This window comes from Coenobita brevimanus, unplaced genomic scaffold, assembly GCF_032717465.1.
Source record: "Coenobita brevimanus isolate Jiangsu-jjx unplaced genomic scaffold, ASM3271746v2 jjx.HiC_scaffold_2573, whole genome shotgun sequence".
NCBI lineage: Eukaryota > Metazoa > Arthropoda > Malacostraca > Decapoda > Coenobitidae > Coenobita > Coenobita brevimanus.
In genome coordinates this window covers 1,131-73,219 of record NW_027643515.1, presented here as the reverse complement: position 1 = coordinate 73,219, position 72,089 = coordinate 1,131, and the positions used below count along the sequence as shown (strand labels likewise).

Sequence of the window (72,089 nt, the reverse complement as noted above, 5' to 3'; positions counted from 1 at the left end):
CCCCGACCCCAGCCAGAGACAATCGAGCGTATATGTAGATGAACCTGGCGGGGCGGGGGGAGAGGGGAAGGTTTGGGGTTGGGGAGACGGTTTGTGGAGTGGGGTTGGGGAAGGAAGGTGGGGTGAAAGGTAGGAAGAAGAGAACAGAAGAAGGAAGGAAAGGAGAAGGGTAGACTGGAAAGTGGGGGCAAAAAGAGAGGAAACATAGAGGGGGCGAAGGGGTTGGGGAGAGTTTGTAGAACATGGAGGAATAAAAGTGGGGAAGGGAAGGAGGGGGAAGGGAAGGAAAGGAGGAGGAGGGTCAGTATGTTCTGTACATTACCGAAGCACACGATTGAGGGGGGGGGGATTGGTAGGAGAGGGGGAGGGGATGGGGCCAGGGGCTGTCACCGGCATCTCTCCCTCTCTCCGTCATCCCTCCTTCCTTCATATTCCCTCCATCTCCTCACACACACACACACACACACACACACACACACACACATTAATCGATGTATCACTTGAACACATTAATGTCTTGTTAAATTGGTGTAAACCATAACCGCATTATTTTCAAACCTAGTTTCACCGAGTGCGAACCGTAATGGAAAATAACACACGGGATAGAAATTAGACGTTCTTTATCTTAAACAGTGTTCGGATCTGCACACTGATCGTTCATCTCTGCAGCTCGCCTTCCTCTTTGTCATTCATTTCCATCATATTGTCCTGAGGCTGTTTCTATCATTCACATCCCCGATAACTAAGGGTGTATCTTTTGTACTATGAATAGTGAAACAAGACGAAGACATCCCCAACCTCTCTCCCCTGCCACAGCCCCCCACCTCCCCCACATTTCCCCCCAGCCCCTGCCCCTCCTCCTGTCTATTCTTCCAAAGGCTGAATGAACAAGTGCTGTTGCTTAGTGTGATTAAATATTGTATTCCAGTAATTCTTATCATCTTTTCTTAACAAACTCATCGTGTTATAATTAAATATAGCTAAAAACTACACATAACTGAGCCGTAAAAAGTGGCTTATTGACTGTTATTAGTCTTGCTGTAAATCTGATCGGTAGCAACTTCAGTTGAGCTTGTGCATCGCGCATGTCTGTAGCATCAAGTGTACCAATGCTTCCGATGCACTCAGTGATTGAGAGGTGATATTTAATTTTATTTTCTAATATTAGTTGTCTAGGCTTGTGAAACTCTCAGAACCACTTTGTATTAATCCCGAAATGCAGATAGATTAGTCAGTAGCCTGTGTGGTTGTGTTTGATGCTTGTGGATTACGTAGCACGTTGGATTGTTGCAGGTGAGGTAACTGACTTGTGACACGAGACGGTTGGCACACCTGCGTTGCCCACCACGTGCCAGCTGCCCTGCTCCAAAACACTAGTTCCCGTCTCTTCCCGCAGGTGGCGTCGCAGAAGAAACTATTCTTTAATTTGTGTGGGATATGCGTCTTGTCGTGATCTCCGAGAACAAGAGTGACTGTGGACCTGATAGCCTTGCTCTGGTGTGAAGAGACGGGGCCTGACTGAGGTCCTGAAGACTCTAAGGTGAACTGCCCGGCCGCCACCCCGACACCACCGGCAAGGTCAGCCATTTTGATCGTCCTACATTTTGTAAGCGCAGGCTTCTTGATAATTACCTCATACTGTAACTTCCTTACCGGTTTAAACTGATTGCATTCATCATGTCGTTATTATCTGGATGTTCTATGGAATAGGGGAGGTATTATTATTATTATTGCTGTACAGTTAAATCATCAATTACGATAGTTAACGCTTACCTACCTGCCGGCTTGTGTCGTGCGTGTTATTTTCTAAACGTGATAATGACAGTTTAGAAATGGTTAGCTGGATTTTATATATTTTCTTCCCCCTCCCTTATATTCACTTTCTTCCTCTTCTTCCTCTTCCTCATCTTCCTCTTCCATCACTTCCTGTTTCTTCCTCTTCTCCTCTTTCTCTTCCCCCTCTTCCTCTTCCTCTTCTTCTTCCTCTTCTTCTTCCTCTTCCTCTTCTCCCTCTTCCTCTTCTTCTTCCTTTTCCTCTTCTTCCTCTTCATCCTTTTCCTCTTCCTCAACCTGTTCTTCCTCCTCTTCATCTTTCTTCTCCCTCTTCTCCTTCTCCCTCTGTCTCATCCTCTTCTGCTTCCATTTTTTTCCTCGGTCTTTCTGTTCCTCTTCTTCCTCTTTCTCCTTCCTCTTCTTCCTCTTTCTCCTTCCTCTTTCTCCTTCCTCTTCTTCCTCTTCCTCCTCTTCCCTTTCCTCTTCCTCTTTCATTTCCTCTACCCCATCTTTCTCTTCCCTTTCCATTTGTTCGTCTTCCTGTTCCCGTTCCTCTTCCTCTTGTTCTTCCTCTTCCTTTTCCTCTCCCTTTTCTCTTCCTTCATTTCGTCCTTCCTCCTCCTCTTTCTCTTCCCCTTCTTCCATTTTTTTTCTCCTCCTCCTCGTTTCTCGTCATCCTCTTCCTCCTCTTCCTTTCCTTCCTCCTCTGCTTTTACCTCTTCCTCTTCTTCTCCTTCATCCTGTTCCTTTTCCTCCTCTTCCTCCACGTCTTCTTGCTATTCTTCCTCATCTTACACCTCTTCCTTCTTTCTTCCTCCTTCTGCCTCTCCTTCCTCCTCTTCCTTCTTTTCTTCCTCCTTCTGCCTCTCCTTCCTCCTCTTCTTCCTCATCCTCTTCCTAATCTTCCTCCTCTTCCTGACCTTCCTTCTCTTCCTCTCCTTCCGTCTTTTATTTCTCTTTTTTTTTCCTTTCTTTTTCATTCATCTCATTTCCTTTTATTTTCTCCTACTTTCTTCTCTTCTTTCCTCTTTCTCTTTGGCTCCCTTTTTCTTCTCCATTCTTTCTCCTTTCGTCTCTCTCCTCCATTTTTTTCTTCTCTTCTTCCTTCCGTTGTCTCCTTCCTTCTCATTTATTTCTTCTCTCCTTTCTTCTCTCTCATGTTCTTTCCTTTTTCTTCCTGCTTCATCATTCTTCTTCCTTACCTCCCCTTTCTTCACTCCTTTCTTTTCCTTCTTTCCATTCTTTTTCCCTCCAGTCTTCCTTCTCTCCTTTCTTCTTTCTTCCTTCCTTTCTTCTTTTTTCTCTCCTTTCGTCGTCCTTTCTTCCTTTTCCTTCATTCATCTTCCTTACCTTCTCTTTCTTCTCTTTTCTCTCCATTCTTCATTCTTTTCTCCTTTCTTCTCTCATTTCTTCGTTCATCTTTCTCCTATATTCTTCATTCTTTTTTTTTTCGTCTTTCTTCCTTTTCCTTTGTTTTCCTTACTTCTCATTTCCTCTTTTTTTCGTCGCCTTTGCTCTTTCTTCGTTCTAATTTCTTCTCCTTCTTTGTTCTTTTTTTGATTCCTTTCATCTTCTTTATTTTCGTTTCTGTTTTCCTCCTCCTCCTCCTCCTCCAAAAGAAAGAAAAATACAAAACGAAATGTTTCCTTAAAATAGGCAGATTTTGAAGGGACTCTGTTGATAGATTTCCTAACTTTTACTATCCTGTTCCTGTCTCTGGATCCCTCCCGTCCCATGTATTTGGGCAAGAGAGTTAGCCTAATATGATGGTAATTCTGTCAGTTAACACTCACTCCCCTTTATTAACTTACTTGGGCCCTTTTGGTTGGATTCACAGTCGTCTTTGGTGATGGTAGGAGGAGGAAGGGAAATGGTTTGAGTGGAAGGAGGAAAGAAGAGCTATAGTGGAGAGAGGAAAGGGGAGTTAGGAGGAATGGGAGGTGAACTGAGGGAAGGGAAGAAGTGATGCCAAGGAGTTTGCTGAGGAGGGGAAGGAGAACTTGAGGAGCAGGGGGTGCGGTTAAGTTTTTGGAATCAACTAGTTCTTAGCAAGCCGAATAAAGTCGACAGGAGAGAGCCAGACCGAATTTAACACCTTTTCTACGTGAGAGCTCCCCAAACCTAAAGTATAATCATGTGTGAATAACAAGTAAAATATGAAGGACGTCATCATTGGGAAGAGGTTATGGAAACTTGCCTCCCCAAGCCGAAGAATATCAGTCAGTAGCGTAGGTAAGATAAACACGAGACTTCACCTCCATTAGAGGCTGATGTATATATTGCCATCGTAGGTAATGGGGTAATTGAGGTAGAATACAACACCCTGAATATGAGAACTCTTCTGAATAAAATTATCCAGAGTTAGCCAGCATAAAATGAATAGAGATCATCGTAGTGACGGGATTAAGGCCTTTCACGGTACTGTGTGTTAGTATTCCATGTGTAATCCACTTGATTGAGGATATATTGTGACGCGTAGTCCTAATATTCTAAGTGCATTATTACATTTCCCTGACATTAAATCCTTTCGGTACGATGACGTTCAGCTTAATTTGTTTGTGTTGTTGCCGCCACTGTTTCTCTCAGGTGAACCCCTTCAATATGGTTTGTTACGTGTGGCCGATACGCAATGCTTATATTCATATGTAATATTCAGAATCTTTAATATTCATTTATTAGTACCATGCGTAGCATTCTGTGAACGAGTTTATAAATATGAGACTGCAGGAAACAGCCTGGCCCAGCTGTGTGTGGATGTTTTTAAGAGCTGTTTCGAACCACCTTCCTGTATCTGCTCACTGAAACTGAAACTGAAAATGTTTTATTTAGCCAAAAACATGTATACATTAAGAACAATAAAAAACGTGAATATTTCATTGGCTGAGCCTTTTGAGAGAAAAACTCTCGTAAAAGGCACCTGATTTGCAACACTCTTGGGTTGCTGCTCTCTGTTTTGGCTATTTCAAAAGTATTTAATAAATAAAAAGACAAGCAAACCTAACACAAATAAGTATATAGGCAAGAACACTCACCAAAACAAACATTCACACCTACAGTAAGCAACAATAATCGTGTCGTGAAATTTGGTGAAAACATAAGCTAACGGGCTAAGCGTCTGATACATTCGGCCGTCTGTCATACAGACGGTTCATAATGTTTCACGAGTTACATTTAATCTTCGGACAAAACCGCAACACTACTACTGTTGCTCACTGTACATTCACAATATATGCACACACGTACACTTGCATGCACGCATGCCTGTATTCACAATACATGCATGCACACACACATGCACACACACACACAAATGCATACTTGCATTGATGATACACATACCTTAATACAAATGATCATATTCACATTCATTGTACAGTCATAAGCAGATTAATTTTCTCTCCTGAATTTTTTTATATGTAGCATAATATTAGAGGGATTGAATTATTTGTTTATATTGTTGTATGGAAGAATACCTTAGGGTAGCTGAAGAGCGATTTATTGAATAACTATATACGAATACATATTGAATACTAAGTTAATTACTTTATTGTCCTGGCTCTAATAAACCATAATTAATTGAGACCATACACCTTGGGGGAAGCAGCCTAGGTATATAGATGGATAGATAGATAGTGTATCAGTGCCTGTTTGATTCAGTGCCTGTGTGTATCAGTGCCTGTTAGTGCCTGCGTGTATTACTGTGTGCGTGCATGCGCTGATCAGTGCTTGTATCAGTGTTTGCGTGAATGAATATGTGCGCACTCTTTCAGCCTCTTCCATTTTGGACTGAAAGAATCGTTCCATTTCCTCCACTTCCAAACCCAGCATCCTCTCACGTTTACCTCATTCAGTTGCATGCACTCACTTCTGCATCATGTTATCTGTCTCTGCCTCCTTCTCTCTGTCTCAGTCTCTCTCTCGGTCTTTCTACCCTTCTCCTTACCTGATTTCCTCTCCTCAGTTTTCCCTGTCCTCGTAACTGATCCAATCTCTCTCTCTCTAAATCTTCCTCTGCCTGTGCCTCTGTCTCTCTGTTAGTCTCTGCTTCCGTCTGTCTCTTTCTTTGTCTGTCTCGGCAGTTCCACTTAAGGTGATGAGTTTTGAGATGTCATAAGTTGAATAAAATCTCGTGGTAGTTGCAATAATTAAATCTAGTAGACATCGTATTGAAGGGGTTCATTATAGTGTGGATACCGACAAGCAATTTTATTCATTTAGGAAGCATACTTTCCTAATTGAAAGGGTGAGCTTTAGTCTTCACTTCCCCCTCATTACTGTTAGGTCATCGGATTGAAGGTTAGATGTCATAAGGTTTTGGCCCATATTATATGTGACTCTTGAGATTTCCTAACACGTTTTCCATAGCGAATTATTTTGTACATTACACCTTGGTGTCATTCTGAAGGTTACTGATGGAAATTATGTCTATATCAGGAAACCATTTACTATGCTGGGTTGTAACCATATAACCAGATTTTGGCGCCTGATGGGTTAGTGGGTAATTGTGATGTTCCAGTTGGATTGAGCTGGTGAAGGTTTATATCCAAGGGGTGGTTGGGGTTGATTGCTTATGTAATGCCACTCAGGAATGAGTGAGGCTGGTCACTCTCATCTTAAATGTCGGGACCAGTTGCCTAGCCCTGGGCTCCTATGCTCCACATGGGGCAATGTAGGATTGGATGATGGATGGATGGATGAATTATTATTAAAAACATCTTGCATTTGGTATTGCCAAGTTATTTAACTCATGTTGTCTCCAGATGATAATGTTCTTGCTGCCAACAAGCTACTTTTGTTAATCAAGGTTTGAAAGGAAAGAACTAATGTGTAGTATATTTTCAGGTGTGTGAGTTGACTGAGCCATGGAAACCGCCCACAGAGAGGGAGCAGGGGGGGAGAAGAAAGCCAAATTAATACCAACCAGCTGCCACGTTAATACCAGCCAGCTGCCTGGACAGGAAACCAGAAGTTCTCTTTCTCCTACGGTCCACCATCCTCCTCATTTGGCATAGGGAGTTGAGGGAGAAGGAAGGGGAGACTGAGGATAAGGTAGGAATGGAGAGGTATATGAGAGGGGGGGAGCAGTGAAATGGCAGGAGACAGGGTGACTTGGAGGCAATTTGTTTGTGGCCACCCCTTACAGGATTAAGGCGTCCTGCTATAGGTAGACAGGTAGTGTAGATTTATTCAAACCAGAGACCAGTATCTCATTTTGGTGTGTGTTTGATTTTTTGCTGAGCAGATAGATGATGATTGGATGACATTTGTATGGGGGAGTACATGATGAGGGTTGACAGCACTTATTTAACTTGAAAAGTTGGATGGATTATTGGATGGGTTTTATGAAATGCATGTGTGTGGATAGTTATGCCTGTGTTGTGGTATCAGGATTTCAGGGGCTTGAATGATGTGTGGGGATGTGGCCCATTAGGCATGCCATTGAGACTTAGAGTAGTTCTCGTTATTCTTAAAGTAGTTATTATTATTACTGTTATTATTATTTGTGGTAGGTGGGGGCGCTCACCATCCACTCACTCGATGTAGTGCTGTTCTCGGGTGTCTGCCTTTTCCTCTCCTCCATCCTTCTTTCCTTCTATTCTTTTCTGTCTTTCCTTCATTCTTTCCTTGTCCTTCTGCCTACGGGTGACTTTACATTTCCTTTTCTGTCTTTCTTTCCTTCATTCTTTCCCCTTCCTTCAGCCTGTGGGTGACTACACTGAGTGACAAGCCAAATGGTTTCCTGTGCACCAGGAAACCATTTACTATGCTGGGTTGTAACCATATAACCAAATTTTGGCGCCTGGTAACTTAGTGGGTAATTGTGATTTTCCAATTGGATTGAGCCGGTGAAAGTTTATATCCAAGGGGTGGTTGGGGTTGATTGCTTATGTAATGCCACTCAGGGATGAGTGAGGCTGGTCACTCTCATCATAATTGTCGGGACTAATTACCTAGCCCCGGGCTCCTATGCTCCACATGGGGTAATGTAGGATTGGATGATGGATGGATGGATGAATTATTATTGAAAACATCTTGCATTTGGTATTGCCAAGTTATTTAACTCATGTTGTCTCCAGATGATAATGTTCTTGCTGCCAACAAGCTACTTTTGTTAATCAAGGTTTGAAAGGAAAGAACTAATGTGTAGTATATTTTCAGGTGTGTGAGTTGACTGAGCCATGGAAACCGCCTACAGAGAGGGAGCAGGGGGGGAGAAGAAAGCCAAATTAATACCAACCAGCTGCCACATAAATACCAGCCAGCTGCCTGGACAGGAAACCAGAAGTTCCCTTTCTCCTACGGTCCACCATCCTCCTCATTTGGAATAGGGAGTTGAGGGAGAAGGAAGGGGAGACTGAGGATAAGGTAGGAATGGAGAGGTATATGAGAGGGGGGGATCAGTGAAATGGCAGGAGACAGGGTTATTAAAGTACTTATTATTATTACTATTATTATTATTTGTGGTAGGTGGGAGCGCTTACCATCCACTCACTCGATGTAGAGCTGCTCTCAGGGGTCTGCCCTTTTCTCTCCTCCATCCTTCTTTCCTTCCATCCTCTTCTCTCTTTCTTTCCTTAATTCTTTCCTCATCCTTCTGCTTACAGGTGACTTTACACCCCCTCTTCTGTCTTTCTTTCCTTCATTCTTTCCCCTTCCTTCTGCCTGTGGGTGACTCTACACTGAGTGACAAGCCAAATGGTTTCCTGTACACCAGGGAAACATTTACTGTGCTGGATGGTAATCATATAACCAAATTTTTGTGCCTGGTGACTTAGTGGGTAATTGTGATGTTCCAGTTGGATTGAGCTGGTGAAGGTTTATATCCAAGGGGTGGCTGAAGTTTATTGCTCACGTAATGCCATTCAGGGATGAGTGAGGCTGGTCACTCTCATCTTAAATGTTAGGACCAGCTTGCCTCATTGGCCGATGTAGGATTGGATGATGAATGATTTATTATTATTATTATTATTATTATAATATAACTTGGAATGTAAGGGGAGCAAATGATGAGGTGAAAGAGAGAGAGATTGTCCAGGTGCTTGAGGATGCGAAAGTGGATGTATGTGGAATAACTGAAACAAAATGGAGAGGAGAAAGTGTGAGAGAATGTGAGTATGGATGGGGTATATGTGCAGGAGTAGGTGAGAATGAGAGGGCAAAGGAAGGAGTATGTATAGTTGTGAGTAAAAGATGGAAGAGGAGCATAAGACAGTATGGATCAGTTGGATCAAGGATTGTGTGGGTAAAGTTGAAAGTTGGAATACAAATGTGGGCGATTGTGTGTGTGTATGCGCCAACGCAAGGTCGTGCTAGAAGAGTGAGAGAAGAGTTCTGGACAAATGTAGAAGTGTGCATGGAAAAGTTTGAAAGGAATGAGAGAGTGTTTTTGATTGGTGATATGAATGGTAAAGTTGGGAATGTGAAGGTAGATGGAATAGTTGGTGAGTGTGGGGGAAAAATTAGAAAAATTCAGAATATACCCCCGGTAGTGTCGTAAATATTTAACTGGCTAATCACTTGCACTAAACAAGACAAAATAGGCCTACAACACTACATAATTTGTCCGGATATATATGTCTTACTCCCAGGACTCACCTGGATCGTAATGACATGTAGGTTGTGTTCCCTACTAAGCAACTAAACGATCTATTTAAGGATCCTCAAATAAAAGCTGGAAACCCTGGTGAAATATTATTCGCCCAGTCTTTCGCCACTAAGGGTCATTTAGTTACTTAGCTTAAGAGTAGCAATGGAGAGGCTTGTAGGTTGTTGCCATATGGTCGGAGTTGTTGAAGATGTTGCTTGTTGCTAGTGCTTGGCGGATTACTGGAGGTTACGGCCTGGACCAAATACGTACTTTTTACGTAAGCATTACTGTTTACACTATTTATAAATTAAAGTGAATTGATAATGTTCATTCCCATCTAGGAGGAAGCACTGTCGTAAATTAATTAATCAGTCCAGTCTGTCCCAACCAAATTCTCTCTCAATACCACGAGAGTGGTTAGACTGCTTCCAAGCGTGACTAAGGCCTGACTGGGACTGCCTCTGACTCGACTCGAGATCATCTGAGACTAAGACTCAATGAATTAGGACTGAGAGCATGGTCGAGAGTCCGAGCAACTGAGGTCTCGAGACTCGTAATTGACCGAGGCCTAGCCGAGACTAAAACTTAGACCTCTGGAGAGAAGAACAGAGGCGATCCACCAATCAAATAACTAAAAATGCATATGTGCACATTCCATCCATGGCTGGGAAAAAGACTAAATTATGAACCATAGTATAAATATACGTAATCCTATATACCCATCACCCTGGGTTACGTATAATACATTATACTTCCAAAATACGACTGCCCATCACCAACTAAAATAGAAAATGGGAGGAATTATTCCTAAATTTCCGACAGTGAGTGGGGTGTGCCTGCTGAGGTAGATGAGAATGGGAGTGCGTTAGTGGACATTTGTGCTGGGAGGGGGTTGGTGATAGCCAATACCCTCTTCAGGCATAAAATGATCCACAGGTATACATGGAGAGTAATGAGGAGGATGGATGGTGAACTTGTTGAACGAAAGGCAATGATAGACTACGTGTGTGTGGATGAAAGGATGCGAAGATGTGTAAAGGATGCAAGAGTGTATAGAGGTTGGGGGAGTGGACTTTCTGACCACTACTTGGTGGTGGCCAGAATTAAAGTTGCAAAGTAAGATGGAGGAATAGAAGAAGGGAAAGACGAGAGGAAGGAGTAGTTGCAAGGAGAGTGGAAAGGTTACAAGTTAGGATGAGAAAAAGACAGAGTATAAGAGAGAAGTGGAGGAACGATTGGGCAAATATGAATTGGAGCAGATGGGGGACGTTGAAGGTGTGTGTAGAATATTTACAGAAGAAATATGCGCAGCATGTGATGCGGTGTGTGGAAGGAAGAGGAGACGGAGGGGTGTGCAAGGAACAGCGTGGTGGACTGAAGAGGTGAAACGAGCTGTGGCACAAAAGAAGAAAGCATACAATGAATGGATGAGAAATAGGGGCGTGGAAGAAGTTGAGAGGCGGAAGAGAGAGTTATATGTGAGAAAGAGAAGTGAGAGGTGAAGAGACTGGTGAAGGAGAGTAAGAAGAGAGTGGATGAGGAATTTGGAAGGAATTTGAGTGTAAAGTGGAGGGACTGTAAGAAAATGTTCTGGAAAGAGGTGAAAAGAGTAAGACAGGGTGGAAGTGAAGTTAGCAGGGGAGTGAAAGATAAAAATGGTAGATTACTAGTGGAGAAGGGAGAAAAAGTGAGCAGATGGAGAGAACACTTTAAGGAATTGTTGAACGTGGAGGATGGAAGTAATGTGAGTATAAGTGGTTGGGGAATGGCTGGGAGAAGGAGGGAGGTGAGAAGACAGGAAGAAATCAGTAGGATAGAAGTTGTGGAAGCAATGAAGAAAGTTAAATCAGGGAAAGCCCCAGGAATTGATGGAGTGTGTGGTGAAATGCTGAAGCATGGGGGAGAGATAGTTGTAGAATGGATGTGGAAGATGTGCAGATTGGCCTGGGAGGAAGGTAGAGTCCCAGAGGATTTGAAGTCAGGTATAATTATTCCCTTGTACAAAGGAAAAGGGGAAAAAGAAGTGTGTGGTAATCATAGGGGCATTTGTCTTCTTAGTATAATAGGAAAAGTGTATGGTAGGATACTTATTGACAGAGTTAGAGAAAGAACAGAGAAATTAGTTGGAGAAGAACAGGGAGGCTTTAGGAAGGGAAGAGGTTGTGTAGATCAGATATTTGTTCTAAGATGTTTAGTGGAGAAGTATCTAGAGAAGGGAAAGAAGTTGTATGCGGCTTTCATGGATTTGGAGAAAGCATATGACAGGGTGGATAGACAAGGATTGTGGAAAGTGTTAAGAATATATGGAGTAGATGGGAAGTTGTTGAATGCTGTGAAGAGTATGTACGATGGTGCGAAGGCTGCAGTGCGAGTGGATGGTGAGCTGAGTGAGTTCTTTGATCTCAATGTGGGACTGAAACAGGGGTGTGTGATGTCTCCATGGCTGTTTAATATATACATGGATGGGGTAATAAAAAAGGTACAAGATAGGGTAGTGGATGTTGGAGTGGCCCGGGTGAGAGAGGGTAGTGTTTGGAAACTCCCTGTGTTGTTGTTTGCAGATGATACTGTGTTGTTGAGTGAAGATGAATGGGAGCTGCAAGGTTTGGTGGATGAATTTGAGAGAGTGTGTAGGAAACGGAATCTAAAAGTTAATGTAAACAAGAGTAAAGTGATGGTCTTTGAGAGAGGTGAAGTCAGTGAATGTACAGTGAGGTTGGATGGTGAGGAATTGGAAAATGTGAGTGCATTTGAGTACTTACGTAGTGTGATGAGTAAGGATGGAAGTTTGGGGGGTGAAGTGCTTGAAAGGGTATATCAAGGAAGAAGGGTTGCTGGTTCTTTGAAAGCAGTGATGAGAAACAGGCAAGTGAGCATGGAAGTAAAAAAGTCGCTGTATGACAGGACTGTGATGCAAACTCTAACGTATAGACGTGAAGCTTTGACCTTGTTGGAAGCACACAAGTCATGAGAGCAGTGGAAATGAGTTATTTGAAAGAAGCATGTAGTCACGTGGAGAGACAGGCTGACGAATGAGGATATGAAGGAACGTTGTGGTGTAGATGTGGATGTGATTGAGGAAGATTATGAGGAACACACTGAGGTGGTTTGGACATGTGGAGAGGATGGAGGGTGAAAGACTGACTAAGAGAGTGTATGTAGGTGAGGTGGAGGGGGAAAGAGGGAGGGGAGGCCGAGGATGAGATGGAGGGATGGGGTTGAGAGGTATATGAGAGATGGGGGTGTGAGTTGGGAGCTGGGAGTGAAATGGTGGGTGACAGGGCGACTTGGAGGCGATTTGTTTGTGGCCACCCCAAACGGGATTGAGGCGTCTGGCAATAGATAGATAGATAGATTATTATTATTATTATTATTATTATAACCAGTTAAAGTACCTCATCTTACATGGGGGGAAAAGTGCAGGATTTTTTTTTTTCTTTTGGCTGTGACATCTTTTATTTTGCCAAAGGGACCTGTAGTATGGGGCCTTCTGCTGATGTCATATAGTTTATACTTGCTACCACCAGACTGTTTTATTCATATTAGGAGACAGCCCTCTCTGTGAAGAAATTAAGTCTATGTACAACCCCGTTTCCTACTACCTATTTATCTAAACTGCTATCTTTTCATATTCAGTCTTGAGTAGTAACAAAAGAGTAACACAAGAATAATACTAGTCATTAAGAATTATGTAAATAATGCAGAACCATAGGATTGTCATGTTCTGCTGCAGTCCACAATCTTCCTTTCTGGGAATAAGGAAGTACATGAGGGACTATTACCAGGGAATTGAGCCAGACAAATGATGTAAAATGGATTTGTTCATATTTGTTCTCGTGTACTAGTAGCTGTAGTAGTTGCAACCCCAGGCCCATCAGAATATGAATTCAGTGGATGGCAGGCTGAGTTACCCTTCTGTAGTCCACCTTTCTCCTGTTGGGGGATAGGGAAGGCAATCTGCCACCTTTCATCCTAGTAGTGCCACTCCAGCACCAATACATTAAGAGTTAACTAAGATCTGTATTGAACACCTCCACAGACAAAGAGTTAAATTATCAACAGAGCTGAGATTATCTCCTAAAAACCTGCCACATTTTCAGGGGCTGCCTGTGAAACTCGTGTTGATGTTTCCGTTGTTGCTGTGTTGGTGTTACCACTGCCGACGGGGTTAGTGATGCTGCGATGGGGTTAGTGATGCTGCGATTGATGTCGATGCTGCGATGGGGTTAGTGATCCTGTGATTGATGTCGATGCTGCAGTGGGATTAGTGATGCTGCAATGGATGTCGTTGCTGTGATGGGGTTAGCGATGCAGCAATCGATGTCGATGCTGCGATGGGCGACAATGCTACATTGGGGTTGGTGCTGCAGGCTCCTTGTAACACAGTGGCCTTTAACCTGTGGGGAAATTAACTGGTCAGAAGAGGTTACCCTAGGCCATCTGTCTTCAAATCTTATCTACTGCTACTACTACACCTACCACTACAACTACGGCTATTACCGCCCTTCTGAAAAGTGAGTTAGAAAATTTTTGGTTTGTCCACCTTGACTTGGCAAAGATTTGTGTCATTTACAGCCCAATCCCCAAAGCCCTGAAGCAGAGTAAGACAAGGATGGCAATACTTTCACTTTGCATCCTTTCTAAATCACTCTTAGCCAAGTTGAGATGTACAGAGTATTACAGTTGCTCCCCTACTTATGAAATTTTAATTGAGAATTCCTCACCCCATCCTTGGGTGGGAAAAGGAGGCAGAGCTGTTGATAATGATAATGCCTAATGATGAGAGCTAATGATAATGCCTAATGATGATAATTAGGATTAGTGGCAGTGCCAGGCTCAGTAGGCTAAGTAGATCTTTCCACCACTAGAGTATACAGTGCCAGTTAACTTAATCTAGGTACTCATATTACTTGCTCATTGACAACAGCGACAATGATGATGATGCTGATGATGATAGGATAGGATGCTGCAGTGCCAGGAATCAATCCCTGGCACTATGAGGCCATGAGCTTTGTAAGAATAATACCACAAGACCTAATAAAATCTCAAGCCTGAAGGGTGGTGGAGTGACTATTGTTGACTGGTTAGTAAGATTGTTGAATGTGTGCTTTGAGAAAGGTATGGTGCCAATTGACTGGGCAAGTGCTTGTGTGGTCCCGTTGTATAAAGGCATGGGTGATAAGTATGAATGTACTAGCTTTAGGGGTATAAGTCTGTTGAGTGTTGTAGGTAAGGTGTATGGTAGAGTGTTAATTATGAGAGTTAGAGAGGGTACAGAGGGAGTGATTGGTGATGAGCAGTGTGGCTTTAGGAGAGGGAGGGGATGCGTTGATGAGGTGTTTGCTGTGAGACAAGTGTGTGAAAAGTATTTAGCGAAAGGTAAGGATGTGTTTTGGGCATTTATGGATTTAGAGAAAGCGTATGATAGAATTGATAGGGAGGCTTTGTGGACTGTTTTAAGATTGTATGGACTTGATGGTAGGTTACTAAAAGGGGTGAAAAGTTTTTATGTAAATAGTAGAGCGTGTGTAAGAGTGGGAAATGCTGTGAGTGATTGGTTTCCTGTGAGAGTGGGGCTGCGACAGGGATGTGTGATGTCGCCTTGGTTGTTTAATATTTACATGGATGGTGTTGTAAGGGAGGTGAATGCAAGAGTTTTAGGTGGAGGTCTGAGTCTGGTGAATGTTGATGGTGGAGAGTGGAATCTGAAGCAGCTGCTGTTTGCAGATGATACTGCACTGGTGGCTGATTCAGAGGAGAGATTGAGACAGTTGGTAGAGGAGTTTGGAAGGGTGTGTGAAAGGAGGAAATTGAAAGTAAATGGGAATAAGAGTAAAGTGATGAAGTGTACGAGGTTGGTAGATGGTAGGGGGATGAATATAGTTTTGAATGGCGAGTTGCTTGAGGAGGTAGAGTGTTTTAAATATCTAGGGTCACATGTTTCTGTGGATGGAAGAATAGATGCAGAAGTGAAGTTTAGAATAAATGAAGTAGGAAAGGTGCTGGGAGGAATGAAAAAAGTGTTTAGATGTCGTTCGCTTAGAATGGATGTAAAGAGAAGGCTGTATGAGGGTGTTGTGGTACCGACTGCATTGTATGGGGCTGAAACATGGAATATGGGTGTAGCAGAGAGGAAAAGTTTGAATGTAATGGAGATGAGGTGTCTGAGGAGTATGTGTGGAGTGACGCGTATGGATCGAGTGCGGAATGATGAAGTGCGAAGGAGAACTGGAGTTGTTCGGGAGATGGCTGGTAGAGTTGAGCAGAGGGTGTTGCGATGGTTTGGGCATATGGAGAGAATGGATAATGAGCGATTGGTGAAAAAGATAACTAGATCTGATGTGAGAGGTGTAAGGCTGAGAGGAAGACCACAAATAGGATGGATGGACAGTGTGAAGAGAGCGCTAGATGCAAGAGGGACGTCTGTTGAGCAAGGAAGAGTGGCTGTGCGTGACAGAAATGGGTGGAGAGAAATTGTGAATGAATAAGTGATGACGCAGCCCTGAGGGGATATTCTCCCCCATTTGGTCTGATCAGCTATTTCAGGTCAGGTGCGGGTAAGGGGATGAGTCTGTTATGATGTGGCAGGGGTAAAGCAGCTCTGCTGTCGGGCCCTGCTGCGGATGTCACTGATTGCATTGCGCAGTTGACCCTTGTGCAGTGTGGTGCGGTGAGGATCTGTCCGTTCTCCCCTTTGGGGCTAAGATGCGAATGAACGTGTTTGAATGGATGAGTAAATGGGGAGTGTGTCGTCCTGTCTCGGCTACCTCCCTTTCCTTGGGGGAAGCAGCCTAGGTATATAGATGGATAGATAGATAGTGTATCAGTGCCTGTGTGATTCAGTGCCTGTGTGTATCAGTGCCTATTAGTGCCTGCGTGTATCAGTGCCTGCGTGTATTAGTGTGCGTGCATGCGCTGATCAGTGCTTGTATCAGTGTTTGCGTGAATGAATATGTGCGCACTCTTTCAGCCTCTTCCATTTTGGACTGAAAGAATCGTTCCATTTCCTCCACTTCCAAACCCCGCATCCTCTCACGTTTACCTCATTCAGTTGCATGCACTCACCTCTGCATCATGTTCTCTGTCTCTGCCTCCTTCTCTCTGTCTCAGTCTCTCTCTCGGTCTTTCTACCCTTCTCCTTACCTGATTTCCTCTCCTCAGTTTTCCCTGTCCTTGTAACTGATCCAATCTCTCTCTCTCTAAATCTTCCTCTGCCTGTGCCTCTGTCTCTCTGTTAGTCTCTGCTTCCGTTCTGTCTCTTTCTTTGTCTGTCTCGGCAGTTCCACTTAAGGTGAAGAGTTTTGAGATGTCATAAGTTGAATAAAATCTCGTGGTAGTTGCAATAATTAAATCTAGTAGACATCGTATTGAAGGGGTTCATTATAGTGTGGATACCGACAAGCAATTTTATTCATTTAGGAAGCAGACTTTCCTAATTGAAAGGGTGAGCTTTAGTCTTCACTTCCCCCTCATTACTGTTAGGTCATCGGATTGAAGGTTAGATGTCATAAGGTTTTGGCCCATATTATATGTGACTCTTGAGATTTCCTAACACGTTTTCCATAGCGAATTATTTTGTACATTACACCTTGGTGTCATTCTAAAGGTTAGTGATGGAAATTGTGTCTATATCAAAACAATAAACGCAACATACTAAAGAATCCTTAAGGTTTAATACACATAAATCCCTAAAAAAAAAAAAAAAGTGCTATGAAACCTATGTCGCTTGGCACTGCGTCGGGAGTGTTTGTAAAGATATTATTGACTGACTTTAGTAAGTGGTTTGTCAGAACTGGTATGTATGTATATGCACTTGAATGTCCACACGTACTTGCTGCTTCTATCTATCTGTCTATCTATCTATCCATCATGCTATCTATTATGATTTGTAATTATAATATGGAGTCCTGACATATACACGCTACGTCTCCAATCCTGGCTGAAAGAATTAGAGGGTGTCAGTGTGGGTAGCACACACGTCTACATGTGTATTCTATTCACACGTACACACACACATGCTACTCTACATATTCTGTTCACACACATGGTACTCTGTATGTGTATTCTGTTAACACATACAAACACATACGCACACACACACTACCCTATGTCTGTCCTGGCCTGAGTGTAAGTGTAGTCTATTCATAAACCCACACACATAAACAACTACTCTGTGTGTCCTGGCCTTTGTGTGTATGCATGTGGATATCAGTCAAGTACACACGTTTGCACACACACACACACACACACACACACACACACACACACACACACACACACACACACACACACACACACACACACTACTGTCCTGGCCTTTGTGTGTGCATGTGGGCATTACTCAAGTACACACAGCTTCAAGCGCACACGCACACGCAGACACACACACACACACACACACACACACACACACACACACACACACACAAAACCACGTCCACCTTGTGCGATACTTGACTTTGGAAGGACCGACCAACAAAAGACCGCAATGCATAAACCACTTTGACAATGCAGTAAATTTAGGCGTTTCGACAGGGACCAAGACTTTTACGAGAGAGTGAAATAGGGAGAGAAAGACTGAAGCCAAAACGTAGGTCACAGAATCAGATGGGAGGAGGGGGTTGTGTTTATAACGTTTTCTGAATCTTATTTTAGGCCAGTCTCGCCTAACCTATCCATATTTGCTGGAACTGAACCTGGCCAAACCTCGAGTGACCTAATTCAACCTAAAATAACCCAAACTAATCTAACTTAACCTCACCTAACCCAGTCTAATTGTATTGAATCTCACTATCTCACGTAACCTCCCCATACCTAAACTAACTAATTCTGATGCAGCCTAACCGCATCTAACCCTGCCTAATCCTACCCAGTCTCACTTAACCATACCATACCCGACCTAACGAAACCCACTCAAGCCTCAAATGACCAAATCCCAACCGAACCTAACCCAGCCTAACCCAACCCAATAGAACCCAACCCAAAATATATCAAAACCGAGCTATTCTAAAGCAATCTAACCTAATCCGTCTATATCTAGTCGATCTGAACCCAACCCAACCAAAAATTATCTAATCAGACCAAACCCTGCCCAAAGTGACCTAACCTAACTTTCGGTCGCCCATAAAATCGCTATATAAGAAATTATGCTCTCTGAAAGTCTACGGGTGTAACAGTCCAAGTTTCGCCGGTTCTGTGTACAAGTAGAAGATGGTGTGTGTGTGTCTGTGTGTCTTTGTGTGTGTGTGTGTCTGTGTCTGTGTCTGTGTGTGTTTACGGTGTGTGAGTTGTGTTCTGTAAAGAAAAATTTATACTCTGTCTGTCTGTTTGTCTCTCTCTCTCTCTCTCTCTCTCTCTCTCTCTCTCTATATATATATATATATATATATATATATATATATATATATATCTATATCTTTACTCCAGTTCAGTTTAGAAGTGCATGTGTAAGTCTGTGTCTGACCTTTTACCATATATGTCTGTTTGATTCGCAACGGCTTCAATATATCATCTTGCCTGGTCATTACTTACAGCCTCGTATCTGCATCATAAACCGTGAAATATTGTAACTGGCGAACCGTGGCAGGAATACGAGAGAAAAAGAGGTGGGATAAGAGATAAAGAGCAGAGAGTAAAAACAAAAAGAACAGAGTATGAGATAAAGAGAGCAAAAGACTGAAACAAAACGCAGAAAGGCATGAATGGGGCCAGAAAAAGTGAAAAAAAGAAGAACGATAAAAAGAACACAGGATAACAGTAATATACGGCTTGGATAGGTAGCTCTGAGGTCTGATTAGGACTATGAGGAGTGCAAGCATAAGCAGACGAGACTACGTGGTTCAGAGGCTGATGAAGGCTATGAGAAGACCATGCATGATTTGAGAGAGTTGTCATCTTATAATCAGACAGGACGTGTACGACTCCCAATATGGTGTGTGTCTATCTGTCTATCTATTGCCAGACGCCTCAATCCCGTTTGGGGTGGCCACAAACAAATCGCCTCTAAGTCGCCCTGTCCCCCGCCATTTCACTGCCCTGCTCCCAACTCACACCCCCCCTCTCTCATATACCTCTCCACCCCATCACTCCATCTCATCCTCGGCCTCCCTGTCCCTCTTCCCCCCTCCACCTCACTCACATACACTCTCTTCGTCAGTGTTTCACCATCCATCCTCTCCACATGGCCAAACCACCTCAGTGTGTTCCTCATAACGCTTCCTATCACATCCACATCAAGACCACAACGCTCCTTTATATCTTCATTCGTCAGCCTGTCTCTCCACGTGACTCCACAGGCTCCTCTTAAATAACTCATTTCCACTGCTCTCACTCTTGACTTGTGTCCTTCCAACAATGTCCAAGCTTCACTTCCGTGTAATCATCAGTAAAAAGCCTTGCACGAGGGTGGTCGGAATCTAAAAACATGCTCTTGACACATCACTAATAAGAGGAGTGTAATAGATAATAAACACCGTTGCACGAGAGACAGGTGGGAGGCTTTGAAAAACATACCATCAACAGATTACCAATAGGACGTGTGTAATAGACACCCATGTAACAGAGACGAGTAAACACCCTTGCCTGAGAGGTGGGGATCTGTTAACACACCAGTGATGTTACCAATTGGGAGAGTGTAATACACAGTAAACATGTTTACTTGAGAGGAGGCGGAAAGCTTTAGAAACATTCCAGTGATATATTAACCTCCATATTAAAGAAAGCACTGAGATATCTATTAACGCTTGCCATAAAAGACTGAACCTGAGTCTGTTATCTCGCAGCCACATACGAACAGACATAAAACAAGGCATATCCAACGACTTTCAGTACAGCAACGTCTCTTCAAGCTTATTCTTACTTCAGACGATTTTATTCAACTTGGGCAACGTATCTGCTAATGAAACTTGGGCAGGATATCTGGTAAACAAGGCTGTATCTACTGCAGTTTTTCTAATTCCAGTATTTTCCACGACGCTCTTATACAATCGTCCACAGAGCGAAATAAACTGAAAACATTTGCTGTATTCCGGAAGAAGCAATCGTATCTATAAAAGGAACTGTTCTTAAGCAGTTCACCTTTAGTCACACGAAACACGAGACATACAAGCATATAAAGCTGCAGTAACACAAAGCACAAACAAAATATATAAAACAGACGAAAAACGGAGCAACAGTTACAGAAAACACATGGAACACACACACACACACACACACACACACACACACACACACACACACACACACACACATCCTTCCCCGCGCACACACAATCTGGCTGCAGAAGTTCAGTTTTTCTTCCTTTACTTTCAGCAACACTGATGTGGTTTGGTCATAGGAAGGTAATGGGGAGTAAGAGATTGGCGTGGAAAGAGAGGTGGACCAAGAGCAAGGTGGAAGGATAGAAGTGAGGGAGTACATAAGAAATATATATGAAAGTGGGATAACAGAGAGAAAGGGGACGGAGGCAAAGAACAAACTGAAGTGACAGTGTTCGATAATGAAAGTTCATGACTGCATTTAATACTTTCTGAGATTTGCTCCAGAAACAAAATCTCTGCGCCCGCCCAACCGTCCCAACTCCACGGACGGACACCAGTGATAACATTACCCTCCACTGACTTTGGTGGAATAGATGTTCTGCTGTGGGATAGATAGTTGGGAGGAGAGACAGATTATAAATAATGAGGTGGTGGACAGACAAAAAGTCCGTGAGGGAAGGTGCATATGAGTGATGAAGTATAAAGGACAAAAAATAGGTAGGCCAATAACAACGTGGATGGAAAGAAAAGCCAAGGAGTACATGAAGGAGAGAGCATGTGAGTGAAGAAAGATGAATGAAAAGTTGGCAAAGAACTGGGTGAACAAACAATGTAAGATAGTACAGCACAAAGAGAAGTATGTATGAGAGTGTAATGGTTGGAAGAAGGAGAGGAAGGCCAAGACGATCGTGGATAGAACATGTAGGGAATACACAAGGGAAGATGTAGAGTGGAGTAGTTGCGAGGAGAAGAAAGGTTAATCTAGATCAAGGATGATGAAAACAGATGGGTAGTATAGGACGGAGAGGTGGACGAGTGGTTGATGAATAGGGACAGAGATGAAGGAGCTTTTTGGTTCCGATCACATTTCACTGGATGAGGTGTCAGACAAAAACCTCTATATATTCACAGTTCCCTGAACAACAGAAAGAAACGCTAAATAATTCGTCAAGCTGAAAGGTAGACTGTTATTTCCAGCACAGTATCAAATCTGTTATATTCTGATCAGCCTCTAAGAATATTAACCACATCGCTGCCGTGGATGCATCTGGGTATTTTAGTCAGGCCCATACAAGGTTATTCAGCTCTGAGAAGTCTGTCAGTATAATCGTTGGTAACTTTCGATTATCCTTAAGCTGGTATGGACACAACTATTGTATTCAAATTAACATCAGGTGATTATTTTTACCTGAGACAAGTCATAACATTCAAAGGATAGATCGCCGCAACTTACACAGATTTCGTAATTATAAATTCCATCAGACTACTCACAGTTTTTTAGGTATTTCTTTCTATTTGCAGACGATTTTATCCAACTGAGAATACCGTTGGACTTTTTTTTTTTTTTTCTGGGGGAGGTGTTAATGAAGGTTATACGAGTATCAAACCCCTCTTGAAAACTCTCTCCCAAACTGAACCATATCGTTTGGAGTTAGTAAAAATAAATTAACTGGATACAAATATAATAGATGCTGGAGCTTCAAGACCCATTGATTATGCCTTTGGCGTCATGTGGTAAGAGAGAGTGGCTTTGAATGGTGTGGTGTGGCCTCGCTCATGTCGCCGGGAATGAAGTACCTCGCATCCCAAAACGTTAATGAGACAGACAGACACAACCTTTCCTTGAGATGCTATCGCGTCCTTTTTAAGCACTCCGGCCTGAAAGGATTTTACCTCTCCTGTGAGATGACATTTTTTCTTTGATTTCACTCTTACTGTCTCCATATGATTGCTTTGAAGAGACTTTCAGCTTTGAAGAGACTTTCAGCTTTGAAGAGACTTTTAGATATGAAAGGGTTTCACACACACACACACACACACACACACACACACACACACACACACACACACGAGACCGTACTCTAAATGGCACTCCAGCTTTGTAGCACACGTTTCTTGGTGATCTGTTTGGCCCGCTACACTATGACATTATCTTCTTTGTTATTTGTGTTGCTTTAATATCAACACAATTGCATTAGTAGTATATATTAATGCAGTTGAGGTGTGATGTGCAGAGTAAATCACTAAAGTAGATATGCTACGACATCACTAAAACAACTTATAATACGACGGCAGTGGTCTGCAGGATTTAGAGAGGTAGTTGGACAGACATACAGGCAACTCCCAGGAGAAAGAGAGAGAGAGAGAGAGAGAGAGAGAGAGAGAGGGAGGGAAAAAACGAGGCAGGATATTCTAGGTTAGTCAGAATTGCCAGAACGTGACACACATGTTCAGTGACAGAAAATAGTTGGCCCGTGAAACCAGTAGCGAAACGAAAGAAGTAAAAAGTTGGAGCTCGTTCTTCGTAATACATTTATCGCCCCGAATTTCTCACATGGTTCTATACCCTATGTCCTCTCTCCACCAGATGCATATATTCATAGGTTCTCCCCTCACTCACATGTACAGGCTACCCCGTGGAGAGTGTGCCAAAAATCAGGAAGTTATGCTTGGACTAATTTTGAGTCATAAATGATATAAGAGCGTGAGTCTAGTTCTTAACCTGTACAGAGAGCTATGATTTCGCCAAGACGAGCTTCAGGATTGGCATATAATTTTTACATTCAGCGACTTCAGCAAGCCTCATAGCTCCAAGATACTGACGTGATGCTCTTGAACAACCAGAACTAACTACCCTATTTTAGCTCTTCCGCTAGTTAAATGGTGGGCTTAAGGTTTGGCAAGTGAATAAAATCCTCTATTCTGATTAAAATTATTCTATCAGCAATATGGGCAGACTCGACACATTACGTTTAGTTATATTACTCTCATGTAGCACAAACTTTGCCTTATTCCAGTGTTCCATGTTCGGTATCAAATCCATGTTGTACAGTAGCATTGTTGAGATTAAAAACTCTCATATCATATTTATTTTCCTTTAACCTTTTATCAACCCCCTAAAAGTCTCTCCCACATGTACGGTACCTTTTCGCAATCTTTGCACGGAATTTTATACACACCTGCTTTGTTTGTTCTTTTTACGTATTTGTTAGTTTTCTGACTAACTTGCCCACAGTCGTATTTCCTGCTCTGACTACCTGTATTCCTGCCATATTCATACAGGGAGAAACAGTGTCCGCTACACAGGGTGTGAGTACTATTATTCTTTTCTCAGGTTTTTCTTTTTTGTATTTACTCATGTGTATTTTAGTGACACTCTTTCTAGTTCTGTGGATAAAATATGGAGGGTATTTTAGATCACTAAGAGCTTTAAAAATGTAAACATGTTCATCCAGTGAGGATCTGTCCCTTCTCCCCCTTGGGTCTAAGATACGAATAATTGAGTGTGTTTGGATGAGTAAATTGGGAGTGTGTCGTCCTGTCTCGGCTACCTCCCTTTGTGTGGGGGAAGCAGCCTAGGTATATAGATAGCTAGATTAGTTAAGTTTAAATGTAGATATTGTATTTGTGTGTGTGGTATGTATGTTGATTTGTGAAGTTTGAGGAAGGTATTTGTATTCAGGGGTGTGTGAACCCTGAACGTGACCAAGGCTGGGTGGGGGACTATTTTAAACGTAAAGTGTGGGGGTGAACCCGTTGGTGTCCCGCGCCACAGTGGACACCTGCTGGCTCCCACACACCCTCACACCTCCACACCACAGCATCCCACCACACCACAGCAAACCACACCACACCACATCGTACTGCATCACACATCACACCTCTACACCAGACTGTCACACAACATCACACTACACTGCCTCACACCACACGGCACCACGCCACTAGGATAAGCTCGCCTCAGCGCAGTACCACATCACTAAACTCACCCCAGCGCCTCACCACACCACACAGCATCCTACCACAATACACCGCTCATACCACCCGCATCACACCACACTCATCACACCACACCACACCACACCACACGCCATTGTACCACAGTGCACCACACCACATCACGCGACATCACATCAAACTAACCCACACCACTCCTCACCACACCACACTTCACCACGCCTGACAATACCTCACACCTCACACCACCTCACGACACCACAATACAACACACTGACCTACACCACGCTCCGTTACAGCACACCACACCACACTACACTACAACACGCCACTGTGCACTACATCACACCAGGCTGACTACACCATAAAACACTGCTCAGCACCATACAATAACGCACCAAGCCACACCACACCAAGCCATATCACATCATACTCTACAAACCACACCACACCACACCGAACCGCACCACACTGAACTGCACCGCGTCACACCACACCACTCCACACTGCGCCACACCACGCTGAACCATACCACACTGTACAACACCACATCACACCAAACACCAAACCACACCAAATCAAACCACGTCACACCTCAAAACACCACACCGCAACGCACCACACTGCACCAAACCGCATGTCATTGTACCACACCACAACACAGAACAACACACCACAACACAACACAACACATTGCACCAAACAGCATCACACATCACCGCTCACCCCGCCCACATCACACCATACCTCTCACCTTGGTCACACCACACTACACTGTGCAGCACCACACCATACCACACCCATACCACACACCATACTACACCACACCACACATACCACTCATCACGCATAAGACTGCATCTACTGCAATCTTTGTAATTCTAGTACTTTCCAAGAAGGTCTTATACAATCGTCCAGAGAGCGGAATAAACTAGAAACATTTGCTGTATTCAGGAAGAAATAATCGTTACTATAAAAGGTACTGCTCTTAAGCAGTTCACCTTTAGTCTCACGAAACATCTATCTGTCTATAGCCCGACGCCCTAATCCCGCAAATGGTGGCCGCAGACAAAACGCCTCCAAGTCGCTCTGTCACCCACCATTTGACTACCCTCCCCCCAACTCACGCCCGCCTCCCTCATATACCTCTCAATTCAAGCACATAAATCTGCAGTAACACAAAGCACAAACATAATATATAAAACAGACTTAAATCGGAACACCAGATACGGAAAATACATGGAATACGAAGCATACACACACACACACACACACACACACACACACACACACACACACACACACACACACACACACACACACACACACACACACACACACACACACAAAACCACGTCCACCTCCTGCGATACTTGACTTTGGAAGGACCGACCAACAAAAGACCGCAATGCATAAACCACTTTGACAATGCAGTAAATTTAGGCGTTTCGACAGGGACCAAGACTTTTACGAGAGAGTGAAATAGGGAGAGAAAGACTGAAGCCAAAACGTAGGTCACAGAATCAGATGGGAGGAGGGGGTTGTGTTTATAACGTTTTCTGAGTCTTATTTTAGGCCAGTTGCGCCTAACCTATCCATATTTGCTCGAACTGAACCTGGCCTAACCTCGAGTGACCTAATTAAACCTAGAGTAACCCAAACTAATCTAACAATCTCATCTAACCCAGTCTAATTGTATTTAACCACACTATCTCACGTAATTTCTCCATACCTAACCTAACTAATTCTGACGCAGCCTAACCGCATCTAACCCTGCCTAATCCTACCCAGTCTCACTTAACCATACCATACCTGACCTAGCCCAACCCAGTCAAGCCTAAAATGACCTAATCCAACCGAACCTAACCCAGCCTAACCCAACCAAATAAAACCCAACCCAAAACCTATCAAAACGGACGTATTCTAAAGCAATCTAACCTAATCCGTCTATATCTAGTCGAACTGAAGCCAACCCAACCAAAAATTACCTAATCAGACCAAACCCTGCCCAAAGTGACCTAACCTAACTTTCGATCGGCTATAAATTCGCTATGAGAAAATCTTGCTGCCTGACAGTCTACGGATGTCACATTCCAAGTTTCGCCTGTTCTGTGTACAAGTATATGTTTGTTCTTACCTAATTGTATCTTTACAGGAATGAGTCAAGCTCGTACTGTCCCGTGTCTTAAACCATATTTATCGTACATATCCTTAAATTTATGAATTGTTTTGGCACACACTATTTCCTTCGGTAGTGCATTCCACTGATCAATTGCCCTATTTGGGAAACTAAATTTCCTTACGTCTTTGTCGTCTCTCTTTTTATGCAGTTTTTTACAGTGTGTGTGTGTGTGTGTGTGTGTGTGTGTGTGTGTGTGTGTGTGTTGCACCGCGGACTGGGTACAGTGTTGTGTACCGGGTCTGGGTGTCAACAATACGTGTCCTTTAGTTCTCTCTCTCTCTCTCTCTCTCTCTCTCTCTCTCTGCGGTTTCTGTCTCTACTTCCTTCTATCTCCTCTCCTTTTCATGTTTCCTGTTTTCAACTTTCCCACCATTATCCTGCCTCTCCTCTCTCTCCCCTTTAGTCTTCCCTCCTTTCCTTCTGTCTGTTTTCTTATCTTCTCTCCATTCTTATTTTCTCTCCTCTCTCCCGTCCTCCCTTTATATCCCCGCTCCGTTCTCTCCCTTCTTTCTTCCCACCATTTCTCTTATCTTCCTCTCTCCTCTCCTCCATCCCTGTTCTCTCCCTCCCTCCCTCCATCCCTGTTCTCTCCCTCCCTCCCTCCGTCCCTGTTCTATCCCTCCCTCCCTCCATTCCTGTGCGCTCCCTCCCTCTATCACCTCTCCATCCCCCTCCTTTCGATTTTCCTTCGCTATCTCTTCCATTCATTCCTTTCCCCCTTGCCCTCGTATCTCTTCGTGCCGCCCCTCTTTCTTCTCTTCCTCACCTCTACCTCTGATCCATTCATTTCCTCGTCTCTTCCCTTCTTAACCCTTTTCCTCCCTCAGCTCGCTCCCTACCCCTTCTCTTTCTCCATTCCTCTCCTCTCGTCGTCCCCCTTCTCTATTCCTCCTAGCCTGAGTCTCTCATCTTCCGCACCTCTCCCCTTCTGCCAGTTTCTTCCTCACACTTCTGTTTTCCTCTCCCACTCTTTTCCTCTCGTTTCTCTCTTTTTCATCCATCTCATATCTTCCTCTCCTACACTCTTCTTATTTTCTCTCTTCCTCTCCTTCTTCATTTCCTCCTCTCTCACGCAATCCTTTCTTCCTCTCCCTCCTCTCTCCCTTCCTTCCCCATCTATCCTCTCATCCTCCCCCTGTTCTATTGCTTCCCTCCTCTCTTTCTTCCTCTTCTCACTTGTTTCTCTCCTCTCTTTCTTCCTGTTCTCACTTGCTTCCTTTCTCTCTTTCCCCTCCTTATCTACCTTTCCCTCTTTTCCTCCTGTCACTCCTCTCTTCCTCCCCCTCCTCTCTTTCTACCCTTTCTCTCTTCCTTCCCTTTAGTCTCTCCTCCCCTCACATTTCTCATCATTCATCCTATTCTTCTTTCTCGAGTCCCCTCCCTTTTCCCTCCTCCTCTGTTCTTTCTTCCCCTCCTCTCTTCCCTCTCCAATCCCTCCTCCAGTCTCTTCGAGTCATTGCTAGGTCTCTCTTCATGTTCCTCATCATTCCTTGTTCCTTTCTTTAGTGTCACTCCTAATGTTACTGTTCAACCATCATCATCATCATCAGCAGCAGCAACAACAGCAGCAGCAGCAGCAGCAGTGGCAGAAAGATCATTATCATCATTACCATCATCATCATCATCATCATCATCATCACCAGCAGCTGCAGCAGCTTTATAATAATTGTTACCATCATCAACGTCATCATAATCACCACCACCCCACAACCCCTTTTTCTCTCTCCAAATATTACCGTCATCTTTCTGGACCCGTGAATATTTTACTGTAAAAATTAAGCAGAGTTGATGAGGCCTTTCATCCTGGAAAAGTTATTCAGTTCAAGAAAATAACAGGCCTGGGATGTGTATATTAAACTCTCTCTCTCTCTCTCTCTCTCTCTCTCTCTCTCTCTCTCTCTCTCTCATGTACGGTATTATCATGTATGAGATTCGTCTGTAGTATGAAAATTGTTATGGTGCCAATAACAATTGTAGTATAGTAGTAGTAGTAGTAGTAGTAGTAGTAGTAACAGCAGTAGTAGCAGTAGTACCGGTACTTCACATTACAACTCCAAATGGGGCCTTGTATTATGAAGATTGGTACTGATCTTCACACTATAATATAAAATATGGATGGAGGTGATCTTAAGTGAAAAAAAAATATTAGCAGTAGTAATAGTAGCAGAAGTACTAACAAAAATAAAATTTATAATAACAATCCATCCATTCATCCATCAACCAATCCAATGTCACCCCACGAGAAATGTAGGAGCCAGGGACTAGGCAAGCTGGTCCTGGCATTTAAGATGAGAGTGACCAGCCTCACATCCTTGAGTGGCAATAAACCCCAACAATAAACCCTAATCATTCCTTGGATATAAACATGCACCGGCTCAATCTGATTGGAGCACCTTAATTACCCACTAAACCACCAGGTGCCATAATTTGGTTATATGGTTACCACCCAGCATAGTAAATGGTTTCCAGGTGTAAAGGAAACCATTTGGCTTGTCACTCAGTGCAGAGTCACCTATAGGGAGAAGGAAGAGGAAAGAATGAAGGAAATAATGAAAGAAGAAGAAAGAAGGAAGAGAGGAAAGTGCAGACACCAAAGCAGCACTACATTGAGTGAGTGGTTGGTGAGGGGTCGCGTAGGGATATTATAATAACAATAATAACGATCATCATCATCATCATCATCATCATCATCATCATCATCATCATCATTTGGACCCCCTTTCCAACCCTGGGGCAGGGTGAGGAGTAACAACGTCCAGAGAACCTACATTTGCCCAACCCAACGGGCCACGCTTCCATTCACTCATTGTTCAAGCCTTCGGAATTCTGGCTCTATCTGACACGCCAAAACCATTCAACACATTCTGTAGCTTCACATAAACGTATCCAAAGAGTCAATCCAGACGCTGTCACATTAAAAAGGGGTGTCAAATCCCTGATCATGCACTTCTCACAACATTCATCTAGCCAGCTCAGTCTCTTGTCAGTTCCCTAGCCTCACTGACTTCCATACCTCTCTTCCTCACACACTCATCCACCATATCCCTCCACCTTCTCCTTGGCCTACCTCGTCTCCTCCTTTCTTCAAATTCGCTCAGATATATCTTTTTCACCACCCTGTGGTTATCCATTCTTTCCAGATGACCATACCATCTCGGTACACTCTCTTCGATTCTGGTGTCCACAGACTTCCTCACTCCGCACCTTTCACGAATCACATTATTTCATATCCTGTCCACTCTCTGTACTCCACATACATTCCTCAGCAGTCACATCTCTACTGCTCTCACTCTTGACTTTTCATTTTCATGCCACACCATACTCTCACATCCATATGTTAAAGTTGGCACTAACACTCCTTCATGTATGCATCACTCAGCTGCAGCACTCAAGCCTCTGTTTCACGTCAAGGCCTTCATTGCACCAGCTACTTTCCTTCCTTGTGTCCCACTACTATCCAGTTCAGCAGATTTTCCTCTCTTTTCTATCACTGTATTTGAACTCTCTCACCAATTCCAGTCTCTCTCCATTCACTGTAACATCACACTGGGAGACTATCACTTTACTCCTTTCTACATTTACCCTCAAGGCACGACACTCACAGACATCAGCACAATTCTGAATTAGACTACCAAGCTCTTGTCCGGGGTTTGGAAGTAGCACTGCATCATCAGCATACAACAAATTTGAGATATTCCATCCATCACCATTCACTACCACCACAATCCCTCTTTCCATTACTTGTGTTTTTATTTCTCTCATCACCTCATCCATATATATATTTAACAATCATGGGGACATCACACAACCTTGTTGCATGCCCACACCGATTGTGAACCATCCACTTCGATGCCCATTTACCCTTACACATGCTTCACTACCTTCATTAAAACTCGTGACGGCACCTAGCAGCTTACCATCTACACCGCACATGCGCAAAACCTTCCACAGTCCTTCTCTGTCTTCTTTGTTGAATGCTTTTTCCAGATCCATAAATGCCATAAACACCTTATAGTCCTTCTCACAAGCCTTCTCCACTATCTGTCTCACTGAAAATATTTGATCCACACATCCTCTGCCACTCCTAAAGCCACCCTGTTCATCACTCACTAGGACTTCTGACAACTCTCTCTTACTTTCTCTACAATAATTCTTCCATATACCTCCCCTACAACACTCAATAACTTATGCCACAAAAATTCTTGCACTCACTTCACTCACCTTCACTTTTGTACTGGGGTACAATAACTGCTTTTTTCCACTCTGCTGGCACAGTTTCACTCATCCATGCCTTCTTACATATCCCCAACAAGCACTTCATTCTGCTCTCTTCACTACACTTTTTCATCTCTGTATACACCTCATCAACTCCAACTGCTTTCCCATTTTTCAGCCACTTCACAGCGTTCTTCACCTTTGCAAGTGCCACGTTTCCTGGCACTGCATTCCTTCTCTGTACACCCCCAAAACCAGTCATGTTAATTGTCGCTTTGCTCTCTCCATTCACATTCATCAGACTTACAAAATACTCTTCCCTCCTGGTCCTTACTTCATCCCAGTGGGTCAGTAATATACCACTTAGGTCCTTCACACTTTCACATTTCTTTCCGCTGTCACTTCTACATTTCTGCACCTCTTTCCAGAATAACTTACTATTTTCAGAGTAATTTTCATTCATTTTTCTTCTTAGATCATCATTTACCTTCTCCTTTTTCCTCTTCACTAGTCTCTTTATGTGCTTCTTCTCTCAGTACATTCAGTTCTTATTTCAACTGGACTCCTGTTCTGTAACCTCTCTAGCCACTTCTTCCTCTTTTCCTCCACTGCTCTCTTAACCTTTTCAAACCACCACGCCATACCTTGTTTGTTTGTTACCCTTGCCACACCACACACTGCTTTTGCATTCCTAACTATGCAATCCCTATATGCATTCCACAAGCTGTCTAGATCCTTGCATTCCTAACAATGCAATCCCTATATGCATTCCACAAGCTGTCTAGATCCATTTCATTCCAATTCACTTATTCTAACTCCTCCCCTACTTTGGTCCTGTATTCATCTGCCATTTCTTTGATCCTCAGCGTCTCGACATTCAGTCTTTCTCCCTGACTGCTCCTCTCTCACCTGGTCCACCTCACTTGTTTCAGCTTGATCTTGCACACCACTGTCATATGATCTGACAGAAACTCCACATCGTCCTCTCGCTGCCTTCGTATCATCAACCATTCCCATCATCGACCTCTCCACGAGCACTCAATCAATCATGCTCCTTTCAACATGATCCCCGTTCCATCTATTCATATCGCCCATTACGATCACTTTATAGCTCCTGGGCATTTCTCCCATTGCTTCTTCCAGCTCATCCCAAAACCTGTCTTTCTCTCTCTCACTCGTCATCACACAGTGCATAAGCTACAATTACTGCCACTTTCACCTACTGAAACTTGAAGTTGACATACATAGATCTCCAGCTGACACATTTGTAATCTCTTATTCAGTTCTGCCACATTTCATTCATCAAAAAAGCAACTCCTTCCCTGCATCTTCCTTACCCATTCATGCCCGATCTTACTTATTTCACACCCTCCCACTCCTCCAGCTCACATCCTTTCATTTTTGTTTCACACAGTGCCATCAAGGAATATCTTGCACTCCTGAACACATTCGCCACTTCCACCCTCTTGCTCTCCTCATTCACACCTCTCACATTCCACATGGCCACGCGAATCTACTCATTTGGTTGGGGTCCTGGGCAGGTATTGGGCCCACTAAGGCTCTCTGAAACATTTGCCATGATTAAGTGATTTTAGATAGGGGAATCTGAAGGACATTTAACCTGGCCAAAATCCTGATTATATGGTTACCACCCAGTGCAGTAAATGGTTTCCTCGGAACATGAAACCATTTGGCTTGTCACTCAGTTTAGAGACCATAAGGCATCCCTGCAATGAGTGAGTGGATGATGGGTGCCCCTACCTACCACCAAGAAAACACTAAGACTTTCACCTTATTATCCAATCATGTACCTCTTCTTAACCAATGCTAAATTATTATAAGACAAATGAAGAAAATTGAGAAAAAAATATATGATACGAAATAAAGAGAAAACATAAAAGGTGTATTGGTGTTGTGGTGAGGAGGGGTATACTGAGATGGTCTGGGTATCTGGAGAGGATGGGGGATGACAACTGGGTGTAGAAAGTGACAAGTATGAACGATGGGGGTAGGGTTGTGAAAGGCAGACCAAAAAAAGACCTGGGATGAGGTCATAGAGTGTGACCTCTGGGATAAAGGACTGAATAGGGAGGCTGCCAGGGACTGAGCAGCACAGACAGCTGTAATTAAGTGACTAAGTCTGACTCATGCAAGCATGTTGGAGCCTTTATAGAGAAAATTAAACAAAATAGACAGACAAGAAAAATGGAAATGGCAAAATAAAGTTGATAAAAGAGAACCCCAAAAGGTAAGCAAAAAAATGACAAAAGGAAACAACAAAAAATTGTCTATCCATCTATCTATAGCCAGATCCCATAATGAGTTTGTACTTAGAGAGTTATCTCTAACCTGTTCTTTTTTTTCTTTCTAGGTGAAGATGAACGACACGTGAGTAGCGGCCACACGTGTGAGTATTACACACACACACACACACACACACACACACACACAATGTTTTATTCGCCCCTGTGTAGAGTATAACTGTCTTGTGTGGGGAGGCTCCTCACATACACTCTTCTCAACAAGGTGGAGTCAAAGGCTTTTTGTCTCATTAACTCTCCTTCTGGAACGATGCAGGAATGTAGAAGTGAAAAAAGAAAGACAATGTGATGGTGTGAAGGATGTAGGTGGTAGATTATTAACCCATGGGGATGAAGCAAGGACGAGATGGAAAGAATATTTTGAAAGCCTGATAAATGGGAATAGAGGGAGCAGAGTGGCTGTGAACATGATTGGTTTTAGGGGTGTGCAGAGAAGGAATGCAGTGCCAGGAGACGTGACACTCGCACAGGTGAAGATTGCTGTGAAGCGGCTGAAAATTGGGAAAGCAGCTGGGGTTGATGACGTGTATGCAGAGATGATTAAGTGTAGTGGTGAGAGAGGAATTAAATGCTTGTTGGAGATATATAAGAAGGCATGGATGAGTGAAACTGTGCCTGCAGAGTGGAAAATGGCTGTGATTGTACCCCTGTAAAAAAATAACAGTGAGTGAAGTGAGTGCATGAATTATCATGGCATAAGTTCACTGAGTGTGGTAGGGAAGGTGTATGGAAGAATTATTACAGAGAAAGTAAGAGAGAAATCAGAAGTCCTAGTAAGTGATAAACAGGGTGGCTTTAGGAGTGGCAGAGGATGTGTGGATCAAATATTTGCAGTGAGACAGATAACAAAGAAAACTTGTGAGAAGGACCATAAGGTGTTTATGGCTTTCATGGATCTGGAAAAAGCATACAACAAAGTGGCTGCATGAGATCAAGTAGTGTCTAGAGTTGTCATTAGGCGACCGAAGACAATGAATGCAAGCATGTCGATGTCTTTGTAATCAATATCATACAATACAAAAGGGTAGCCAAGACTCAGACCCATACATTCTAAAGGGGGCAACATGGGATTGACTATTACCATTTACTCTCTCCTATCTCTAAATGTTTTGGACTATGATAACATGGTCTTGAATCCCTACACTCCAAAGAGGGGAGTAACTCTTACAGCTTCACGTTTCTTCAGGTGGGAGGGTGAGGGTGCAGGAGAGCCAGGCAGTGAAGAGAGCATGGACTTGTCTGAAGGTGGCAGCAGCAGCAGTGGTACCCTTGCCAACCAGTCTCCCCTCTCAGATCACACATCCATCCCACCTCCTATTTACTCCTACCAGCAGTCTGTTCGAGACCCTCTCAGGTTCCCCATGCAGGTAAGACTTTAGTGATACAGACTGCACTGAGGTAATGATAATGTATACATTGTGTGTGTGTGTGTGTGTGTGTGTGTTCTTACCTAATTGTATCTTCACAGGAATGAGTCAAACTTGTACTGTCCCATATATTAAACCATTTTTATCATACATATCCTTAACACTTTTCGTACACGTAAGAGTTATATGCGGTGGCTGAATCGGTAGAGAGGCGGCTTGCAGTCCTGATGGACCCAGGATTGAATCCCGGCTGGGGCAGGGAACAGTTTAAGGATTTGAATTTCCTAAAAAGCAGACTTTCCTGATCTACCAGATGACCCGCCGACATGTCATAAAAGTACCCCCGCTAATACCAGTACACCAGTCCTGTATGAGACAGCCCTAGCATGTATTCAATATGGACAGTGGGTGTTAGTGCCAAAGTGGTGACATGTGGAGGTGTAGGAGGACTACTGGGCCTTGGGATAGGCCACTGCCCCTAAGAAATAGGCCCTGAACCTCTGCCCAGAGTCGGACACGTAAAAAAAAAAAAAAAAAAAAAAAATGCTAATGACTTTTGGGCCATTGCTCTGGCACAGTTGTTATCAAACCATTTTGGAGAGTTTGATCTTTTACTTAACTGTTGACCTGGTATGAATAAATCTATACCAGGCAGTATTAAGTCATTAATGTGGGACTGGACAGAATTGACATCACTAGAGAAGATAGCCTGCCATGGAATGTCAGCAAGATAATCAATGTGCCATTGGGTCACCTTGACAGGTTCAGAATAGGGAGGTCTGGGGGGGCTGACTAATGAGGCTTTGATGAGACTGTGGTCAGAGGATCCAAGTGGTGACAGTACTTCTATCCTGTATTGATCTGGATTATTTGTCTGGAACAGATCCAAGAGATGGGCATTATGGCCAGGATTATCTGTTATTCTGGTTAGTTGCTTTACCAACTGTGTGAGATTAAATGATTCTGCTAACGGCTCGCACTCTAGACCAGCATCGTCAATCCTGGCAGAACGCAATAACCATTCAACATTAAGTACGTAAAATCACCCAAAATGGTAATCTTGGTGCTAAGAACAAAGTTAAAGTTACTCAGCTGTGTGGATATGGAGTCAGATACACTGGGTTCTGAAGAAGCACTGGGGGAGTGATAGACTACACAGACACATTTGGTAATATTTAGATAATTTAGTTTATACAGTGAGTAATCAAAATTAGTTGAGGTGAAGTTTAAAACAGTGTCAACTGCATATTCAGATTTGGTATAACAACAGGTGCCGCCCTTGTTACAGAAGTTTGTGAGGAGATGGTAACCAGGAAAACAAAATGGGGAAATTCGGTAGAGGGAGAAATTTGGGGTTCTGTGAGGAACAAGGCTAGAGAGGATATGGACTGTAGGAAAAAATGAACTGAATTCTAATTGGTACCGAAAGCACGGACACTGGCGAAGAATAAGGCTGCACCTGCTCTTCTCCGCTGACAAGCAAGAACAGAATTTGCAACAGTTGCTGCTGGTACAGTCGCTTCATGGCAACCAGGAGGACCCTGTGCTGCCAGCCCTACCTTGCCGGTGGTGGCAATCCGAGATATCACCTCGTTTGCTGATGTTAATGTAGCGGCCAGTGGTAAAGGGAATGGAAATAGGAGGTGTGATATTTTACGTGCATATAGTATGGTGTAGACAGTTGAAGGTACTGGTATTAAGAGAATATGCTGGCCTACTCTCTGTGTAAATGAAAGCACTGAAAATGTTCAGCAAAGGGGGATAGTAAGGATCAATTCCTGAGGGCTGGTGAAATGAGGGCTTCAGCTCTCCGTGGCACAAGCTTGCCCTCCACCTTGGAAGTGCTGCCCTGTTCAACTGGTGCTACAGTCTACTCCTGGTAAACATTCAAAATAAAGAGTAAAAAATTAAAATAAGGAGTAAGAAATTAAAGTTTCTTATACAACACTTGAACTTGTTGTGTACAGTAAAGCAGTATAGTGTCAGACTGGTTTTTTCGTTCTTTTAAACTATTCTAATGCTGATACTATCTTCATTGCTAAACAATTCACCATCAATCTGCCTATAGCAAGACACCTTAATCATGGAAAACATAATCACAAATGAATCATCTCCATGTCACCCTGTCCTCTGCCAAGAGGCTGCTCTCTCTTTCTCCAGCTCATATCCCCTCTCTCATATACCTTTCCACCCCATTCCTTCATCTCATGCATGGTCTCCCACTCCCCCTACCCTCTGCCTCACTGACATTCCCTCTCCTGGTCAGTCTGTCATTCTCCATATTTTCAACATGGTTAACCATCTCAGTGAACTGCAGACATTAATGCTGTGTTCAAGCAGAATGGGCGCCTGGTGGGCGCTGCGATGGAGGAGGAGGAGGAGGAGATGTTTGCCTTCAGTGGAGCGGAGGCCCCTATTGCACACAGGGGCTCTCACTCTTGACTTGTTTCCCTCTTGCAAGGTCCACACCTCACTTCCATACGTCAGGGTAGGGATCACAATACTATCATGCAGTAACTTCTTAACTTACACACTCACCTTCCTATTTCTCATCACTGCTTTCAGTGAACCAACAACCTTCCTTCCCTGCTGTACCCTTTCACATACTTCATCCCCCAAAGTTCCATTCTTACTCATCACACTACCCAAGTACTTAAATGTACTCACATTCTCCATAATAATAATGTAGGAAAGAATAAATTTATGGTCTTCAAGAGGAATGAAGTCAATGAATGTACAGTGAGGTAGGATGACGAGGAAATGGAAAATGTGAGTGCATTTAAGCACGACTACTTGGGTAGTGTGATGAGTAAGGGTGCGAGTCTGGAGGATGAAGTGCTTGAAAAGGTGCAGCAAGGAAGAGAGGTTGCTGGTTCTTTGAAAGCAGCGATAAGAAATAGGGAACTGAGCATGATATTTAAAAAAAAATGCCTGCATGATAGTACTGTATTGTGATGCCAACTCTAACATATGGAAGTGAAGCTTGGACCTTGTTGGAAGGACACAAGTCATGAGTGATGGCAATGGAAATGAGTTATTTGAGAGGAGCATGTGAGGTTACATGGAGAGACAGTCTGACAAATAAGAAAGTAAAAGAGCACTGTGGTGTGGATGTGGATGTGATAGAGAGCGTTAGGAGAAATACACTGGGGTGGTTTGGCCATGTGGAGAGGATGGAGAGTGAGAGACTAATGAGGAGAGTGTATGTGAGTGAAGGGGAGAGGGAGAGAGGGAGGGGGCAGCTGAGGATGAGATGGAGGGATGGAGTGGAGAGGTATATGAGAGAGGAGGTTTTGAGCTAGGAGGAGGGCAGTGAAATGGCGGGGAACTGGGCGACATGGAGGCCATTTGTTTGTGGTCACCCTTTATGGGATTGAGCCATCTGGCAATAGATAGATAGATGGATAGATAGAATAGTAATATTAATAATACAGTAAAAGTGCTCCAATCCGACCACCAATAATCCGAAAATCCCAATATTCAGAATTTGCCAAGGCAAAAATTTTCTATTTTTTCTGGTGTTTTTCCAATTCTTCTGGGCTATATCTAAGGATTTATCTGGTTTGGACTTGCCCATGGACTTGGATATACGTGCCTTCATCTATTCATCTACACTTCTATGCATTTCCAGTGAGTAAAGCAATAATTCATATCATTTATGTGTTTATTTAAAGATCATGTACATATTTGAAATGTTTTCAAAGGCCCCTCTTAATAGTCCTAAAAAAACAATCAAAAGACCCTCAGTTCCATGTGATTCGTATTAGAGGACATTTACTGTACTGTAATAATAGTAATAACAATACTGATACTAATCCTAATACTACTACTACTACTACTATCTATCTTCCTATCTATCAGCTCCCAGTCGCCTTGATCCTGTAAAGGGTAGCCACAAACAAATCACTTCCACGTCACCCTGTCCCTTGCCATTTCACTGCCCTCCCCTCAGCTCACACACCCCTCTCACATACCTCTCTATTCCATCCCTCCATCTCATTCTTGGCCTCCTCCTCCCTCTCCCCTCCTCCACCTCACTCACATACACTCTCCTCATTAGTCTCTCACTCTCCATTGTTTCCACATGGCCAGTGTATTTCTCCTAATCCTTTCTGTCACATACACATCCACACCACAATGCTTCTTCACTTCCGCATTTGTCTGTCTCTCCATGTAACTCCACATGCTCCTCTCAAATAACTCATTTCCACTGCTGTCACACTTGACTTGTGTCCTTTCAACAAGGCACAAGCTTTGCTTCCATATGTTACAGCAGGTTTCACAATACTCTCATGGAGCGGCTTTTTTACTTCCATGCTCACTTCTTTATTTTTTATCACCTTTTTCAAAGCACCAGCAACCTTTCTTCCCTGTTGTACCCTTTGAAGCACTTCATCCTCCAAACTTCCACCGTTACTCATCACACTACCCAAGTACTGTACTTAAACAGACTCACATTTTCCATTTCCACATCATCCAACCTCACAGACCATTCAGTGACTTCATTTCTCTCCAAGACCATAACTTTACTTTTCCCTATGTTCACCTTTAGATTCCATTTCTTATACGCTTTCCCAAACTCTTTCACCAAGCCTTGCAGTTCCCCTTTGTCTTTTCTTAACAATACAGTACCGGTATTATCTGCAAACAACAGAACAGGAAGTTTCCAAATGCTGCTCTCTCTCATTAGGGCTGCACCAGTATTCACTGCCCTACCTTGCATCTCTTTTATAATCCTATCCATATACAGATTGAACAATGATGGAGTCATGACACGTCCCTGTTTGAATCCAACATTCAGATAGAATAATTCACTCAGTTCACCATCCAAACGCACTGCAGCCTTAGCACCCTCATACATATTCTTCACAGCATTCAGCAGCTTCCCATTTACTCTATTAAGTAAAAGTCCTTTAATCCAACCACCAATAATCTGAATATCCCAATACTCCAAATTTTTTGAGCTGGCAGATAATTTTAAATGCAGTAATAAATATAAGTGTATTAAGTGAAAATTAAGTGAATTACAGTAAGTTACTGTTTAGTGAACTGAGTGAAAACTAAGTAAATCAAGTGGATTTTTTCTCTGGGCTTTGTCTGGGCTTTATCAAAGGATTTATCTGGCTTGGACTTGCTCTTGGACTTGGAATAACTGCCTGCAACTATTCAGCTACACCTTTATGCATTTCCAGCGAGTAAAACAATGACCCATATTATATTAAGTGTTTATTTAATGATCATGTACATATTTCTAATGTTTTCTGAGGTCCCTCTCAATAGTCAAAAAAAAAAAAAAAAAAGGTGTTCAAAAGACCCTCAGTCCCCTGTCATTCAGATTGCAGGACTTTTACTGTATATTTTTAATATTTTCCACATGTAATGTTTATCCATTCTGTCATATACCTTCTCCAAATCCATGAAGGCTGCATACAACTTCTTTCCCTTCTCTAGAAACTTTTCCACTAAAGACCTAAGGATGAGTACCTGATTTACACAACCTCTTCCCTTCCTAAAATCTCCCTCTTCTTCTCCAACTTATTCCTCTGTTATTTCTCTAACTCTGTCAGTAAGCATCCTACCATATACTGTTCCTATTACACAAATACCCCTATGATTGATACACACTTCTTTTTCACCTTTTCCTTTGTACAGGGGAAAAATTATACATGACTTACAATCCTCTAGGATTCTATCTTCCTACCAAGCCAATCTTCACATCTTCCATATCCATTTCACTACTATCTCTTCCCCATGCTTTAGCATTTCACCACACACTTCATCAATTCCTAGAGCTTTCCCCATTTTTACTTACTTCATTGCTTCCACTACTTCCATCCTACTGATCTCTTCCTCCCTTCTCACCTACCTCCTGCTCCCAGCCACTCCCAAGCCACTTATACTCACATTACTTTCATTCTCTATGTTTAACAGTTCCTTAAAGTGTTCTCTCCGTCTACTCACTTTTTCTCCCCTCTCCACCATCAATCTACCATTTTTATCTTCCACTCTCCTGCTAACTTCTCTATCATGATAATAATAATAATAATAATAATCCATCCATCAATCATCCAATCATGTAATAATAACAATAATAATAATAATCCATCCATCCATCCATCCATCATCTAATCCTGCATTGCCCCATGAGGAGAGTAGGAGCCCTGGGCAAGGCAGGTTGGTCCTGACATTGATGATGAGTGTGACAGGTCGCACTCATCCCTGAGTTGCATTACATGAGCAATAAACCCCAACCATCCCTTGGATATAAATTTCCATCGGCTCAATCCGATTGGAGTGCCTTAATGACCAACTAAACCACAGGCGCCATAATCTGGTTATATAGTTACCACCAAGTGCAGCATTTGGCTTCCTGGTGTACAGGAAATCATTTGGCTTGTCACTCAATGTAGAGTCACCCGCAGACCAAAGGAAGAGGAAAGAAAGAAGGACAGAAAAGGAAGGATGGAAAGAAGGAAGGAGGAGAGGAAAGGGCTGGCACCCACGAGCAGCATTACACTGAATGAGTGGATGGTGAGTGCCCCCACCTACCACAGAATAATAATAATAATAATAATAATTATAATAATAATAATAATAATAAAAATAATAATAATGCACCCTTCAACTTCACACACACCCTGAGTACACCCTTTCTGATATAGAGACAACATGAAAGAGGTTATAATATTCATGCATTATACATACTCTTCTATATATTCTGTAATTGTTAGTGGACATGGTACATGTATGATGTTAAGCAAGTTACAGACTGAGTTTGATGTAGTGTCAACTGGATGGAGAAAAGAAAAATGCAGTTTTATAAATTTATGTCTACAGAGGAATGTTATTGTGGTCAACAAAATGTCTACTTATTTATCAACAGCATGCCATCATTATATGAATGGGATGCATCTTTGAAAGTGGGTGGGAATGCTCACCATCCACTCACTCAGTGTAGTGCTGCTGTTGGGTGTCTGCCCTTTTCTCTCCTCCAGCCTTCTTTCCTTCCATCCTCTTCTGTCTTCCATTCCTTCATTCTTTCCTTGTCTTGCTGCTTATGGGTAACTTTACACTCCTTCTTCTGTCTTTCTTTCCTTCATTCTTTCCTCTTCCTTCTGCCTGTGGGTGACTCTACACTGAGTGACAAGCCAGATGGTTTCCTGTACACCAGGAAATCATTTACTACAATGGGTGGTAACCATATAACCAAATTTTGGCTCCTGGTGGTTTTGTGGGTAATTATTGCACTCCAATCAGATTGAGCTGGTGAAGGTTTATATCCAAGGGGTGATTGGGGTTGAGCGGTGAAGGTTTATATCCAGGGGGTGGTTGGGGTTGATTGCTCATGTAGTGCCATTCAGGGATGAGTGAGGCTGGTCACTCTCATCTTAAATGTCAGGACCAACTGCCTAGCCCCGGGCTCCTACACTCCTCAAGGGGCAATGTAGGATTGGATGATGGATGGGTGGATGGATTGTATAACAAATGATTTTTTAATGAATTTAGTGTTCTAGCAATCATATACTGTAAGTGAGGAAATGAACATACAGGTATAATGAGAAAAATGGGCAATGTAGCAGTGAAAAACACCAATGAAAAAAATGTGCTAAATGTTACAATCATAAAAGCATGTGATCATATAAGTCAATTGTAAAAAACAGTCAATAATTCTAACTACCAATCTGTCTAATCTACTTATTCATCCAGTAAACTAAAGCATCAGTCTATCTGTCAATTTCCCTTCCTGTCAACCCCCAGTGGACTTCCCAAGCTCCCCGACAACCCTCCGATACCTGGTGGAGCCTGGCAGTGAGGAGTGTGGGGGAGTGCGACTTGCAGAGAGGGAAGAAACCTCACAGCCACCTGTCACCCCTACAGAGGACGATTATTCTGTCTACACCGCTGTTGTCTCACTCCCAACCGGCCAGGTCACCCTTAGAAAAGGTAAAGGATCATCATCATCATCATCATTATTCTCATCATCAACTTAGGATATGTAAACAATCTTCATCAACATCATCACTCTCATTGTCATCATCATCACTATAAACTTAGGAAGCATAAAGGATCCACCACCACCACCATCATCATCATCAACATATAATACATAAAGGACCATCATCATCATCATCATCATCATCATCATCATCATCATCATCATCACTGCCAACATTATTCATCTGAAAAGGAAGAACATGGTATTTAAGGTAGAAAATCAGACAAAAAAGGAAAACAGGGATATCATAGGTAAGCAGTATATGAAGAATGATGAAAAAATGGTAATGGTAGACAGTGAAGATATTAAAGATCCCTGGAGAGAGCATTATAACTGTTTGCTGAATGAGGAGTCTGACTGGAACAGGGAAAGTTTAGAGTCAGCAGATCCAAAGTTTGGCCCTTGAACTTTGATTGATGCTGATACTGGGAGCAGAGCGATAGGCAATATGCAGTTGGGGAAGGTGGTGGGTGTTTCTGGATTTACTGCTGAAAAGCTGAAGGCCTCAGGAGATATATATGAGTGGGTTTAGTTGCTGATTTGAAAAACTCAATTATATATCAGTGTGTTGTTCCAGATGACTGGCTGAAGAGTGTGACTGTAAATGTGTACAGTAAACTTTCAATTATCCTGCATAATTCAGCCAAGCCCTATGCCAAATAAAGTGAAACACCAGATATTGCATAATACCCTCCATCGGCTCGACATTCAGCGTCGAGCAGGATACTGTGTTACTATCCCTGTCGACCCTCTATCCTAAAAACTTTCCCATGAATGATATTGCTTTAACAGAGCTGAGCCAGCAGCGCCAGATACTGCCTTCAGCCGTATATTGTGATGGCAGATAACTGAAAGTCAGTATCATCCGGACCTCTTTTCCCACCCTAGGGCAGGGTGAGGAGCAGCAATGTCTAGACAGCCCAAATTTGCCCAGTACAATGGTCCATGCTTCCATTCACTCATCATTCAAGCCTCCAGAATCCTGGATCTATCTGATACGTTAAAAACATTCACCACACTCTGTAGTTTCACATAAACGTATCCAATATAATCACTCTGGATGCTATCACGTTAAAAAGGGGTGCCAAATCCCTGATCATGAGCTTCTTCTCACAACATTCATCAAGCCAGCTTGATCTCCTGTCAGTTACCTAGCCTCACTGACTTCCATACCTTTCTTCCTCACACACTCATCCACCATACCCCTCCACCTTCTCCTTGGCCTACCTCGCCTCCTCCCTTCTTCAAATTTGCTCAGATATACCTTTTGCACCACTCTATTGTTATCCATTCTCTCCATATGACCATACCATCTCAGTGCACTCTCTCTGACTCTGGTGTCCACAGACTTCCTCACTCCACATTGTTCACGAATCATTATTTTGTATCCTATCCACTCTCTGTACTCCACATACAATCCTCAGCAGTCCCATCTCTACTGCTCTCACTCTTGACTTTTCATTTTCATGCCACACCATACTCTCACATCCATTTGTTAAAGTTGGCACGAACACTTCTTCATGTTAGCCTCGCACAGCTGCAACACTCAAGTCTCTGTTTGTTATCAAGGTCTTAATAGCACCAGCTTCTTTACTTCCTTGTGTCACTTGACTTTCCACTTTTTTTGCACATTTTCCTCTCTTTTCTATCACTGTACCCAGGTACTTGAACTCTCTCACCAATTGCAGTCTTTCTCCATTCACTGTAACATCACACTGGGAGTCACCTTCTTTCTCAATAACCATCACTTTACTCTTTTCTACATTTACTTTCAAGGCACGACAGTTACAGGCATCTGCAAAACTCTGCACTAGTCTACTAAGTTCTTGTCCAGTATTTGCAAGTAGTACTCTATCATCAGCATACAACAAATTTGAGATATTCCATCCATCATCATTCAATACCAATGCCATCCCTCTCTCCATTACTCATGTTTTTACTTCTCTCATCACCCCATCCATATATATACTGAACAACCATGGGGACATCACACAACCTTGTCACACACCCACACCGATCATGAACCATTCACTTAGATGCCCATTTACCCTTACACATGCTTCATTTGCTATCATAAAAACTCTTGATGGCACCTAGCAGTTTCCCAACTACATCGTACATGTGCAAAATCTTCCACAATCCTTCTCTATCTACTTTGCTGTATGCTTTTTCCAGATCCTTGAATGCCATAAACACCTTAAAGTCCTTCTCACAAGCCTTCTCCACTATTTGTCTCACAGCAAATATTTGATCCACACATTCTCTGGCACTCCTAAAGCCACCCTGTTCACCACTCACTAGGACTTCTGATATCTTTCTTACTTTCTCTATAATAATTCTTCCAAATACCTTCCCTACCACACTTAATAAACTTATGCCACAATAATCCTTGTACCCACTTTGCTCAACTACCGGGGTACAATCATAGCCTTTTTCCAATCTGCTGGCACAGTTTCACTCATCCATGCCTTCTTACATATCTCCAAAAAGCACTTCATTCTGCTCTCTCCACTACACTTAATTATCTCTGCATACACCTCAACTACTTTCCCATGTTTCAGCCACTTCACAGCATTCTTCACCTGTGCAAGTGTCACGTTTCCTATCACTGCATTCCTCTGCGCATCCTCAATCATGTTTACAGTGGCTCTGCTCTCTCTATATTTATTCACCAAGCTTTCAAAATATTCTCTCCCTCTTGTCCCTACTTCATCCCCATGGGTTAAAAATCTACCACTTACGGCCTTCACTCTTTCACATTTCTTTCCACTGTCACTTCTACATTTCTGCACCTCTTTCCAGTATAACTTCCTATTTTCAGAGGAATTTGCATTCATTTTCTTCCTTGATCATCATTTATCTCCTTTTCCTCTTCACTAGTCTCTTTACGTGCTTCTTGCACTCAATATATTCAGTTCTTATTTCAATTGAACCCCTGTCCTTTAACCACTCCAGCCACTTCGTTCTCTTTTCCTTCACCGCTCTCTTAATCTCTTCACGTCACCATGCCGTACCTTTCTTCTTTGTTGTTACTCTTGCCACACCACACACCACTTCAGCATTCCTAACTAAGCAATCCCTATATGCATTCTACAGGATGTCCAGATCCATTTCAGACTTTCTCCCTGACTGCTCCTCTCTCTCCTGGTCCACCTCACTCCTTTCAGCTTGATCTTGCATACCACAATCATATGATCTGACAGACCACATCGTCCTCTTACTGCCTTCGTATCAGCAACCATTCCCAGCATCGACCTCCACAAGCACATAATCAATCAGGCTTCATTCAACTTGATCCCCATTCCCTCTATACCATGTATATTTATGTGCATCTCTGTGTTTGAAATACGAGTTACAAATGCAGGACCTCCTTTCCTGACATATATCCTTCAGTTGCTTCCCGTTATCAATTTCTCCTGGTACTCCATTACAACCCATTATGTCATCCTCAGGACCAGTGCCTACTCTTCCATTCATATTGCCCATTACAATCACTTTCTAGCTCCTAGGCATTTCTCCCACTGCTTCATCCAGCTCATTCCAAAACCTGTCTTTCTCTCTCTCACTCCTGTCATCACACTGTGCATATGCTAGAATCACAGTGGCAGCCACTTTCACCTTCTCAAACTTGAACATGACATACATACATCTCAAGGTGACACATTTGTAATCTCTCATTCCATTCTGCCACACCTCATTCATCAACAAAGCAACTCCTTCCTTGCATCTTCCTCGCCCATTCATGCCTGACCTCACACACTTTACACCCTCCCACTCCTCCACTGCACACCCTTTCATCTTTGTTTCACACAGTGTCATCATGGCATATCTCGCACTCTTGAACACATTCACCACTTCCGCCCTCTTGCTGTCCTGATTCACACCTCTCACATTCCACATGGCCATGAAACCTGTCCATTTGGTTGGGGTCCTTGGCTGGTATTGGGTCCTCTGAGGCTCTCCAAAACATTTGCCATGATAAGTGATTTTTGATAGGGGAATCTGGGGTATACTTAACCTTGCCAAAAACCCCAGTTATATGGTTACCACCCAGTGTAGTAAATGGTTTCCAGGGTACAGGAAACCTTTAGGCTTGTCACTCAGTATAGAGACCATAGGGCATCTCTACACTGAGTGACAGGATGATTGTCCCCCCCATCTACCACAAAAGTTAACTGTATATATCAACAGTATATTAGAAACAGAGATACAATGGTACATTATATCAGACACACAGATAAAATCTAGGGGGGGCCTACTTAACCAAAGAGAATACGGGGCTATGTGTATTTATGAATCCAATCCCAAGGTGGGATTCTCAAACACATTTGCAATCAATTCCCTGTTATAACTTATATGTATTTTACAGGAAGAACCAGAGATATGAGAGATTCTGTACTGCCCTTTTCTTGTTCTTCCCTCAAAAAATATATATATTAACCTACGATAATATCTCTCATAACCAAGATTTCTTTTTCTGGGAAGAACAAGAGACATGGGAAGACACTGTACTGTCCTTTCTTTGTCCTTCCTGGGAATACATATCACAGTTATAACAGGGCCTTGATCATAAATACAGTTATGTTCAAGAATCTCACTCCCAGTTTCTTATTTTTGAGCATCTCTTCTACAGAGCGTCCGTCAAGCTTGGAGGTGACCCGGAAGAAACGTTTGACAGTGACAGAGGAGCTTCTGACAGTGGCAGTGGAGGACGACCAACACTCCCTCTCCTCCCTCAGCCAACACACCAATGACGATGATGACGACGACGACGATGACGCACAGATGCTCTCACATGATGAGTTCACTGATATGCTTACGCCAGATGACATAGACACACCGGATGAACTAGAGGAATCCATCATGGAGCGTGAGTTTTTACTTTCTCTTTTTCTTTATGTGTTAACTCTGGGCAAAGGATTAACAGCCATTTCATCGTGTCTGACCATGGGCACAGGCTTACCTTAACCCATTCTGTTACATCAAGCAGTCCTCCTACATTTTGCATACCTCCATAATTATGTCATCACCTGGTCTGAATATATCAAAGGGTTATATGAAATAATGACAATCACGCACAGGTGCTTTCACAAGACAAGTTCATTGATGATGCAGACACACTAGATGTACGGCAGGAATCCATTATGGAATGTAAGTATTGCTAAGAGCTGTTTGGTTACAACAAAAGGTTACATGAAAAGAACCTATGTGACAGTGATGAAGATGATACACAGATGCTTTCATGTGGCGCGTTCACCAATGTGCTCACCCGTGTTGACACAGATACACTGGATGAACTGTGAAATCCAGGGGCATCTGCAGGATTTTTTGTAAGGGGGGGCAAAATAAAAGAAATTATACATATATGTGCCGACCGAACATATAATTCACTATAAAATATAGTATCAAGATGTACTTAAATTGCAGGCGAAAAGTCTTCATATGCTGATGTGCTATAACTCAAAGGAACGAAAATATACGTGACGTCCGGAAAAGTTCCAGACACACTTTGGAATTCTAAGGTGGGGCAGCTGCCCCCCCTTGCCCCCCTCTCCAGACACCCATGGTGAAATCCATCATGGAGTGTGAGTATTGCTGACTGACAATTGGTCTGGCTGTATCAAAAGGTTGCATGGTTCTGGATAGGGATGACTTCACAAGGTGACACCAGTGTAATGGGGTGATACTACTGCCCAGTTATACAAGCCCTCCCAGTCTTCCTATCCCCTGAAAGGAGGATGATTGAATGCAAGGGCAACTTCAACCTGCAATTTACTGGGTTCTTGTCCTTTTTTTTTTTTTTTTCTAAACAAAAGACAAACAGAGGAAGGAAAAACCAAACAAAACAAAATATCATACACCAAATTACAGGTATCCTCCATTCATAAAAACTCTGCAACAGTTTGACTTAAACTGCTGAAGGCTGAAGTTTCGGGGAAAAATCTGGGGAATCAAGTTCCAGAGAGAAGTAGTTTGGAGAATAAAGGAATTCTGATATGCAGAAGTTCTACAATATGGCAGTGTGACAGTCAAGTCATGGTGCTACCAGATGCCCATGTAGCACAGGGGAATGTATGGAGAGGTGGCACAATGGATGCAACTTTGTCTGAGAATTTGCCATAAAAGTATCTGTAAAATAATTCAAGGGAGGCAATACTTTGTCTGACTTGTAAGAGAGGTAGTTAATTTATAATTGCAGGATTATTAATTATTCTTATAGCTTTGCTCTGAATTTTGTCCAGTTGTTTTAGTGGAACATCTCCACATCCACTCCACATGGGAAAGCATTATTTATGCTGAGACTGCACATGACTTGCAAATTACAGCTAACTGCTCATTAGGGTAGACATTATGGATTTTGTATGAAAATCCAAGTTTCTTTGAAGTAGTTTTATAGCATGTGACCTTGCATGAATTTCATGAATCTATAGTTATTAGGCAGGAATGCGTCCCCTTGGTTATTCACCTAAAATAAATGCACTACAGTGATAAGTTCCATAATATCACAGTTTTTTCCATGCAGCCAGTAGGATATATAAGGTACATGCACAAGCAAAATGATGCCATGTTTCCTCTCGTGGAATCGTCATACTATACAGGGTTGATCATGGTATTACTTATGTTTTATATGAACTGGCAACTAAATTAAGTGCCAAAACTAGCTAATTACTTCCCTACAGTTGCTGATAACTGCTGAAAAAAGATATCAGAGATGTTCGGTAAGCTTTGTAACAATATAAATGGCTCAACCTGGACTCTAACAATTTGTCAAAGTTTCATGCCTGAGAGTGATGATTATGTGCCTTGTTACAGAGCTTGTAATCACATACCACTCTCATGGTAGTATCTCCCAAGTTGATGATAGCCATCCATCTACTACCGAAACAGGGAAATTGGCAAGTGAGCTTTACAGGTGACAAAAGAACTTTAACACTCAATCTTTCTGTAACTTACAGTGGCTTTATTTGAAAAAAAAAAAAAAAAAAAACTGTTGTTGTGCCATCATGCTCATCTGAAACATGAACCCAGTGGACTGCAGGTGTACATTGTCCTTCCCCTGCAGTCCATCAACCTCTTTTCAGGGGATAGGATGAGAGTTCAGGGGCATTAGCATTATCAGGCAGTGGAGTTGCCTGGTTATATCAGTGACACAACATGAAGACATCCCTTCTCCAAAAGAAAAAAAAAAGAAGAAAAAAGAATAGATAACAAGAACCTTCTATCTTGATTCAGGTCTGGGTCCTCAGCCAAGGATAGAGCCACTACCTGAGTACACAGCAGTGCAGGAAACCAGTGAGGAACGGTCATGGCGATCAGTTGTCATATCTGGAATTGAACGGAGGATTGACATGAAGGTCAGTACATCATCATTTATCCATCATCCAATCTTTTATTGCCCCACCAGGAACATAGGGACCCTGGGTTGGTCTACTTAATTCCTGATTTTTGAAGTGAGAATGACCAATCTATTGTCCCAGAATGGTATTGTGTGAGCAGTAAACCCCATCCACCCATAGTACGTACTGTACACCTTTATGAGCAACATCTGCTTGGATACTTTCAGTCAGTATATCTGTATAACCAAATGGTTTTTGGTGGTTTAGTGGGTTAAGGCACTGTGACCAGATGGAGCCTCTATGGGTTTCATCTGAGGAGGAAGTTGGGGGCTCTTTGCTTGCACAATGCCACTCACGGGAAAGTGGGGCTGGTCACCGTTGCCTATAAATATTAGGAATGGGTAGCCTATGCCTGGGCCTCAGGACTCCTTTTTATATGGGCAAAATGGGATTGCATGATGGTACATTTATTGCAAGAAAAGTTAAATGACCCGAACAGAGAAAGGCTCAAAGTAGGGCTAAAGATGAACTGGACTAAAGCTACTGTAATGTGTAATCTTCACACACCAAAGAGCATCATCAGTATACCAGAAGAAATTCTTGAAGTAGTCAAGGAGTACAGTTACTTGGGGCAAATACTAAAATTAATGATAGACCCTTGGTTTAGGTTATCAAGAAAAAGTCTCTGTGACTCAGACTTCACCCTGTATACCTCTCTTCTAGCCCTACGCTTGGCAGCCAAGTATTCCTCCTTGCTACCATCCCTCTTCCATTCCCAGAAAGGTCTTTTCATCTTAATTGCAGCTTCTACACCCTCATCCCACCACCAAGCTACTTTATGTCTTGGTGGTCCTCTTGTCCAACCACACATTACATCAGTAACTCTCAAGAGATTGTTCTTAAGGGCTCTGTACTGTTCATTAACGCCTCGGTCTACGACTCCTTGTTCAGCCACCACTCTCCTCATCTCGCTATAGAAGACATCCCTTACTACTTGATTTTCCAGCTTCCATATTTTCCTCCTAGGTACATAAGTCCTCTTTTTCATCACTTGTTCTTTAAACACCATATCACAAATCAATAGCTTGTGCTGCAGCACACACTCCTCACTTCCTCTCTCTCTCTCTCTCTCTCTCTCTCTCTCTCTCTATATATATACACAATATATTGTGCATATACAGCAAACTCTCTTGTATGTGCTGCCACATCTTCTAGAATGCATCATTATCTGTCACAGCAAATGGAGGCAAATTTTAAAAAACTTACAGGATGCTCAAAATTAGAAATCCATGCCATCCGATGGGAGTCCTGCCCCTCAGACACTGCCGTAAGTCTCATCACCAAAACACTGCTTTTGATGTTGCGAAATTTGGCAGTTTTCTAATTTGTTAACTGTATGTCGCTATCTTTAGCTTTCTTACGTTCAGCATTAATTATATAAATTTTCCTCGTCTTCAATACGTTTCATACTCATATTTTCTAGAGTATCTCATCCCAAAATGGATGATGTGTTGGTTCTCCCCCCCTCTCCCAAGGCCATCACTCTCTCTGTAAGGATTGTGACTGCAAGGTGGAGTCAGAATCCCAGGAGCATGAATGGTGAGTGAATGAGAGTGCAGCCTAGTTAACTAGGCAGAAATTAGATAGTTCTCCCTCTAGTTTATTAGTGTTTTTTATTGCTCTCTTAACCCTACCTCACCCCACCCTTGTATGGGAAAAGAGGTTGGGATGATGATGATGATGATGATGATGTTGCAGGTGATTGAGCTGTACAAGAAAGTGTTGAGCCACGGAGGTTACTATCCAGGGGCTAATGAGGCCATCATCGTCTTTTCTGCCTGCTTCCTCCCTGACAGGTCACGCAAAGACTATGATTATGTCATGGACAACCTCTTCATGTAAGTTTTCTTCCAGCTTGAATGAAATTACTGTATTTTAAAATAATGTAGGCCTAATGCTGGAACAGTGATTTATATGGAAATATAAATAAAGTATCAGCTACTTTTATATGACTGGTACTGCTAACTTACACAATGGAAATACAAGTACAGTATATGAAACTTGTATAAAGTCTTAATAAAATATATAAGTGAAACTTATCAAGGGTGATCCATGTATTATGCAACCAAAGTTCATGTATTGCTGGGACAGCTCAGTCAGCAATACTATATCCTTTTAACTCTAACTTGGCCTAAAACTACCATGTCAACATCATTAATGATGAGTTGTAACAATAAATTAACACTAGAATATGATGTCACCTATAAAGATATGCTATGAAAAGGATGTTCAGGTGTAGTATTGTCTTTTTCTCCCACTAGCAACATGAAATAAGTCACTAAAGGACAAAAATCTGAGCCATGTTATAGTAAAAATAGTATAGTGCATACCCTGCATCATTTTCTACTTCCCATAGCCTTTTTCATGCCTTTTACTGTTTATTCTATTATGTTCACTGACTGTGCAGTTAATTAATAATTTCATGAGGCAGCCAAAATGACTTTGTTCCTCACATTAGTAGACAGTCCTTCCTGCAACAGACAAGACTGGAGAGCACAATAGATGGACCACCTAATACATTAATGGCACAAAGGTATATGAAACTTATATATTACTTGTACAGGTATGTGCTGACAACACTAGACCAGTTAATTGCAGAGGACTACATACTAATCTATCTACACGGGGCCACAACACGAGGCAACATGCCTTCCTTTGCATGGCTTAAGGTAATTATTATGCAATGTATCATGTGATGGAAAGTATTATGAGAAATACCTTGAGAAGGTCTGGCCATTTGGAGGGAATGGAGAAGAGACACTGACTAGCAGAGTGTAGGTGAGGTGGAAGGGGATGGGGGAGGCTGAGGATGAGATGGAAGGAAGGACTGGAGAGGTATATATATCATATATATATATATATATATATATATATATATATATATATATATTCAAGTACTTGGGTAGTGTGATGAGTAAGGATGGAACTTTGGGGGATGAAGTGCGTGAAAGGGTACAGCAGGGAAGGAAGGTTGTTGGTTCACTGAAAGCAGTGATGAGAAATAGGGAGGTGAGTATGGAAGTTAAGAAGTCACTGCATGATAGTATTGTGATCCCTACCCTGATGTATGGAAGCGAGGCGTGGACCTTGCAAGAGGGGAACAAGTCAAGAGTGGGAGCAGTGGAAATGAGTTACTTGAGAGGAGCATGTGGAGTGATATGGTGGGACAGGTTTACGAATGAAGAAGTGAAGGAACGTTGTGGGGTGGATGTGGATGTGGTTGAGAAGATTAGGAGAAATACACTGAGGTGGTTTGGACATGTGGAGAGAATGGAGAATGAAAGACTGACTAAGAGGATGTATGTAGGTGAGGTGGAGGGAGGGAGAGGGAGGTGTAGACCGAGGATGAGGTGGAGGGATGGATTTAAGAGATATATGAGGGAGGGGGGGGGTGAGTTGGGGGGAGGGTAGTCAAATGGTGGGTGACAGAGCAACTTGGAGGCATTTTGTCTACGGCCACCCTTTGCGGGATTAGGGCGTCAGGCTATAGATAGATAGATAGATAGATTTAACTAAAGAACAGAGGAAGGAAAAACAAGTAAATAACCAAAAAAAACAATCCATACGCCAGACTACTGGTGTCCTCCATTCATAAAATATCTGTAACAGTTGGACTTGAACGGCTGTAGGTTGAAGTCTGGGGGGAAACAACTCCAGGGAAGCGAGTTCCAGAGACATGCAGTTCAGGAAATGGATGAATTCTGATAGGCAGAAGTTCTACAACATGGCAGTGTGACATTCCAGTCATGCGCGCTACCAGATGCCTGTGTAGCATGACGGAAGGCATGGAGAGGTGGCACAATGGATGCAACTTCATCTGAGCATTTGCCATAAAAGTTCCTGTAAAATAATGCATGGGATGCAACATTCCTTCTTACATGTAGGAGAGGCAGTTTATTTATCATAGCAGGGTTATTAATAATTCCAACAGCATTGTTCTGAACTTTGACTAGTTGTTTTAGTGCAACCTCTCCACATCCATTCCACAAGGGTGAGCAATATTCTACTGACAGTGCACATGACACTTATCAATAGATAGATAGAGATAGATAGTTTATAGGTGAAGAAGTTACAGACTCTGTACAACAAACCAAGTTTCTTTGAATAACAGTGGTGTGAACTGGAGAGAGGGCAGGCTGATGGGGGAGGATACAGTGACATGTGGATGATTAAACAGTAGCAGCCCCTTCTGGGACCAAGGCATTTAGTTGCAGATACCTAGATAGACACAGATAAATTATTAACCTCTACAATACAGTATATCAATGCCTTTTAATAGTCTGAGGAAACAAGTCAAGTGTGAGAGGAGTGGAAGTGATATATTTGAGAGAAATATGTGGCATAAGAGAGAGAGAGAGACTACTGTTGACTTTAAGTAGCATTGTCATGTTGATTTGGATGTGCTGGAAAGCATTATAAGTATCTGGAAATGGTGTGGCCATGTTAAGAAAAAAAGGAGAATGAGAGACTGACTAGGTGAGTGTGTGTGAGTTGGAGAGGGAGAGGAGAAAAGGGAAACTGGGATGAGATGGTGGGACGAAGTGGAGAGTTACATGTGTGAGGGTGTGAGTTGGAGAGAGGGAAGCTTGATGGTAGAGAACAGGATGAAATGGAGGCGATTTGTTTGTGACCACTTAAGCATCTCGTCACAGACTTCAATGATGATTATTATTAAAATATTATTATTATTACTATTATTATTATCAGTATTATTATTATTATCATCATTTTCATTATTATTATTATTATTATTATTATTATTATAATTATTTTTATTATTATTATTATCATTCTTGTTATTGTTGTTGCCAGAGGTGTTACCAGATGATTGACCGTCGCCTGCGCAAAAACCTGCAGGGGCTGTACCTGGTTCATCCCACTTTCTGGGTCAAAACTGTTGTTGTCATGACACGGCCTTATGTCAGGTCAGTTCTTCAGTAATCAGTGTTCATCACAAAAGAGTCTGTGCTTCTCTGTCATACAGCTGGTCCTCCATATTGATAGGTTCATTATTTGTGGGTTTGGTAGTGCTGTTATCTTTTTCATAATGGTGACATCTTTTATGGTTTGCTTGCAATCAACAGATGATTTAGACAACTTTTCAGAATGTTTTGTGGTAGTGATGGGGTTAATGAAGGCAGTTTGAAAATATTATCCTATGGTGGATAAAATCATCCAAAGACAGCATAAACATATTTAATACATGCCATCAAATTGTAGGGGTTAAGCACCTCAAAATACACATCAAACAAGTAGATTTTAACATCTGATGATGCTCTGAGGCACTACAAAATGTCTTAGGCAATCACATAGTCAAATTACAATAGCAGAGGCTATTTTGGAGTGAGCCATATATTTGTAGGTATCTTGCAGTTTCTGGATGAGTTCGTACTGTATCCCATGTGATTACGGGGAGCCAAAATATTTCACTTTAACTTGGTCAAAAATTACCATTTCTCCATTTTGAATGCTTAGTTACAACAACAGATTAGCACTAGAATATTATGCTTGCCATGTTAAGGATGTATAGCATTGTTTCATTCTGCCACTAAGCTATGTGAAATAAATGGCAAAAGGACAAAAATATGGGGTTAAATTACAAAGAAAAATCTATAGTCCTCATTTACGTATAACCCTTACTCTAAAGTTGTTACAGTTGAATCATTACTAAGTCAATTATGAATTAATACCTTTCCTTCAAATGGTCAACCGTTGTATAAAGGCAAGGGTGATAAGTATGAATGTACTAGCTTTAGGGGTATAAGTCTGTTGAGTGTTGTAGGTAAGGTGTATGGTAGAGTGTTAATTATGAGAGTTAGAGAGGGTACAGAGGGAGTGATTGGTGATGAGCAGTGTGGCTTTAGGAGAGGGAGGGGATGCGTTGATGAGGTGTTTGCTGTGAGACAAGTGTGTGAAAAGTATTTAGCGATAGGTAAGGATGTGTTTTGGGCATTTATGGATTTAGAGAAAGCGTATGATAGAATTGATAGGGAGGCTTTGTGGACTGTTTTAAGATTGTATGGACTTGATGGTAGGTTACTAAAAGGGGTGAAAAGTTTTTATGTAAATAGTAGAGCGTGTATAAGAGTGGGAAATGCTGTGAGTGATTGGTTTCCTGTGAGAGTGGGGCTGCGACAGGGATGTGTGATGTCGCCTTGGTTGTTTAATATTTACATGGATGGTGTTGTAAGGGAGGTGAATGCAAGAATTTTAGGTGGAGGTCTGAGTCTGGTGAATGTTGATGGTGGAGAGTGGAATCTGAAGCAGCTGCTGTTTGCAGATGATACTGCACTGGTGGCTGATTCAGAGGAGAGATTGAGACAGTTGGTAGAGGAGTTTGGAAGGGTGTGTGAAAGGAGGAAATTGAAAGTAAATGGGAATAAGAGTAAAGTGATGAAGTGTACGAGGTTGGTAGATGGTAGGGGGATGAATATAGTTTTGAATGGCGAGTTGCTTGAGGAGGTAGAGTGTTTTAAATATCTAGGGTCACATGTTTCTGTGGATGGAAGAATAGATGCAGAAGTGAAGTTTAGAATAAATGAAGTAGGAAAGGTGCTGGGAGGAATGAAAAAAGTGTTTAGATGTCGTTCGCTTAGAATGGATGTAAAGAGAAGGCTGTATGAGGGTGTTGTGGTACCGACTGCATTGTATGGGGCTGAAACATGGAATATGGGTGTAGCAGAGAGGAAAAGTTTGAATGTAATGGAGATGAGGTGTCTGAGGAGTATGTGTGGAGTGACGCGTATGGATCGAGTGCGGAATGATGAAGTGCGAAGGAGAACTGGAGTTGTTCGGGAGATGGCTGGTAGAGTTGAGCAGAGGGTGTTGCGATGGTTTGGGCATATGGAGAGAATGGATAATGAGCAATTGGTGAAAAAGATAACTAGATCTGATGTGAGAGGTGTAAGGCTGACAGGAAGACCACAAATAGGATGGATGGACAGTGTGAAGAGAGTGCTAGATGCAAAAGGGACGTCTGTTGAGCAAGGAAGAGTGGCTGTGCGTGACAGAAATGGGTGGAGAGAAATTGTGAATGAATAAGTGATGACGCAGCCCTGAGGGGATATTCTCCCCCATTTGGTCTGATCAGCTATTTCAGGTCAGGTGCAGGTAAGGGGATGAGTCTGTTATGATGTGGCAGGGGTAAAGCAGCTCTGCTGTCGGGCCCTGCTGGGGATGTCACTGATTGCATTGCGCAGTTGACCCTTGTGCAGTGTGGTGCGGTGAGGATCTGTCCTTTCTCCCCTTTGGGGCTAAGATGGGAATGAACGTCTTTGAATGGATGAGTAAATGGGGAGTGTGTCGTCCTGTCTCGGCTACCTCCCTTTCCTTGGGGGAAGCAGCCTAGGTATATAGATGGATAGATAGATAGTGTATCAGTGCCTGTGTGTATCAGTGCCTGTGTGATTCAGTGCCTATGTGATTCAGTGCCTGTGTGTATCAGTGCCTATTAGTGCCTGCGTGTATCAGTGCCTGCGTGTATTAGTGTGCGTGCATGCGCTGATCAGTGCTTGTATCAGTGTTTGCGTGAATGAATATGTGCGCACTCTTTCAGCCTCTTCCATTTTGGACTGAGAGAATAGTTCCATTTCCTCCACTTCCAAACCCCGCATCCTCTCACGTTTACCTCTTTCAGTTGCATGCACTCACCTCTGCATCATGTTCTCTGTCTCTGCCTCCTTCTCTCTGTCTCAGTCTCTCTCTCGGTCTTTCTACCCTTCTCCTTACCTGATTTCCTCTCCTCAGTTTTCCCTGTCCTTGTAACTGATCCAATCTCTCTCTCTCTAAATCTTCCTCTGCCTGTGCCTCTGTCTCTCTGTTAGTCTCTGCTTCTGTCTGTCTCTTTCTTTGTCTGTCTCAGCAGTTCCACTTAAGGTGAAGAGTTTTGAGATGTCATAAGTTGAATAAAATCTCCTGGTAGTTGCAATAATTAAATCTAGTAGACATCGTATTGAAGGGGTTCATTATAGTGTGGATACCGACAAGCAATTTTATTCATTTAGGAAGCAGACTTTCCTAATTGAAAGGGTGAGCTTTAGTCTTCACTTCCCCCTCATTACTGTTAGGTCATCGGATTGAAGGTTAGATGTCATAAGGTTTTGGCCCATATTATATGTGACTCTTGAGATTTCCTAACACGTTTTCCATAGCGAATTATTTTGTACATTACACCTTGGTGTCATTCTGAAGGTTACTGATGGAAATTGTGTCTATATCAAAACAATAAACGCAACATACTAAAGAATCCTTAAGGTTTAATACACATAAATCCCTAAAAAAAAAAAAAAAAAAAGGGTGCTATGAAACCTATGTCGCTTGGCACTGCGTCGGGAGTGTTTGTAAAGATATTATTGACTGACTTTAGTAAGTGGTTTGTGAGAACTGGTATGTATGTATATGCACTTGAATGTCCACACGTACTTGCTGCTTCTATCTGTCTCTCTATCTGTCTGTCTATCTATCTATCCATCATGCTATCTATTATGATTTGTAATTATAATATGGAGTCCTGACATATACACGCTACGTCTCCAATCCTGGCTGAAAGAATTAGAGGGTGTCAGTGTGGGTAGCACACACGTCTACATGTGTATTCTATTCACACGTACACACACACATGCTACTCTACATATTCTGTTCACACACATGGTACTCTGTATGTGTATTCTGTTAACACATACAAACACATACGCACACACACACACTACCCTATGTCTGTCCTGGCCTGAGTGTAAGTGTAGTCTATTTATAAACCCACACACATAAACAACTACTCTGTGTGTCCTGGCCTTTGTGTGTATGCATGTGGATATCAGTCAAGTACACACGTTTGCACACACACACACACACACACACACACACTACTGTCCTGGCCTTTGTGTGTGCATGTGGATATCAGTGAAGTACACATGTTTGCACACACACACATACACACACACTACTGTCCTGGCCTTTGTGTGTGCATGTGGGCATTACTCAAGTACACACAGCTTCAAGCGCACACGCACACGAACACACACACACACACACACACACACACACACACACACACACACACACACACACACACACACACACAAAACCACGTCCACCTCGTGCGATACTTGACTTTGGAAGGACCGACCAACAAAAGACCGCAATGCATAAACCACTTTGACCATGCTGTAAATTTAGGCGTTTGGAGAGGGACCAAGACTTTTACGAGAGAGTGAAATAGGGAGAGAAAGACTGAAGCCAAGACGTAGGTCACAGAATCAGATGGGAGGAGGGGGTTGTGTTTATAACGTTTTCTGAATCTTATTTTAGGCCAGTCTCGCCTAACCTATCCATATTTGCTGGAACTGAACCTGGCCTAACCTCGAGTGACCTAATTCAACCTAAAATAACCCAAACTAATCTAACTTAACCTCACCTAACCCAGTCTAATTGTATTGAATCTCACTATCTCACGTAACCTCCCCATACCTAAACTAACTAATTCTGACGCAGCCTGCCCGCATCTAACCCTGCCTAATCCTACCCAGTCTCACTTAACCATACCATACCCGACCTAACGAAACTCACTTAAGTCTCAAATGACCAAATCCAACCGAAACCTAACCCAGGCTAACCCAACCCAATGGAACCCAACCCAAAATATATCAAAACCGAGCTATTCTAAAGCAATCTAACCTAATTCGTCTATATCTAGTCGATCTGAACCCAACCCAACCAAAAATTATCTAATCAGACCAAACCCTGCCCAAAGTGACCTAACCTAACTTTCGGTCGGCCATAAAATCGCTATATAAGAAATTATGCTCTCTGAAAGTCTACGGGTGTAACAGTCCAAGTTTCGCCGGTTCTGTGTACAAGTAGAAGATGGTGTGTGTGTGTCTGTCTATGTGTGTGTCTATCTGTGTGTGTGTGTCTATCTGTGTGTGTGTGTCTATCTGTGTGTGTGTGTGTCCGTGTGTTTACGGTGTGTGAGTTGTGTTCTGTAAAGAAAAATTTATACTCTCTCTCTCTCTCTCTCTCTCTCTCTCTCTCTCTGTATATATATATATATATATATATATATATATATCTTTACTCCAGTTCAGTTTAGAAGTGCATGTGTAAGTCTGTGTCTGACATTTTACCATATATGTCTGTTTGATTCGCAACGGCTTCAATATATCATCTTGCCTGGCCATTACTTACAGCCTCGTATCTGCATCATAAACCGTGAAATATTTAATTGGCGAACCGTGGCAGGAATACGAGAGAAAAAGAGGTGGGATAAGAGAAAAAGAGCAGAGAGTAAAAACAAAAAGAACAGAGTATGAGATAAAGAGAGCATAAGATTGAAACAAAACGCAGAATGGCATGAATGGGGCCAGAAAAAGTGAAAAAAAGAAGAACGATAAAAAGAACACAGGATAACAGTAATATACGGCTTGGATAGGTAGCTCTGAGGTCTGATTAGGAGTATGAGGAGTGCAAGTATAAGCAGACGAGACTACGTGGTTCAGAGGCTGATGAAGGCTATGAGAAGACCATGTGTCGTGTCCTCCACTCTCTACTTACCTCGTAACAGCTATAAGTTCTATATCTTCGTTTTGCTCTCTGCGAAGACTTGACAAGGCGTCAGCCACTCGGTTCTGGTGTCCTGGCAGGTAGGATACCTCTAAGTCGTATTCGGCAACCTGTACCAGTATCTGCCATCTAGCTATTCTGCCAGAAGGCTCCTTCACATTAAAGAGCCACGTGAGGGGTCGGTGATCCGTCTGCACAATCACTTTGTATCCCAAGACAAGAGGCCGATTTATCCGCAATCCGTACACAATACTTAAGGCTTCTTGCTCGATAGTGGCATAATTAAGCTCAGCTTTATTTAATGCTCTACTAAAATATGTCAGCGGTCTAAGGTGTCCATCCTCATCTTCCTGTTGTAATACCCCACCTATCGCAGTACCACTCGCGTCAGTTGTCAGATAGAATGGTTTATCAAAGGAGGGAAACTTGAGTACGATGTCGTCAGTAAGCTTACTTTTCAGACTTCTAAAAAGCTTGATCAGCCTCATCGTTCCACTCGATTTTTTGTTTACTGTTTTTCACTTCCTTCTTTCCACGAGTCAGTTTTGTGAGAGGCAGAGCAATCTTAGCATAGTCACTTATGAATCTACGGTAATAATTAACTAACCCTAAGAAAGATTGGAGTTCCTTCAGTGTCTTAGGAACAGCAATTTCCCTTATGGCTCGGACTTTATCCGGTTGGGGCCGCAAGCCTTCTGCAGAAATTATGTGTCCTAGGTAAGACACTTCATCCTTGAAAAACTGCACTTCTCTAACTTAAGAGTAAGTTGAGCTTCCTTAAGTCTGGCAAGGACCTCATCTAGGTTCTGTACATGTGAATCAAAATCCTCACCATAGACAATTATGTCATCCAGGTAAGTATGACTGATACGCCCTGTCAGTCCTATCAGGACTTCGTTAACGATCCTTTGGAACGCAGCAGGGGCATCTTTTAAGCCAAACGGTAGACTATTATATTCCCAATGACCGTCTGGTGAGGAAAATGCGGTCAGCGGTCGTGACGCCTCATCCAGAGGGATCTGATGGTATCCTTGCCTCAAATCCAAGCTACTGAATACAGTATTTTCTCCTAACTGGGAAAGAATTTGTACAATGTTTGGCAATGGGAAGGGGTCTGATGTTATCTGCTTATTCAAATGACGAAAATCGAGACAAATTCTTAGTCCACCATCCTTCTTGGCCACCGGGACCAAGGGTGAACAATATGGTGATCTAGAAGGACGTATTATATTTCGCTCCCTTAGTTCATTTAGCTGTTGCCTAAGAGTTTCGTGATACTTAACCGGTACCTTATAAGGACGACGGTTTACAACCGGTCCTGTAGCACAGATGTGATGGAGGAAATAAGGTGTAATATTCAGTGGTTCATCAGGCAAGGCAAACACTTGAGGATGCTTTCGCACTAGACGTTTGAGAGCATCATTCTCCTTAGTCTCCGGTGGACATAACTCATCTACTTTTAGAAAGAGCTTAGTTAATCTCTCTTCTCCCTGTGTCACACCAGTTATTTGCCCTTGCTCATCCTCCTGATCCTCGTCCCACATTATCTCCTCAAACGGTTCTATTGTCCCCACCCTGTACCTGCCAGATATACTGACCCGGTCAGGGGTGGCGTTAGTGTAGGCAACATAAACCCTGGACTTTCCTCCCGCCTCGCCCGGGACCATCTGTACAATCCCTGGCCACAGCATAGCAGCGAAAGTACTACCAGGATTAGGTGAGAATAACCCAAAGGATCACCCTGAAATTTCAGTCTCTAACGAGATCATTCCACTTGTGAACGGATCAATCACGACTGTCTCACTCGTCATAAAACGCCCAGAGATATACTCCTGGTCATCTGATAAGCCGGTTTCAACTACATGCAAGGAGGAAGCACCATCTATGCGAAGATTCTCCTCTCCCGACTGTAATTCTACCTTCTCCCCATCGATCTCTATGCACAACGGATCTGGTGTAATACATATATTCCGAGCGAAAATAAAATCGGAACCTAGAATCACTGAAATAGTACACGGTAAGTTCCTCACCACTACTAATTCACTCTCGTAGGTGTGACCAGCCAACCCTATAGGCAGGCTAACCACTCCTACCACCTCAAGCTCATTACCACTTGCGGATACTAACCTTCGTCCTTGATACGGTCTGAGCTCAGGCTTGGTCTCACCCAAATTCTCATAGGTTCCTTGATTAATGAGCGATCGACATGCTCCGGTATCCAAGAGCATGGGGCAATCCCTCATTTCACCACACGCTCCCATAATCATCACCAGATCCGTCCCGTCTATATGCCTCTCTCTCTCTCTCTCTCTCTCTCTCTCTCTCTCTCTCTCTCTCTCTCTCTCTCAGGTTCTGTAGGGTGAATGATAATGTCAGTGCAAAGTATGATTTTATTGATATAATTATTATAAAATAAATAAAACATGTTATTATAAAATAAACAAAGCATTTTAACACATTTAAAGATAACTACAGTTCGCGGTTAGACAAATGTAGCCAGCTTTTAAGCTCGCGTCTGCATACACTCTGCCTCTCAACATTTTTTTCTCTCTCTCTCTCTCTCTCTCTCTCTCTCTCTCTCTCTCTCTCTCTCTCTCTCTCTCTCTCGATCAGTATCGTGTCCAACCTCCATTATTTCTAATCACTTCTTGCAGGCGGTTTGGCATAGAGCTGACATGATTATAGATTATGTGCTGTTTCCTGCGCATGACTTCCCATTCCCGTTGAGTATGCTGGAACAGATTTGCTGGCGTTCTCTCCATTTCCTGTTCCCAGGAATTGACAATGTTTCCCCACATATTTTCGATGGGATTTAAGTCACATGACTTACTGGGCCAGGGCAAGAGGTCCACATCATTTCGTTCATCGAACCACCTCCTCACTATTCTTGCCGTGTGAACACTACAATTGTCCTTCATGAAGAGGATCTTCTCTGGGTAAGGGAGAGCATAGGCCCGTACTGAAGGAAGCATCACCTCTTCTAAAATTTCAAAGTAAGTATCAGCGGTGAATCTTCCCTCAATCCGAGCCAACTCCCCAGCACCATATAGATGGATCCACCCCCACACATTGCAAGTGACGTGGCCGCTCCTTCCCTCGTAAAAGATGTTCGCCTCGTTATATCTGTCGTAGGAAAACAATGATCAATGCGGATGATCAAGTGATTAAGGATTAAGGTATCGATTGGTCTCTGCTGGGCTGGATATGGATTATATCCCAAACCACTGAAAGCCGAATATATTTCGAGTTATTTCATAAACGTCCCGAATGTCTGAATGATAATAATAATGATGATGATGATAATAATAATAATAATAATAATAATAACGATAATAATAATCATCATCATCATCATCCAATCCTACCTTGCTCCATGAGGAGCGTAGGAGCCCGGGGCTAGGCATGTTGGTCCTGACATTTAAGATGAGAGTGACAAGCCTCACAACCCTGAGTGGCATTACGTGAGCAATAACCCCAACCACCCCTTGAATATAAACCTTCACCGGTTCAATCTAATAATAATAATAGAAAAGAAAATGGTTCTAATTGCTTATTTTATCTCTAAAACAATAACCGATAGATGTGATGATGGAAGAACATGTTTAAGGATTCAAAATGAATGCAGGTCTTACCTAGTGTTGGTCATCCTCCAGCAATGCACTTTCCCATGGCTGCATGACGAGAAGGTCTTTTCGTCTGAGAAGATTACCCTAGCCCAGAAGTCGAGCCCTTCGTCACAGTATCGCTGGGCAAACTGAAGGCGGCGTTCTTTGTGGCTGTCCGTCATTTTTTCCTTTACAGCTGCAACGTGGCATCGAAAACCTGATGAATGAAGTCTTCTCCTCACTGTCCTGTCCGACACCGTTAACTGCAACTGCCTTTTAACTTCACTGCTCTTAAGAAAAGGATTTCGGTTAACTGCTTCCACAATTCTTCTCTCTTCCTCTGCAGTAGTTTTCTTTGTTCCTCCAGGCGACTTGCGCGCATCAACATTTCCTTCTTCTTCATATCGCCTCAACCAAAAATATACTGTCGTTCTTGATATTCCCAGGTGTCTTGCTATTTCTGAGGGGGTTGATCCAGCCATGGCCATTCCTACGATGCGGTTTCTTGTGCATTTTCTGTCAGTGGCCAGATGCTCCATGATACAGGATTTCGAGGAGTAAAATAATTGATGCTGAGACGTCTACAACAACTGGAGTGCGAACTGTATGAGATATACATCCAGTGCAGGCTCCTTATACCTGGCCAGGAATCTGACATTTCCAATTCACACATAGATGAAAATTAAAAAAGGTTGACAAAGCACGGTTGATTTTCAACCTCTAGAGACGTCACCTTGTGGAACTGTCATTTTCCCAGGGACACACACACACACACACACACACACACACACACACACACACACACACACACACACACACACACACACACACACACACACACACACACCTATCTATCCGTCTTCTTGTCTATTTCTACCTATATCTATCTGGCTGTTTGTCTGTAGATTGATTTATCTATCTATTTATATCTGTCTATCTCTATCTGTCTATCTATCTATCCATCTATCTGTCTATCTATCTATCCATCTATCTATATCTATCTATCTATATATATATATATATATATATATATATATATATATATATATATATACTGTATATGAGAGAGGCAAATAGACATTGAGAGAAACATAGAGAGAAAGAGAGAGAGAGAGAGAAAGAAGGGGAGGGGTGGATGTAGGGAGTGAGGACAGGTGAGGCGAGGAATGGCTCCCAATCCTCAAGGAATAACCTACTCAGGTCATTTTGACTAGGGCAGACACACACACACACACACACACACACACATATATATATATATATATATATATATATATATATATATATACCCAGGATGCTTCCCCCAAGGAAAGTGGTGTAGCCGAGACAGGTCGACACTTACCCATCCTCTCTAACACGGTCATTCGCATCTTAGACCCAAGGGGGAGAAGGGACAATTCCTCACCGCACGAGGGACAATTGCGCCGTGCAATCAGTGACATCCACAGCAAGGCCCTACAGCAGAGCTGGTTTACACCTGCCACATCATAATAGACCCATCCCTTTACCCGCATCTGCCTGATCAGCTGATCAGACAAATGTAGGAGAATATCCCCCCAAGGCTGCGTCATCATTTATTCATTCACAATTTCTCTCCATTCATTTCTATCACGCACAGCCACTCTTCCTTGCTCTACAAACATCCCTCTCACATCCAGGCAGAGGAACTCCTTGAGAGTGAAATGGCTGGGAAGCATGCCGGCACGTGACTGGCTGGGTCTTTCGGGTGTGGGCAATCAGGCATGTTAGCTGCCTACTGCGACTGCAACACAATGGCGAGGTGTTCAGGAAGTTAGCCAAAGAAACCTTGATGGACTCTGAAAGAACAATAATGGCCCCCAGTCCCGTGCAGCCCTTAAATGGGCAGGGGGTGCTAAGAATCTCACGGTTGCCTCAATTACAATCTAATTCCTTTGTTAATGCAAAAAATACAATTAAAATTGGTAACTGGAATGTGAGAACGCTAAATCATGACGGTAAAATCGATGAGTTAGTGAAGGTTTTTCAAAATTACGGACTTGATATTTGTGCTCTGACAGAAACTAGATTAACTGGAGTCGATTGATTGATTGATTGACATAAATGTAAGATGTGTTGTACTTCATGAATATAGGATATGGCTGTATGATAGGCCAGCCAGTTGCAAGTAATGGTGTGTGTGTGTGTGTGTGTGTGTGTGTGTGTGTGTGTGTAATTCACCGGGTCGGTCAGGATCACTTGATGGTCGTGATCGTCAGCTTTTACCCTCCCGGAAGGGAGCTGAGAGCTCATATAGTCCGATCTAAGGGCAAGGCTGTGACCACACACGCACACACCAGTCCCCTTGCTCAAGGGGGACAGTAACCACCCACTTCGTCAGTGAAACTTTTCGCAACGTGTGTGTGTGTGTGTGTGTGTGTGTGTAAACTTAACCCATTAGCTGTGGTGGCTTCTCTTCAGTTAACATAAAATCGCTTACTGTATGCTGAAGTATATATACATATATATTTATTTTCCGGTCACAGCGTTCATCTAGCACGTCATATACTGTTCAGTTCTGCCGAGTTACTCTTAGCTGAGCGTATCGATGTAACGTTAGCGAAAACAAAATACTGTCTTTGTAACTAATTCGCATCTTACAGTTTCGATATCTAATCTCATTGTTCGTACATCACGATTCTTTAGGCAGACAAGAAAATAATCTACCGAAATAGAAAACGCTAGTTACATGGATAACTGATATATATTTTCGTTCCTGGACTAGGCACATTCTACCCCTCTCCTATTCTGTCCTACTTTAGCCTAAAACCCAACCCATCCTAACCTACTTTTCTCTGCCCTACCCTGCCCTACCCCAGCCTACCCTGCCCTAGCGTTCCCTACCCTATCCTACCGCTGAGGTCTCCTGTAGGGATACTCGTTCTTCGGTTTTTGCCAGGCTTAGGGAGGTGGAGGAGATTAAGGTGTTGGACATCCGTTCTGGGGGCGGAGAGACTTACAACATCCCTTTGTCTTGGTGTAAACTTTGGTCTACCCTTTCCCTGTCATGACACTTCTCGGGAGTCGATAATATTCCCCATGCAGTGCTGATGTACCTGGATGATGAAGCAGTGTCCTTCCTCCTGAGTCTTATAAATAGAATTTGGAGAGATTCGTCCACTCCTGCTTCTTGGCGGGGGGCTGTTGTCCTACCGTTTCACAAGCCAGGTATTGCAGGTCACCATCTTGGTTTGCGTGGTAGGTTGCCTTCACTGATTATGGAATTTTTCCGTATTGGTGCCACCTTGTTTCCCTCATATCCTCAAGAGGAGGGAGTGCCTCAAACTAGTGTCCTTAGTGTCACCGTCTTTGCTAAAGTTCAGGAAGATTTTGTTGGCTCTGCTCCGGAGGGAGTGTCTGCCTCGCCGTATCCTCGCTATCCACATCCGTTTGGGTACAGGGTGAAGGCTGCCATGGGGGATGTGGATGTTCCAACCTTTCTTGTTTGTCCTGTGCGTGTACCAAGGATGGCTCCTCTCAGGGGTGCAACCGTGTGTTTACTTTCCTGAGAGAGGGGCCTTTCTTTCCTCACAGGCGGCTCTTTGCTATTTTTTTAGAACATGCTTCCTCTCACAGTGTCTCGATTCTCCTATGTACTGATGGATTGAAATCCCGTGAGGGGACAGGCTTGGGTGTTATATTTCCCGATTTCATTCGTGGTAGGAGTCTTCCCCCCATCGTATCTACTTTTATCGCAGAACTTACTGCTATTTTACTCGCAGTCAAATTGATATTTAGCTTCCCTCCTGTTTGTTATACAGTTTTTAGCGACTCTGCCGATCTCCATTTTGTGTTTTCCCGTCCAATCCTCTTTTGTTGTCTACAGTGTTTTAAAATGGCTGAGCTTGCTAGGGACTGCTTTGTGGTTTTGTACCATTGTGGGCAATGAGCATGCTGACGCTCTGGCAAAGGCTGCTGCCTCTCGCCCATCCTCACCTCTCCCCTGCCTCGCTCAGTGATATTCATCTAACCACTCACTGTTTGCTCCCACTGGCAGAGTAGGTGGGATGCGGTGGGGGCCAACAAAATGTGTGATATTTGTGGGTAAACGGGCCCCTTCATTTGCCGAGGTCTGAATGCAGGTGGGAGACGGCTTTATGCTGGCTCCGAATGGGCCATTCCTGGTTCTCTCATTGATTTTTAATGGAGGACTCTCCCCTACTTTCTGTGTGGAATGCTTCGTCCCCCTGACTCTTCGGCTTTTGCTGATGGTGTCCACTGTTGGGGAATTGCGCCATCGTTACCTCTCTGAGCACCGGGTAGGAGAGGGATTGTAGTCTTCTGTTGGTACTTGGAGAGGATGCTTGTTGTGGTGGAGGGGGAAACCTTTGCTTGGTGTGGGCAGCTGCACTACCGTGTAAAATTTAGTATGCAGTGGTTTTAGTGTTCTTAGTGTTTTAGTGTTTTTCTTGTTTTAATTATGAATTGTATTTTGTGTGTGTGTATTTCATCTTTTCGAGTGCTTTTATTCTCGTTGTCATCCGGCGGCATATGACCCTGGTTGTTGTATCGCCAGATTTTATTGTATATACTTATTCAGTTGAATTTACCCTACCCTACTCTTCTCAACCCTACACTAGCCTACCTCAGCCTACCCTACCCTACCCTGCCATTGCCGACCCAACTCTACCCTACTTTAACCTACCCTCCCCTGTACAGCCCTTTCACCACTACATTACTTTTCCTGTTTTCTTCTCTCTACCTTCGGATGATTTTCTTCACCTCTACAGTAGAGAGAAATTACGAACTGGAAGGGTTAAATACTGCCATCATCAACCCCATCTCTATCAGGGGATCTCTTAAGCTGAATAAAATCATGCGGTCAGCTAGGACAATGGAAATAAGTTGTTCTCGGCTTGAAAGATTAAATGATTCTGTCCCGTCATCCTAAGAGGGTCCTGTATATGTCTGAAAGAATAGTGACATGTAACAGGTAGTCTGTGTCCAGCTAAGTCCCAGAAGATGTTTTGAGGTACACTGGAATTAATATTCTGGACGGTATTAGCCTCGTGCTCTACCTCATGAAAAGGAAGGGGGTCAGATGAACTAAGATTAACTAGTGAGAAGAACACAAATCAGGGTTCCTTTATGCGTGTTGTGTGTGGAAGGGTGAGAAATAGTTGTATGATTGTAAGCGGGAGTAACCCATTTTGTAACATTACCGATTCATACCTGTGACCTACTCTACCCAGCAAAGACAGCCCTTCCTGCTAACGACATAATGCTCTTCCTGCTAATCGATAACTCTATTCAACCTGTAGCAGGAAGACCCTCCTACCACATAATGAGCCCAATAACCTCACTGTCGTAATGTCCCCCCGCCAAAACCCCCTGTTACTCCACCGCCAAACTTACCAACCCCCACCCACCCTTCCACCACACCTGTAAAAGACTTGAATACTCTGCCAGAAATTCTTAACCCTCGTGCTTGACAATACCCCACACCCTATTGAGACGATACAGTGTCAATTGTCACCATTAACCTATCTCTAGCATCATTAGCTCCCAGACAATTTGGTTCAGAGTGAGTCCCGGAGGAACAAATGAAAATAAAATTTTATATTATATTTTGTATACCAGAGGCATTTCCTTCTCTATGTGTCAATATACCTTTGAACCTCCCTGTGTGCTGTGTGTGTCTGTGTACTGGGAAGGGTGTGGTGTGTCTGTGTGTGTGTATTGTTATGTAGTATGTGGGTTTTGTGTGTGTATTATTATTATTATTACTTGTATTATTGTGGTTTTTAGGCAAAGTCCTGCTGACTTACTGAGAAACCTCTATCACACCGGGACTTGCTCTTCCATCCTGAGCCTGCACTTCACCACCACGCTAAGATTCTACTGTATTCCATGTGAAATTGGAAATCAACACATGACACTTGCTTTTTGTCATGTTTGTTTCTTAGGAGGAGATTCTCGAAATTTCTGGCTAGGAATACCTAAGATGCAGTAATGCTGAACAAGTGCTATGGAAAGAATATAGAGCAGTTGCTACTTATATAAAGGGAGAAAGTAAAAACTAGAACTTAGACTGCTATCCAACGGCAAGACTTAAACGATTAACCATATATTACATAAACTTAACACACTGAGTGACACAGAAACTAAACATATGATACAAATTCTTTAATGAAACTTATAATGAGAGTACAAATGACAAAATATACACTGCACAGGAAGACAGTACAGTACTCAGTGGTCGTACCTTCTGTGAGATTGAGAATGAAAGCCTATCTGTTATACCGATTTATAAACGGAAGAGATGAATCGCTAAATTTGATCCACAGTAAAAAAGAATAATAATAATGAATACATAAAACAATAAAGACAAACAATATAGACTACATGACAAACTGACAAACCCCATCTCTCCCCTTGAATGCTGAGCTTCTAAGATAAAGACTAGATTATCATGCAAATCACAATGAAGATCTATGGGGAGGATGCAAAACCATAATATTTATTCTGCCACTTAGATCAGGAAAAGACTAAAATTTGTCAAGGTGAGCCTACAATGACACAGATGAAGTCTGAGATTATATAATTGTAATCATGAACATGAAATAAGATTAAAAAGAGCTATCAAATTGAAAGTGTAAGTACTATACAAGATATGACATTGTACATGTATTCTGAGATATGCTTCCTATAATCCTAATTTCATCCCCTCAGTAATGGTATATTCCTGCTGTCTCCTGACTTCCAAGCAACTTATGAATAACAGTCCTAATTACAGTGACGTATTAACTTCAGTATGATAATTCTTATTTAAAGGTCTGGCTAATGAATGGTTGCAGTCCTTCCAGTTCAATATACTATATCTCCAATCAGGCTTTATCCAGTGTCTCTCACACATGTTAATACCTTCAGTCTTCACTAGCTGACAGAGATTTTTTTTTATCCATCTCATGATTCACCATTAGCTGTATAACTCTGGAAGTGTAGCTATCACTGAACTCTGCAGCAGTCTGAAGTTAAAATAAAACTGCCTTGGCACTATGAATACTGCCACAAGGTACCAAAATTGGACTTTTAAAACTCCTCTCTCACTCTGTGTAATCCCTCATTTTTTTAACTCATTTTTCCACTCTTCCTTGTTTGTGTTCTTCGAAAAACTGTGTGAAGGTGGCTGTGTACGTGTCGTGTGTGTGTGTGTGTGTGTGTGTCTCGTGTAAAGGGTGCAGTGTGTGTGCGTCTTGATGTGTGGCAGTGTGTGTGTGCGTCTTGGATGTGCAGCAGTGTGAGCTAATAAGTTTAGCGACATCTGTTTCTTTTTCTTTCTTTTTTCTTTTCTGCTTAGTATTTTATAAGCCTGCTAGCATAAACTTCCTCAGCCACATTTTAAAGAAACCTCTATCACACGGGACTTGAACCAGTCCTCCTGATCAGCAGGCCAGCACCATGTGACCATGCTACAGCCCCACTAGTATATCGGCTAAAACTTCTACTGTATTTTATTTCTTTACAGGTTACAAAAAATGGGAAATTGAACAACATGCACAGACTAAACTAAATTGTCATGTACCTATTAATGTCACTTTAGGAGGAGATATCTCGAAATTTCCTGAGCTACTTGGAATACCTAAGCCTGCAGTTTAATGCTAATCATGAACAAGTGCTATGGAAAGAATATAGAGCAGTTGCTACTTATATAAAGGGAGAAAGTAAAAACTGCAACTTTGTCTGCTTTCCAACGGCAGGACTTAAACGATTAACCATATATTACATAAACTTAACACACTGAGTGACACAGAAACTAAACATATGATACAAATTCTTTAATGAAACTTATAATGACAGTACAAATGACAAAATATACACTGCAGGAAGGAGTACTCAGTGGTAAAGTAGTACTCAGTGGAGAATGAAAGCCCATCTGTTGTACCGATTTATAAACGGAAGAGATGAATCGCTAAATTTGATCCACAGTAAAATAATAATAATAATGAATACATAAAACAATAAAGACAAACCATATAGACTACATGTCCACCCTAAACTGACAAAAACCTGGCATCTCTCCACCTTGAATGCTGAGCTGTTTCTAGAGATAAAGACTAGATTATCATGCAAA

General features: G+C 42.6%; 1 protein-coding gene across 1 annotated transcript; it reads left to right on the top strand.

The window, feature by feature from the left end:
• Positions 1–33,126: 33,126 nt before the first annotated feature.
• LOC145389874 (uncharacterized) lies at positions 33,127–60,724 on the top strand (the record flags this gene model as incomplete). The annotated part of the gene is made up of 10 exons (XM_080265000.1): positions 33,127–33,142; positions 34,262–34,442; positions 36,780–36,870; positions 42,201–42,386; positions 47,072–47,308; positions 49,672–49,793; positions 51,534–51,673; positions 52,399–52,504; positions 54,648–54,760; positions 60,680–60,724. Coding segments are annotated over exons 1-10 (1,232 nt in total), but the record flags the coding sequence as incomplete, so codon positions are not given.
• Between the last annotated feature and the right edge of the window lie 11,365 nt (positions 60,725–72,089).